This window comes from Silene latifolia, chromosome 11 (assembly GCF_048544455.1).
Source record: "Silene latifolia isolate original U9 population chromosome 11, ASM4854445v1, whole genome shotgun sequence".
NCBI classification, from domain to species: domain Eukaryota; kingdom Viridiplantae; phylum Streptophyta; class Magnoliopsida; order Caryophyllales; family Caryophyllaceae; genus Silene; species Silene latifolia.
In genome coordinates, this window is record NC_133536.1 from 138,176,441 (window position 1) to 138,248,529 (window position 72,089).

Here is a 72,089-nt window from a genome sequence, read left to right on the forward strand (position 1 = left end):
CCCATTAAAGTGAACTGGATTGACATGGTATTTGCTCCTAGTTACTTATATGAGGTGACGTCTCGAAGTGACTAGAGTGTGATGCGATTGATGGCAAGTTCAAGTGCCATAGAGTCATATGGGATGACTAGTCGATCACATAGACAGACTGTATGGGAGAATCTGTCGGGCAGTGACTGCTTATAGAGTTCTGGTAATTCATAAAGCCTGGTCGTGGCAAGATCTACTATAGTATTCTTATGAGTCAATTCTTTTAACTAGAGACTATTCGCCCAAGTTGGCACAACTTCTGATTAACATTCATTTATACTCTAAGATTTCGTAAATGAGGTCAAACTGGGTATCTTTTGGGTTATGATGGACTGTGGCTGAACGAAGGGAATAGGGCGATAGGAATTGTCCACCCCTTGTCAGGGTTGTTTGAAATCTCAAGGCCACTCGAGGAATAGTTAACTGGAAATGCGTGGCCACGCTCGGAAGGTATCTATGATAGATAATTCCGGTCAGACTGTTAATCTCCAGATCGAGAAAACCACTCAAGATATGATCAAATGTAAATACGACCTGCAAGACACCTTGCATTGAGTGGGAGATGGTAATAAGACAAGAGAATTGGTGACGCACACTTGCCGAGGACAAGTGGGAGATTGTTAGGAAATGTGTCCTCAACAATAGTGCGATCACATGATTTGAATATCATAATTAAATCTCATACTAAGAATACGTGAGGGATGATTCTTTATATAGTCGACTGACCATCATTAATCGGTAATGATTGGCTAACTAGAGTTTGACATTACTGTCGTGTGACGGTGGTAGTCAGTTGATCCCTTTAGGTCACACTTATAGGATGAGGCCCAAATAGATATTTAATTAATTGTATGTGATACGAATTAATTAATTCCTTAATTATGGGAGTGCAATTTTGAGTCTTATTGTAATATGATTAAATAAGATTTAATTTAGTAATTAAGTGTTAATTTACTAAATTAGTTGAGGTATAATATAAGTTTAGAGGTAGAGGTAATTAGTTAATTAAAGTTAGAAGAAGTTGTAATTTTAAGTAACTAGTAATTATGGGACCCATTATATGTTGATATAATGGTAGTATACTACTCAAAAAGTAGAGTGTATATTATATTATTAATTGTAATATTTAAGTGTTAAATGATTACAATAATAATTAAATATGTAAGATAGTTAAGGATATGACTTATAAGCATTTGTGGGACAAATGACAAAAGGCAAAATGGACCAAAATGGTTCCATTTTTCCGGCCATATGGATGATTAAAAGATGCTCTTTTGTCTTTGTTGTTTTTTTTATTAAAGCTTGATAGTGACACTACATACTAGCTTTAAACATACCTATTCTTACACTACTCTACCTATACTTTACAAATGAGTAAAAACAAATGAAAAAGATTCCGCCTAATGCTCTAAAGGCCACCGATTTTATGGCTCTCTATATAGAGCATTAGTTGCTCATTTTTCATGTTGTTGATTTTTGCTTCTTTTTCCTCGAACTTTCCTTCACATGCAAATTGCTAAAAACTCTCTCAAATACTAATACACTCAATCTATTACTAGAAGTAGTAATACTAGAAATATTAGTATTATTAAGGTTACATTTCTACTACATATCTAGTTAATATTAGTAGGAATTTTTGGGATTAATCTTGGGTGCAATTTATTGGAGTGGCTTCTATACTTGGAGTCTTTGGAGGATCATCCATCATATTTAGCTCAAGAACAAGTGAAGGAAGGTGACCTTACTTATGCCCATATTTTTGAACCATCAATCAATGTGACGAACATTGTTTTTCTTATAAATCTTTCATTTTGTTATGCATGCACTAGATCTAAAGAACAAATAATTAACAAGTTAATTAGTTCACTATTTGAGTAGTCTAATAATAGGTATATGAACCTAACAGTACCATTCGGGTATGAACTACGTAACTGGTACCCTACTTACATTTTATACCTACAAGGCTCCGGGACACAAGTGGATCGATTGTCCCTAGAAAGCAAAGACGGAAGCGCCAAAGGTTGATGCTCCGAAGACTGGACGTGTGTTTTTCATGAGTCGTGCTGAGGCAGATTCTAATCCAGATGTGGTTACGGGTACCTTTCTCGTTCACTCTTTATCTGCTTTTGTTCTTTTTTACACGGGTGCATCGATGTCTTTCGTATCCGAATCCTTTTCCGTCCGTGCTGGACTCTCTTCCTCTTCATCCGTTTATACCTCTATATCCCTTCCTACGGGTGAGATTGTATCTTGCTCCGTTCTTTTCAAGGACGTACCTGTCAGTATCCCAGGGGCGATCCTTCCTGTCGATCTCGTCCAATTCATACGAGGAGAGTTTGATGTGATTTTGGGTATGGATTGGTTATCTCGCTATGACGCTAGGTTCCTGTGTTGTGATCAGAAGTTCGTGCTTAAGGGTCCTACAGGTTTGAGGGTTTCTTATCAGGGTGTTAGGGTTACACCTACGGTCAAGTGGGTTTCTGATATGAATATGGTTAACATGGGTAGAAAGGGTCATTAGATCTATATGTGCTGTGTTCGGGGTGTTTCAGTTGAGCCTAAGTTAGAGGATATCCCTATGGTTAAGAAGTTTCCCGATGTCTTTCCTGAGGATCTACCTGGTATTCCTCCTGAGCGAGATGTAGAGTTCTCGATTGAGTTGCTACCTGGAACTGGTCCCATTTCGAAAGCTCCTTATCGTATGGCACCAGCTGAGTTACAGGAACTTAAGAAGCAACTTGAGGAGATGATCGATAAGGGTTTTATCTGACCGAGTGCTTCGCCGTGGGGTGCTCCTGTGCTGTTTGTCAAGAAAAAGGATGGTAGTATGCGGTTGTGCATTGACTACCGTGAGCTGAACAAGGTTACTATCAAGAATAAGTATCCTTTGCCTAGGATCGAGGATTTGTTTGATCAACTCCGTGGTGCTAGTGTGTTCTCGAATATCGATCTGAGGTTAGGTTACCATCAGATTCTAGTCAGGAATGAGGATATTCCTAAGACTGCTTTTCGTTCGAGGTATGGCCACTATGAGTTCGTGGTGATGCCGTTTGGGTTGACGAATACACCTGCGTTTTCATGGATCAGATGAACTGCACTTTCAGCGAGTATTTGGATAAGTGTGTCATGGTGTTCATAGACGACATACTGATTTACTCGAGAGATGAAGTTAAACACGAGAGTCATCTTCGTGTTATCTTGGAGACTCTGCATAAGCAGAAATGGTACGCTAAGTTCTCAAAGTGCGAGTTGTTGTTAAAGGAAGTTACCTTCTTGGGTTATGTGATATCTGGCGATGGAGTTATGGTTGATCCATCAAAGATTCGAGCTGTGGTCGACTGGGAGCGTCCGAAGATTGTGAATAAGGTACAGAGTTTCCTTGGTCTTGCTGGGTATTATCGTCGGTTTGTTCATGACTTCTCTAAGATCACGAGACCGATGACTCAGTTAATGAAGAAGGAATCCAAGTTCATTTAGACTGAGGCTTGTGAAGCTGCTTTCCAGGAGTTGAAGAAGAGGTTGACTACCGCTCCTGTGTTGACTCTACCAGAAGAGGGCGTTAAGTTCGATGTGTTTTGTGATGCGTTGAAGTTTGGGTTGGGTTGTGTCTTGATGCAGAAGGGTAAGGTTGTGGCTTATGCTTCCCGTCAGTTGAAAGTTCACGAGACGAATTATTCGACTCACGATCTTGAGTTAGCAGCAGTGGTGTTTGCACTTAAGCTTTGGCAACACTACTTGTATGGAGTCTCTTGCAACTTTTATACGGATCATAAGAGCTTGAAGTATATCTTCACTCCGAGAGATCTTAACATGAGGCAGAGACGTTGGTTGGAACTGCTTAACGACTATAAGATTAAGCTGCTGTATCATGAGGGTAAGGCAAACATGGTTGCCGACGCTTTGAGTCGCAAGGTGTGTCATGCTATGAGTGTGGGAAATAAATCTGTATACTTCCCTTAAACTAGAAGGATTATAACAATTTAATAAAGATGATCAATGGTCATAAAATAAAATACATAAACAAGAGTAAAGGATTCAGAAATAACCTTTGGTCCTAAGAAATATGGCCTAAGAACATTATCAAAATTGATATTCGCCTATTAGTTGCACCCAAGACGATCTGAGATATGCCCTTTGATTATGCCAGAAATCAATCTAAAATTTTCTGTAAAATTTAATTGTCTTTGTGTTCTTGTGATGAGAAAGAGGAGGCAAGGTCAAGAAAAAGCATTAGGGTAGAAATAATTCTCTACCTTTCTTTTTATACAGACCGAAACTTGGAGTCAATTAGGAATAGAAAAACTTTCCCTAATTTCGGCTAAGTGAACCGAAATAAGGAGTATTTTTCTCCTTATTTTGGTCTTTCCAAAAATATATAAAGTGTGTTAAATTGTCATCTAGTGAGGATCGAACTCATGACCTCTTGGCTTGTGTACCCTCACTATTACCACTATGACAAATTCAACTTGTTGATATTAAATACAACTGATTATATTTAACTACGAATTAACAGATTAATTCGTCCAAACTAACCTTATATATATTTAATTTAAATATAACTTATTATGTTTAATTTACGAATTGACAGTTAATTCGTCTCAACTTAATTCGTCCAGATGAAAATTAGTTCACTTAAAACGGAAGTATTGTTGACCGTAGTCGCATGTGTTCCGGGCTAAAGATGAAAATTAGAGTAATTTTTATCGACCCAGAGTTCTAAAAGTAGAATCGATTAAAGAGTTAATCCACCGAGTTATATTAATAAGGGATGAATCGGCTCACCGTGCCCGAGTTGATATGAATTTGGATCTCAGAATCATTTATGTAGTTGGGTGGAGGTCACTATATAAATGCAATACTTGTAGTTAAATTTACGAGTGTTATTAAAACGATAGATGTTAATTATTTCCTCCATTTCCGTTTTTGTAGTTAATTATTCGCAATGAATTCATCTAATACTCCTACACCAATCACTCTTAATTCATAGCTCCAATCATACGATGAAAAATGCTCCGATTATGACAATGATACGATTAGAGAATTACGCGTTGGCATTAGTCAGGATGAAAATTTTTGCTTCTTTACCACCTACACTCCACCCACTCCAATATTATTGCCCACCACCTTGGAAAGAAAATCTTGTGAAGAAAATCTTACAAAACCCAAGGCATCCTTGTTTGAAGAAACAATGAGAAATATCAAATTCAGTGGGAGTTCTAGCAAGAGTGTCCTTGCAAATGAAAGGAGTATTGGTATTAATAAAGGGAAGGCAAAAATGGGCGAGAAACCCAAACCTGATTATAAATTGGAAATGGATAGTGGGACTACCAAGACCAAGACCAAGACCAAAAAGGGTGCCAAATCCTATGAGGAATGTCATTATTGTAATGTCATGGGCCATTGGAGGCGAAATTGCCCCAAGTATTTGGAAGATATCAAAGTTGGGCTTGTTACTCCAAGTGGGACTTGCAAATGTGGAAAAGCTAAACAAGAGTGATATGAATCTCCGACAAGGAAATGGAGCTAGGGTAGCCGCCACTTCAAGAGGGACTTATGTACTAGTTTTTGCTAATAGCTTTGAGTTATAATGTACATAATTGTTTTTATGTACCCATTTAGTCTAAAACATTATTTCCATTTCTATGTGAGACATGAAAGGATTTATATTTTGTCATCAAAGACAGTTGCTGTATTTTATTGAAATTAGACATGGATGGGAGCCATGTCACTTATCTTTATGATATAGAAGTTTTAGACACTTCCAACTCAAGCAATGATATCTACATAATACGATCCAAAAGACTCATAACTAGTAATCCAAATGATTTGTACATTTGATTTTTCAATTTGGTTACGTAAAAGAGAAACACATTAAAGGCTAGTGTCGACTAGATTTTTGAACCATTTTCAATCATATGGAATATGCGAATCTTGTCTCCTTCGCAAAATGATTTTCACTTCCTTTAGTAGTAAAGGAACACGAGCAAGTGATTTGTTGGGACTAATACATGCCGATGTATGTGTTCTAAATATGCATCACCGCAAGGGGATATATGACTACTTCGTCACTTTTACCGATGATTTAAGTAGATATGGGTATATATTTACTTAATAAAATATAAAGTGAAGCATTTGAGAAATTTGAGAAATTTCTAAATGGTGTAGAGAACCAATTGAAGAAAAGACGAAAGCATTACGATCCGATCGTAGTGGCAAAGATCTAAGTAATAAATTTGATTTATTAAAGATGGATTATGACCTAGTGTCACTACCCATAAGATCAAACTAATATGAGTCGGTTTGAGTTGTTGAACTCAATTTTGGGAATTTGCAATCCAATACGGACAAGTAATTCTAAACGGATGGTCAACCATGAGATACCTAGAATAGAGAGTCTATTAAATAGATGACATGGATAAGACTCGTATATTATCAAGCTGCCATGTTAGGATGGCCTTTTGAATGCTATTACATAGTCTTGGTAAACTCCTAATACTCCGTTAAATATATATATGTTTGTAACTTACAAAGCTATCTCTCAAGAAGATAGATGTATTTCTCAGAGATAGAGTGGGAGTAGATTGAATCGTCACAAACCTCTCTTATAGTTGAAATGTTACTTTGTGAAAGTAATAGAATTATAGAGTGGGAGTTGGTATTGAACTATAGTCTATGAAGATAGAATGAGAGCATAGTTCAGTGGGAGTTTATCGCACATGTCTTATTGTTAAAATATTACTTTGTGAAAGTAATAGTATCATGACCTTGTTACATACGAGCCATTGCATTTCAATCCGAAAATTGTTACTCAAGAGTAGATTTACTTTAAGGTGAGGGTCTCCTCAATAGTAAATAGAGCTTCAGAGTACATAAATGCATAAGATTTACATGAAGATGTTGATCAAGATAAATTATGTTAGGAATTGCCGCATTTCATTTTAATGAAGAATAGTAAATTGAATTCGGTTTTCTAAAATGGGAATTTGGAAAAGGAAGTGTTTTAAACACAAAATCCTTAGATAAAGATTTAAGTTTCCTAACATCTTATGCGTAGCTTTCTTAAGTGATCCTAGAATGGTCTTAAGCAAGCATTAAAGGATTATACTTTTCGTTCATGTGATAATAGTGAATTGTTTCATTCACATGATTGAAGAATCATGATTATACATGAAGTTAAGTGGGAGCCTGAATCATTTTTCCTCCATGTCTTATATGTTGATAACATATTACTTATTGAGAATAATGTACCAATTCTCTCTTCTGGCAAGAGTGATTGGGAGACTAGGAAAAGGTGAAATATACTTTAGATTACCGAATCTATGTGAGAGTATATTGGAAAAGAGTTGAGAGTCTTATGAGGATAAGATCTTTCGTATCTGTTTAACATCAAGAAGGATGAATGGGTTATTCATGTTGATGAAGGTGGAATTACTATGATATAGTCATAGTTGTTCACTGAACCTATTAAGTTGTTGATCGCATGAAATCGATTGCTAATGTTTCCGCCATAAAAACGATCATGTATGCCTATAGACGCACGTGCCAGGATGTGATATATTCTGAGAGCACAATAAGTCAATTAAGGGATAATTCCCACATTAAGGCTTGTGAAAGCTTTAAAGAACATCCTTGAGATTCTTGAGAAGAATTAAGGATTAGTTCACATGTTTGGATGACAAACTAAGTTAGGTGTTGAAGTGTTGCACAAACTTTAGTTTCCAAACTTAAAAGGGATTTGTTAAAATCCTAGGATGTTTTATTGACAAAGGAGTAAGAGACTAAGAAAGGTGTTTTAGTTTCGTGCATTGCAAATTCTACAAAAGGATTCGAAGTAAATTGTGATAAAATGGTCAACGTAGGGATTAAGGGTGAATCCCTCTACAAATGACTTTATCACAAGTTATGTGATAACAGTGGGAGCGTCTTTCAAGTTAAAGAGCCCATGTCTAGTAAGATGTCTAGACATATACTTGGATAAAATTCATGTCATTAGAGATTACATTGAATGGAAGGAAATAACAATTAATAAAGTTGGAATATATGGATATCGGGTATATCCACTTGCCAAGCTTGTATTGCATTTTAACTAGTGTTAATAATACACTAAAGATTATAGAATATGAAGTAGTAATAGTGTATTGACTATTCATATGTGATAATCACATTTATCGTTTGAGTTTTATTAAACTCACCCGCTACCTTGTCGTATCCGAATGGGTTGTAGAGACAAATTGAACCCCATTAAAGTGAACTGGATTGACATGGTATTTGCTCCTAGTTACTTATATGAGGTGACGTCTCGAAGTGACTAGAGTGTGATGCGATTGATGGCAAGTTCAAGTGCCATAGAGTCATATGGGATGACTAGTCGATCACATAGACAGACTGTATGGGAGAATCTGTCGGGCAGTGACTGCTTATAGAGTTCTGGTAATTCATAAAGCCTGGTCGTGGCAAGATCTACTATAGTATTCTTATGAGTCAATTCTTTTGACTAGAGACTATTCGCCCAAGTTGGCACAACTTCTGATTAACTTTCATTTATACTCTAAGATTTCGTAAATGAGGTCAAACTGGGTATCTTTTGGGTTATGATGGACTGTGGCTGAACGAAGGGAATAGGGCGATAGGAATTGTCCACCCCTTGTCAGGGTTGTTTGAAATCTCAAGGCCACTCGAGGAATAGTTAACTGGAAATGCGTGGCCACGCTCGGAAGGTATCTATGATAGATAATTCCGGTCAGACTGTTAATCTCCAGATCGAGAAAACCACTCAAGATATGATCAAATGTAAATACGACCTGCAAGACACCTTGCATTGAGTGGGAGATGGTAATAAGACAAGAGAATTGGTGACGCACACTTTCCGAGGACAAGTGGGAGATTGTTAGGAAATGTGTTCTCAACAATAGTGCGATCACATGATTTGAATATCATAATTAAATCTCATACTAAGAATACGTGAGGGATGATTCTTTATATAGTCGACTGACCATCATTAATCGGTAATGATTGGCTAACTAGAGTTTGACATTACTGTCGTGTGACGGTGGTAGTCAGTTGATCCCTTTAGGTCACACTTATAGGATGAGGCCCAAATAGATATTTAATTAATTGTATGTGATACGAATTAATTAATTCCTTAATTATGGGAGTGCGATTTTGAGTCTTATTGTAATATGATTAAATAAGATTTAATTTAGTAATTAAGTGTTAATTTACTAAATTAGTTGAGGTATAATATAAGTTTAGAGGTAGAGGTAATTAGTTATTTAAAGTTACAAGAAGTTGTAATTTTAACTAACTAGTAATTATGGGACCCATTATATGTTGATATAATGGTAGTATACTACTCAAAAAGTAGAGTGTATATTATATTATTAATTGTAATATTTAAGTGTTAAATGATTACAATAATAATTAAATATGTAAGATAGTTAAGGATATGACTTATAAGCATTTGTGGGACAAATGACAAAAGGCAAAATGGACCAAAATGGTTCCATTTTTCCGGCCATATGGATGATTAAAAGATGCTCTTTTGTCTTTGTTGTTTTTTTTATTAAAGCTTGATAGTGACACTACATACTAGCTTTAAACATACCTATTCTTACACTACTCTACCTATACTTTACAAATGAGTAAAAACAAATGAAAAAGATTCCGCCTAATGCTCTAAAGGCCACCGGTTTTATGGCTCTCTATATAGAGCATTAGTTGCTCATTTTTCATGTTGTTGATTTTTGCTTCTTTTTCCTCGAACTTTCCTTCACATGCAAATTGCTAAAAACTCTCTCAAATACTATACACTTAATCTATTACTAGAAGTAGTAATACTAGAAATATTAGTATTATTAAGGTTACATTTCTACTACATATCTAGTTAATATTAGTAGGAATTTTTGGGATTAATCTAGGGTGCAATTTATTGGAGTGGCTTCTATACTTGGAGTCTTAGGAGGATCATCCATCATATTTAGCTCAAGAACAAGTGAAGGAAGGTGACCTTACTTGTGCCCATATTTTTGAACCATCAATCAATGTGACGAACATTGTTTTTCTTATAAATCTTTCATTTTGTTATGCATGCACTAGATCTAAAGAACAAATAATTAACAAGTTAATTAGTTCACTATTTGAGTAGTCTAATAATAGGTATATGAACCTAACAGTACCATTCGGGTATGAACTATGTAACTGGTACCCTACTTACATTTTATACCTACAAGGCTCCGGGACACAAGTGGATCGATTGTCCCCAGAAAGCAAAGACGAAAGCGCCAAAGGTTGATGCTCCGAAGACTGGACGTGTGTTTTTCATGAGTCGTGCTGAGGCAGATTCTAATCCAGATGTGGTTACGGGTACCTTTCTCGTTCACTCTTTATCTGCTTTTGTTCTTTTTTACACGGGTGCATCGATGTCTTTCGTATCCGAATCCTTTTCCGTCCGTGCTGGACTCTCTTCCTCTTCATCCGTTTATACCTCTATATCCCTTCCTACGGGTGAGATTGTATCTTGCTCCGTTCTTTTCAAGGACGTACCTGTCAGTATCCCAGGGGCGATCCTTCCTGTCGATCTCGTCCAATTCATACGAGGAGAGTTTGATGTGATTTTGGGTATGGATTGGTTATCTCGCTATGACGCTAGGTTCCTGTGTTGTGATCAGAAGTTCGTGCTTAAGGGTCCTACAGGTTCGAGGGTTTCTTATCAGGGTGTTAGGGTTACTGTAATACCCCGTATTTTATATAATATAATTAATTAAACGGATATTATTATATATAAATATTATATATATTATTTTACTAATTATGTCGGGATAATAGTTGAGTCGAGTTAATTGTTTAGTCGTGTTGATATCGTAAAAGCGAGTTGTTGCATAAGTTATTTGAGACGGGTTTATATGGTATTCGAGACGTGAGCTAAACCATTTACCCTCGACCCATTTGGGTTTACCCAATATCATGTTTAACCCAATTAACCCAACACCCAACATCATGTTCTAACCTAAGTTTTAACCTAATGTTGTTACCCTAGCAATACACGACACACACCTCACCCGCCTCCCTTCTTCATCAGCTTCGACCTCAACCTGCACGCAAAACGAGAGGGAGAGAGAGAGAGTGGGTGTCGACGGCGCAGCAAGGAAGACCTTAGGGTGGTTGTCATCGACCATAGACGACCCTGGTGGCTGTTGTGGCGGCAGGAAAAAGGTAAGAGACAACCTTCTCCCATTGTTTCATATTTACGTCGGGTTTTGGATGCGGTTGTGTGTCTTAGACAGGCGCTGGTGGTGGTGGTTGACGGGATATAGGAGTAGTGTGGTGAGTGGCGAGTAGCTTGGTGGTTGTTGGGGTGGTTGTAGGTGATTAGGGTGGCGGAAACAAAGCGGTATCGATGGAGGGGGCAAAACGGGTTTTGGTTACGGTTTCAGGCGAGTTTTAGACGGCTAGGTTTGGGGTGGCACCACCGTGGACTCGGGGGTGGTCGAAATGGTGGTGCCACGGTGTTTAGGTTTGTGGGCTGACGGCGAGTTGGATGGTGGTTATGTGGCAGGGGGTGGTTGCTGGTTGCGGTGGTAGTAGGAGATAAACAGGGGGTGTTTGGTGGGGCTTGGCGGTGAACCGGGCCGGATGCGAGGCCCCTGGTTCGACTCATGCCGACGGCAATGCGATCGTCGCCAGTGGTGGTGGTTGTTGGTGGTGGGGTCGAAGTGGGGAGCAGGTCAGGTGGTTGTCGCGGTGGGATAGGTGGCGCGTGAGGAGTGTGGGTGCGTGTGAAGGGGGTAGGGTTGATGACGGGCTGTTTTGTTTTCGAAACGGGTTTTTCCATGAGTTTGATCGTTGTAATTCGTTATTTGGTCTTATTCATAATTTATTTAAATTAGTTCCCGAGTTATTTAAAATAATTAGAGGCGGGTTTTGAGTCGGGTTTGTTAAAAGAGAAAAGTTACTATTTCAGGAAAGTTTCTATTTTGGGAAATTCTATATTTAGTAGTTAATAATAATAAATATTATAATGGTTTTAGGTGACGGACTCGTGAAGGATCGATAATCAAATTCATTTAAGGGCCTTATTTCTGGACTGCTTAACTGCTTAGTTGGATTCGCTGGCACTTTGAGGTAGGGGAAACACACTTGACTCCTTACTGTATTATTGAATTGAGTTGACTTGTTTGTGTTTCGTATGACCAAGCTGAGATCGTTGACTTGTTCGTGGTTGTGATTGATGTTATGTTTCATGTAATGAGGTGGGGTTGACTGAACTGTTAGTGTTGAGTATGTTATTCCAATCTTTTGATAGCTGGCATGATTTCATTCATTAATATACACATTGTGTTGCATTATTACTGTTGAGCATTTCATATGCATTGGAGTTGGAGGATGGTGTAGGAGTGACGATGTTGAGATACGATTTGGATTGTAATAAGGCCCAGGCGGGTTCTGCAGGACTTGCCCTGGTGTCCTCAGCTGCGAGCTGGCAGATCGGCTACGGTCGATATATATAGTCTACCGGAGATCGGTATGGCTGGGTTGTCCGGGTTATGAGATATGAGAAATGAGATATGAGATATGAGTTGAGATGGAGATGGAGGTGACGGAGGATCATGCATATCATATTTGTTGTTCAATTGTTTTCCCTACTTAGCTTCGCGGCTGACCCTGTGTATTCGTGTACGCCTGTGATGATCCAATTATTGGGAGCAGATTTGGTATTTGAGAGACCGATGGGAGCTGGTGGGAAGAGAGTTTGGATGACGGACTTAGTGCCTAGCCCACCTTAGTCTTATTAGTAGCTTTATCGATCGTATCTTTTGGTCATATTTTTGGAGACTTTGTTTTATTCCAGTTGTAATCTCACTATAAACATTTTTAATAAAGTACTGTGTTTCTTTCCTTTGTATCTACTACCTCAGGTTTCCGAGATGGTAACACCGTCATTTATCTGAGGAGTCCTAGTTCAGGCCCTTAAATAAATGGGGGTGTTACAAAGTGGTATCAGAGCGAACGATCCTCGGGCCTAAACCAATGAATCCAATGAACATAGGAAGAGTCTAAATAAAATGAACCGGGATAGAAGCGTTAGGGGCACACTAAGGTAAGGTATGAGTTAGGGGCCCCCTCACACCGAACGTGCCCTCTCGGTTTGACCGGAAACCCCGAGTGTATATGAGAGAAAAGGTAGCAAATTTGCATGAGGTTGAGCATGAAATTCATATATCGTTGCCTAAGTGTTAATCTGGTTGATACACGATTATTGCATAATCGAGTTCTTCTGTATACCTTGAGACCCATATATTCTAACCACCCTGCAGGACAACGCTACGGTAAGTATTTTGTATGAATGATGACGTGAGCATATGATGTTGTGGAAATGAGGAATAAAATTTTCGAGTCCAGGTTAATAACCAGTGAAATGTTGTGGTAGCCGTGAGTATGAAAATAATTGCGAGTCGATGATAGTTACCTAGTTGGATGTTGAATGATGTGTTGATAGTACTATTATGTCTAGTGATATGCGGTTATGTGACCCCGAAGCCCTGCTAGTATAGTATCGTGATGGTAATGAGAGACACCATTGAATTGCTTGTTTCTAGTCGTAGCAAACGTGATTAGATGTAAGGGGTAGGTCGGGATGCGAAAGGATTTCTATGGGATAGATGTTTACGTATATACAAAAGTGCGAGATTTAAGTTAGGATGAGTTAGTGTCGATAGTATGGTTGTAAGAGGGTGGAACATGGAAAATGAATGATTTAGTGTTGAAATCCGTTTTGTTTGATTTTACTCTGTAATTGATCTTGCTGTCATTTCCTTTCTGTTAATTTTCTGTGGATGAAAATTTTATGAGAAATAGCCTCGTGAGTTAGTGTTCTTTTGGCGTTGGTTTCATGCTTATAAGGTATACGGATTAAGAGTAATAAATGTTTTAGTGGGCTGTGGTCGGGAAGTTCCTGTGCAGTGATGTTTTGACCAACGTTTTTGTAAAAATCCTCATTTAATTTGTGTAAATGATTTTTGCATAATTCCAACTCCATTGACTAGAGGTTTCGCACACGTTTCCAAATTGATAAGCCATGAAAATTCTTGATGTCTCTATATTAAATGGTAAGCTTTACAAACTGACCCAAGTTTCGGACCAACTGCTGTCACATACTTGTTTGGACCAACTGAGTTGTAAAATTCTTTAAAAATTGAATTCCTGAACTTTCGACCTCCTTCTTTTTATCACGAACTATTAACTCTCTTTATGTTATGAAAAGTAATGTAACTCAAGTTTTCGTTGAACGGCTATTTATTCGTGATTTTGAAAGTTACGACGTGAATCATGACCTGTAAAATGTACGTTCTATGTTAAGTTTTCATACAGTTGTTTGATTAATTAATGAGCCTTAGTAATGTGAAATTATAATGTTTTACATGATGATAGTAGCACGCATGTTCAGTAGTTATATATCTTAACAAGTGATAAAATTAAAACTTAGTTGATAACATTGTTGGCATGATAGCATGAGTAAAATTGGATAGCTTAATTTGATTCTTAATCGAGGGTGAAATGTTTGTACGAGTCCAGTTGTTTGCATATTTTGTGGCATGTTGTAATACCTCTGTTGTTCATCATATTCGTATAGTGGTCGGGTATACATAAATATAAAACTATATTATCATATCTTGGTAAATTTGGTGGCGTTAAATGTCCTAATGTACTCGCATGAATATTTACAATAATGATGTTAAATATTTACACATGAACGGTAGTAATGGTTATGTCTAAATGTTCCCACATGTAGGATGTCATCTGAGTCCTAAGGTCCTTTATGTGAGTCTGTGTGCCTATAGTTATACTTATTGCTTTAATTGCATTAAATTATTTCAGTTGAACCTAAAACCTATAACATGATAATAAACAGTGTTGTTATTCTTGTTATTGAATATGTTCGTTATTACAATGTCGTAAAGTACCAAAGTGATTCTTGCAAATGCATGGGTATGATATAAAGGAAACTGTTTGATATAACACGACAATTGGCATATTTATATTCTCGTGTAGTTACTATCAATTATATTAACATGAAGATTGTTATGATAACTATGTTGACAATTATAGTAGGATAACCCTTTGATGATTCACATGATATGCATTGGTTTAAATGATAGTCGTTATAGTTACATTTAATTGAGTCTACGGGTTGCCTAAGTATTTAAGTCGTGCAAATCAGTGAAGTTTCCAAGTTGCTAATCTTTTACTATAGCTAGAATTCTACAAAGTATACGATGGTGAATGTATGTTTAAACTATTTATGCGATATCATTTGTTTTTTGAAAATGAGTGGTACTAAGTTCTTTGGACACAATTGAACGATATGGTTGCTATGATGTCAAACACATGTGTGATATGGAAGTAATGTTGTGTTGGCATGGATCATATGTTGTTACTTTTATTAGCGAATATGTTTCAGAATTAATATCAAACAAGTTGACCAATTCGTGTTGTATGTCTGATGAGTAAAAAGGTTTTGATTACGTGTTATGTTTTCTATGGTTTCGAGGTGTTTAAGTAATGCTCATGTACCGCATGTTTTAATACTCCTGGTGATTTATTAGTGTGATTGTTCAATTATTCGGAATTGGTAACGGTTTTGACTTGGGAGTGGAATTTGGTGGGGTCAATGTAGATTGTATCTTTGGTTTACGTGTATTCTTGCGAGTTGATATTTCTAAAATGATTGTTCTCTGGTAGATAATGTGAATTGTGATGATCTTGAGTTGACCAAAACCCTGGTATTACAACAGTTACCCTGAAAACTTGTTATATATCTTTCGCACACATAAACCTCGAGGATGAATCCCTTGTCTTAACACCCTTATGTCTAAATTTGTTAACCTTCCATTTTGTAGGATGGATCCCTACAATGTACACCCGCAAGACTGTTACATGTCACACTATCCGACTTTAATGAGCATTGTGAGAGACTTTGCACGCCATGGACATGTATGGCCATAATGGGCACCCGAGTATTTAACTAATACTCGTTAAGAGCGTATACCCTTATCGATTCTATTCCGACTACGGCATACTAAAGGACAGCAAACGATTTTATATGAGAGAGTTGACCACCCATTGCATGAGGCTATTCCGTGACCCCAATTACTGCGGCGGGGCCAAATACCCGCCCGAGCATACCTTTGACTTTATAGCGGGCGACACGAGACACGAATTTTACGCTAATGTACCGATGCCGAAAGTACGGTGAACCACCCATGCCGGACTTCGGGGAAGAGGTGAACCGAGAAAGGGGATGACATAGAAGTCACCGAAACGAGAGGAAGCGCGACCTAAGGACCGTTAGGTTAGGGCTAGTAACACCATGATCGGTCTGTTGTGAAACCGTGTAAACCTTTGGTTCCTTCTTGTTGTTCTTTTAGTTCGATGTTGTGTTTTAAGTCAAGCATGAACTAAGTAATAAGTGATACTTGTTGACAATCAGTTAATTTCATAATAAAACCTTGTTTTCAACTTTAATGTTATTGTGCAATCTTTTGGTCATGTGTTCTTTTCGATTACATGTTGTTGACGGTGTTTTGTTACATTGGAATATGAAAGTTGAGAAGAGGTTACGAGGACGTAACCATGTTTTTAGTTGGGTAGGATTGTAAAATCTTAAGGTTTATGTTCCACTTGTGTATAGATTGTGGTTTTGATCAAGTTGTAGATCGTAGTTTGTTCAGCCGATGTTTTTTGATGTTTCGTTGCGTGGTACCCATACAAATGAGTTCTCTATGTTGTGTAATTAAAGCTGCTGCTTTGTTATGGCGCTCCGATAGTTGCACGAGTTCATGAGTGGTGATAGATTTGCATGAAGTAAGTTCCGGGACGTAACTTTCTTTTTAGGAGGGTAGAATGTAACATACCGTTTCACCCGCTTAAGTTCATGAGTTCTGGTACTAGGAAATCTGTTTTGGTAACCACGGTGGTACTTGGAGGTTTGGTAGATGAGCGAACTTCGGGACGAAGTTCATTTTAAGGGGGGAAGACTGTAATACCCAGTATTTTATAAAATATAATTAATTAAACGGATATTATTATATATAAATATTATATATATTATTTTACTAATTATGTCGGGATAATAGTTGAGTCGAGTTAATTGTTTAGTCGTGTTGATATCGTAAAAGCGAGTTGTTGCATAAGTTATTTGAGACGGGTTTATATGGTATTCGAGACGTGAGCTAAACCATTTACCCTCGACCCATTTGGGTTTACCCAATATCATGTTTAACCCAATTAACCCAACACCCAACATCATGTTCTAACCTAAGTTTTAACCTAATGTTTTTACCCTAGCAATACACGACACACACCTCACCCGCCTCCCTTCTTCATCGCTTCGACCTCCGCACGCAAAACGAGAGGGAGAGAGAGAGAGTGGGTGTCGACGGCGCAACAAGGAAGACCTTAGGGTGGTTGTCATCGACCATAGACGACCCTGGTGGCTGTTGTGGCGGCAGGAAAAAGGTAAGAGACAACCTTCTCCGCTGTTTCATATTTCTGTCGGGTTTTTGGATGCGGTTGTGTGTCTTAGACAGGCGCTGGTGGTGGTGGTTGACGGGATATAGGAGTAGTGTGGTGAGTGGCGAGTAGCTTGGTGGTTGTTGGGGTGGTTGTAGGTGATTAGGGTGGCAGAAACAGGCGGTATCGATGGAGGGGGCAAAACGGGTTTTGGTTACGGTTTCAGGCGAGTTTTAGACGGCTAGGTTTGGGGTGGCACCACCGTGGACTCGGGGGAGGTCGAAATGGTGGTGCCACGGTGTTTAGGTTCGTGGGCTGACGGCGAGTTGGATGGTGGTTATGTGGCAGGGGGTGGTTCTTTGGTTGCGGTGGTAGTAGGAGATAAACGGGGGTGTTTGGTGGGGCTTGGCGGTGAACCGGGCGGATGCAGCCCACTGGTTCGACTCGCGGCGCGATCGATCGACCAGGCTGGTGGTGGTTGTTGGTGGTGGGGTCGAAGTGGGGAGCAGTGTCCGGTGGTTGTCGCGGTGGGATAGGTGGCGCGTGAGGAGTGTGGGTGCGTGTGAAGGGGGTAGGGTTGATGACAGTTGTTTTGTTTTGAAACGGGTTTTCCATGAGTTTGATCGTTGTAATTCGTTATTTGGTCTTATTCATAATTTATTTAAATTAGTTCCCGAGTTATTTAAAATAATTAGAGGCGGGTTTTGAGTCGGGTTTGTTAAAAGAGAAAAGTTACTATTTCAGGAAAGTTTCTATTTTGGGAAATTCTATATTTAGTAGTTAATAATAATAAATATTATAATGGTTTTAGGTGACGGACTCGTGAAGGATCGATAATCAAATTCATTTAAGGGCCTTATTTCTGGACTGCTTAACTGCTTAGTTGGATTCGCTGGCACTTTGAGGTAGGGGAAACACACTTGACTCCTTACTGTATTATTGAATTGAGTTGACTTGTTTGTGTTTCGTATGACCAAGCTGAGATCGTTGACTTGTTCGTGGTTATGATTGATGTTATGTTTCATGTAATGAGGTGGGGTTGACCGAACTGTTAGTGTTGAGTATGTTATTCCAATCTTTTGATAGCTGGCATGATTTCATTCATTAATATACACATTGTGTTGCATTATTACTGTTGAGCATTTCATATGCATTGGAGTTGGAGGATGGTGTAGGAGTGACGATGTTGAGATACGATTTGGATTGTAATAAGGCCCAGGCGGGTTCTGCAGGACTTGCCCTGGTGTCCTCAGCTGCGAGCTGGCAGATCGGCTACGGTCGATATATATAGTCTACCGGGGATCGGTATGGCTAGGTTGTCCGGGTTATGAGATATGAGAAATGAGATATGAGATATGAGTTGAGATGGAGATGGAGGTGACGGAGGATCATGCATATCATATTTGTTGTTCAATTGTTTTCCCTACTCAGCTTCGCGGCTGACCCTGTGTATTCGTGTACGCTGTGATGATCCAATTATTGGGAGCGATTGAGGGTATTTCGAGACCGATGGGAGTGGTGGGAAGAGAGTTTGGATGACGGACTTAGTGCCTAGCCCACCTTAGTCTTATTAGTAGCTTTATCGATTTGTATCTTTTGGTCATATTTTTGGAGACTTTGTTTTATTCCAGTTGTAATCTCACTATAAACATTTTTAATAAAGTACTGTGTTTCTTTCCTTTGTATCTACTACCTCGGGTTTCCGAGATGGTAACACCGTCATTTATCTGAGGAGTCCTAGTTCAGGCCCTTAAATAAATGGGGGTGTTACAGTTACACCTACGGTCAAGTGGGTTTCTGATATGAATATGGTTAACATGGGTAGAAAGGGTCATTAGATCTATATGTGCTGTGTTCGGGGTGTTTCAGTTGAGCCTAAGTTAGAGGATATCCCTATGGTTAAGAAGTTTCCCGATGTCTTTCCTGAGGATCTACCTGGTATTCCTCCTGAGCGAGATGTAGAGTTCTCGATTGAGTTGCTACCTGGAACTGGTCCCATTTCGAAAGCTCCTTATCGTATGGCACCAGCTGAGTTACAGGAACTTAAGAAGCAACTTGAGGAGATGATCGATAAGGGTTTTATCTGACCGAGTGCTTCGCCGTGGGGTGCTCCTGTGCTGTTTGTCAAGAAGAAGGATGGTAGTATGCGGTTGTGCATTGACTACCGTAAGCTGAACAAGGTTACTATCAAGAATAAGTATCCTTTGCCTAGGATCGAGGATTTATTTGATCAACTCCGTGGTGCTAGTGTGTTCTCGAATATCGATCTGAGGTTAGGTTACCATCAGATTCTAGTCAGGAATGAGGATATTCCTAAGACTGCTTTTCGTTCGAGGTATGGCCACTATGAGTTCGTGGTGATGCCGTTTGGGTTGACGAATACACCTGCGTTTTCATGGATCAGATGAACTGCACTTTCAGCGAGTATTTGGATAAGTGTGTCATGGTGTTCATAGACGACATACTGATTTACTCGAGAGATGAGGTTAAACACGAGAGTCATCTTCGTGTTATCTTGGAGACTCTGCATAAGCAGAAATGGTACGCTAAGTTCTCAAAGTGCGAGTTTTTGTTAAAGGAAGTTACCTTCTTGGGTTATGTGATATCTGGCGATGGAGTTATGGTTGATCCATCAAAGATTCGAGCTGTGGTCGACTGGGAGCGTCCGAAGATTGTGAATAAGGTACAGAGTTTCCTTGGTCTTGCTGGGTATTATCGTCGGTTTGTTCATGACTTCTCTAAGATCACGAGACCGATGACTCAGTTAATGAAGAAGGAATCCAAGTTCATTTAGATTGAGGCTTGTGAAGCCGCTTTCCAGGAGTTGAAGAAGAGGTTGACTACCGCTCCTGTGTTGACTCTACCAGAAGAGGGCGTTAAGTTCGATGTGTTTTGTGATGCGTTGAAGTTTGGGTTGGGTTGTGTCTTGATGCAGAAGGGTAAGGTTGTGGCTTATGCTTCCCGTCAGTTGAAAGTTCACGAGACGAATTATTCGACTCACGATCTTGAGTTAGCAGCAGTGGTGTTTGCACTTAAGCTTTGGCAACACTACTTGTATGGAGTCTCGTTCAACTTTTATACGGATCATAAGAGCTTGAAGTATATCTTCACTCCGAGAGATCTTAACATGAGGCAGAGACGTTGGTTGGAACTGCTTAACGACTATAAGATTAAGCTGCAGTATCATGAGGGTAAGGCAAACGTGGTTGCCGACGCTTTGAGTCGCAAGGTGTGTCATGCTATGAGTGTGGGAAATAAATCTGTATACTTCCCTTAAACTAGAAGGATTATAACAATTTAATAAAGATGATCAATGGTCATAAAATAAAATACATAAACAAGAGTAAAGGATTCAGAAATAACCTTTGGTCCTAGGAAATATGGCCTAAGAACAATATCAAAATTGATATTCGCCTATTAGTTGCACCCAAGACGATCTGAGATATGCCCTTTGATTATGCCAGAAATCAATCTAAAATTTTCTGTAAAATTTAATTGTCTTTGTGTTCTTGTGATGAGAAAGAGGAGGCAAGGTCAAGAAAAAGCATTAGGGTAGAAATAATTCTCTACCATTCTTTTTATACAGACCGAAACTTGGAGTCAATTAGGAAAAGAAAAGCTTTCCCTAATTTCGTCTAAGTGAACCGAAATAAGGAGTATTTTTCTCCTTATTTTGGTCTTTCCAAAAATATATAAAGTGTGTTAAATTGTCATCTAGTGAGGATCAAACTCATGACCTCTTGGCTTGTGTACCCTCACTATTACCACTATGACACATTCAACTTATTGATATTAAATACAACTGATTATATTTAACTACGAATTAACAGATTAATTCGTCCAAACTAACCTTATATATATTTAATTTAAATATAACTTATTATATTTAATTTACGAATTGTGATTAATTCGTCTCAACTTAATATTATTTAATTTTCATTAAATAATTATCTCATCAACACATTGACTAACTTTTTAGTCATTTTGGGCATCAATGTAATTATATTTCTATAACCACATTTCTCAAACACGTCCTATAGGTGTGACCTTTAGGGACCAGTTGATCACCGCCATCTGTATGATAATAACGTCAAACTTTCTAGCAAGCCAATCGTTATTAGGTAAACGTTAATCAACTGATTAAATATACGAAGTATACCCTTGTGAACCTGTAAGAGATTTATAAATGTTATCACACTAATTTGTGGAGGACACCAGCTCCAACAAACTCCCACTTGTCCTCACAAGTGTATGTGCGATAACCGATTCTCATATCCTATAAAATTTCTCCCACTCAATGTAAAACAATTTGCAAATCCGAATTCACAAAGGTCGTATTTTACAAGCGATCAGTATCAAGAGTGGTTTTCCCGACTAGAGAGTAACTTAACTGATAAACGAATCAACATTCGAGCATGGCCATGCATTTCAGTTACAACTCCTCGAGTGGCCCTGAGAAATAACTATACCTGATAAGGGTTGGATATTTTCCTCAACTCGAATCCCGAGATGTAAGCACGGTATGAAATGACCCGAGAAAAAATCTACTTAGCCCCGATTACGGTTGACCGTGAGAAAGAAACCAAAGTCACCCAAAAACTGCCTTAATCTCAAGAGACAGTTGATAGTCAAAAGAATCGACTCTAGGAACACAATGGATGTCCTATCCACGACCTGGCACCGAATGTTTTTAAACATTTAGGACTCCATTACGTTGTCACAAAAAGTTGTCCTACGAGGTATCGTCATAATCTCGTATCTGTGATCGATTAGTCAACCGTTTAACTTATGGCTCGTTGAACCCACCATCAATCGACTGCACAATATAATAGCCGGAGTTATCAGCTCACATTGGCAATTACGGACCAAAACAAATATAATGTAATTGATTCACTTTGTGGCGTTCAATGTTGTCGACAATCCACATGAAAAAACAAAATATTATATATAAAACGATGAAATTATAGTATATGAAAAAGATAACGTATTGAATTCATAATCAACTACTATAACTCAGGTACACGTTTAATTCTCATGGAGAAAACGTGCCCTCCTTGCTTATCATATTTCTATGGCTCAGTAGTAGAATCTGCTACAACTTCCTGTTTGGAACTATTCCAGCTGACCGCAACACCATTAAAAGTAAGAACAAATCTAGAATGATATTTCTAATCATCTCGGTCCATTTGGAAGCTAGTTTCTGCGTAACCGATTGCGGATATCTTAGTATCTCCTCCATAAGTCAATACCCAATCCTTAGTCCTCCGTATGTACTTGAGGATGTTTTTAACAGCTATCCAGTGTGTTTCACCTGGAGTCTTTTGGTACCGACTCGTCATACTCAATGCATATGCCACGTCTGGACGTGTGCATATCATGGCATACATGATCGATCCTATTGCAGATGCATAAGGAACACGACTCATGCGCTCAATTCCTTCTGGCGTCGTGGGTGATCGAGACTTGCTCAATCGCATCTCGTCGTCATAGGAAGGTTCCCCTTCTTGGAGTTGGTCATGCTGAACCTCTCAAGAACCTTATCCAAATAAGACTCCTGACTAAGTGATAACGTCCGTCGTGATCTATCTCGGTAGATACGGATTCCCAAAATGCACTGTGCCTCACCCAGATCTTTCATCTGGAAATGGTTCTTCAACCATTCTTTAACCGAAGATAGGAGAGGAATGTCATTCCCAATCAAGAGTATGTCATCGACATACAATATTAAGAACACAATCTTGCTCCCACTCGACTTGATATATAAGCATGGTTCTTCGACCGATCGAGTGAAACCATACTCTTTTATCACTTGGTCGAAACGATGATTCCAACTCCGAGAAGCTTGCTTAAGTCCATAAATGGAACGCTTAAGCTTGCATACCTTCTTTGGATGTTTAGGATCAATGAAACCTTCGGGTTGCACCATGTACAACTCTTCCTCCAAATAACCGTTTAAGAAGGCGGTTTTCACATCCATTTGCCAAATCTCATAATCATGAAATGCGGCAATCGCTAAGATTATCCGAATGGAACGTAGCATGACTACAGGTGCAAAAATCTCATCATAATGCAATCCTTGCACTTGAGTGAAACCTTTTGCCACAAGTCGTGCCTTATAGATATCTGGTTGCGCGTCTACAGAACGCTTTATTTTGTAAAGCCATTTGCACTGTAGAGGTTTTACCTTATTAGGTAAATCAACTAGATCCCATACGTTATTGTCATACATGGAGTCCATCTCGGATTGCATGGCTTTAAGCCATAACTTTGAGTCGGAACAGGCCATAGCACCTTTACAGGTAGCGGGTTCATTACTTTCTAGAAGTAAAACATCATTCTCCTCGACAATACCAATCTATCTGTCCGGAGGATGAGAGACTCTACCCGACCTCCTAGGTTCCTCAGGAATATTAACCGTATCATCAGTTGGAGGTACAGCTTCCTCCATCTGTTCCTCGGTTGTTGGTTCTGGAATCTCCGAGAGCTCGAAGGTTCTATTACTCGACTTGTTCTCGAGAAATTCTTTCTCTAAGAACGTCGCACTAGCCGCAACAAAAACTCGATGTTCGATAGGCGAGTAGAAGTAATGACCAAATGTTCCTTTTGGATAACCTATAAAGTATGTCTTGACTGATCCCGGGCCGAGCTTATCCTCGTGTCTCCACTTGACATAAGCCTCACAGCCCCAAACCCGAATAAAGGACAAGTTAGGTACCGTTCCCTTCCACATTTCATATGGAGTCTTGCCGACACCTTTAGACGGACTTCGGTTAAGTATAAGAGCGGCTGACAAAAGAGCATAACCCCATAATGATTCAGGCACTACTGTGTGACTCATCATGGATCGAGCCATATCAACTAAGGTTCGATTTCTCCGTTCGGACACACCATTTAATTGAGGTGTTCCAGGTGGAGTTAACTGTAGAGCGATTCCACAGTCTTTCAGATGTTGATCAAACTCATTTGAAAGATATTCGCCACCCCGATCTGAACGGAGTGCTTTAATCTTTCAACCCAGTTGGTTCTGTACCCTATTCTGGTATTCCTTGAATTTCTCAAAGGACTCACTTTTATGCTTCATTAAGTAGACATATCTGTATCTACTCAAATCGTCCGTGAAAGTTATAAAATATCTATAGCCATCTCTAGCGGTAATTGACATAGGTCCACATACGTCTGTATGTATGAGTCCTAATAGGTCACTAGCGCGCATTCCAACACCTTTGAAGGAAATTCGAGTCATCTTGCCAATGAGACATGATTCACACGTGCCATATGTAGAAAAACCGAATGTGGGAATAGTCCCATTATCGACGAGTTTCTTCACGCGTTTCTCATTTATGTGTCCCATTCGACAATGCCATAGATAGGTTTGATCTTTGTCACCAACCTTTAATTTCTTATTATTCATGTGTAATACTTCCGTGGTTTGATCTAAGATATAAATTCCGTTCATGGAAACTGCTTTGCCATAAATCATTTCATTAAAAGAGAAAATACAACTATTATCCTTTATTGAAAATGTAAAGCCGTCTTTAGCAAGTACGGAAACAGAAATAATGTTCTTAGATAAACTGGGTACATAGTAACAGTTATTTAAAAATAACTCAAAACCACTGTGGAGTTGGATGACATATGTTCCCTCCGAGGCAGCAACAACTCGTGCTCCATTCCCGACTCGCAGGTCCACATCACCTTTTTCGAGAGGTATGATGTTCTTTAGGCCCTGCAAATTATTACACAGATGAGATCCACAACCAGTATCTAGTACCCAAGTTCCGAAACTTGCATGGTTAATCTCAATCATATGAATATAAGATGACATACCAACAGGAACGACGCGGCCTGCCTTAATGTCCTCACAGTAGACGGGACAGTTCCTCCTCCAATGTCCAGTCTTGTGACAATGGTGGCACTGTATGTCACCGCCCTTGCTCTTTGCCTTGCCATGTGAGCCACTAGTCTCACCATGCGCACTCTTACCGTTTCCTGGCTACTTAAACTTTGGCTTACCTACAGCTAGGTGGCCATGAGCCTTGCCCTTACCCTTACCTTTGTTGTAAATCGTGAGAACATCCTGCTTCACGCTCCCACTCAATTTAATATCCTTCTCGGTCTGTACGAGAAGAGGGTGTAGCTCATGAGGACTCTTTTTCAAGTCGTTCATATAGTAGTTCGCCCTGAAAAGGGCAAAACCATCATGAAGAGAATGAAGCATTCGGTCAATGACAATGCTCTCACTGATTTTACAATTCAGTGCCTCCAGCTTCTCGACATTCTCAATCATGTGAAGAATGTGTGGGCTAACCGGTTGGCCCTTCTGGAGTTTCTCATCAAAGAAGCGACAAGTATGCTCATATGTAACGATTCTCGGTGCCTTTGAGAACTCGTTAGTGAGCGTGGTGAAAATCTTGTTTGCACCTTGGGCAATGAAGCGTCTCTGCAAATTGGTTTCCATTGCAAAGATGAGTACGTTCTTTATCGCACCCGCTTCCATAACGAAATCACTATAAGCGAGTGATTCGTTGACTCCTGCATTTGGGCCTGGGTTGACCGGTATTGGCTCAGTTAAATACCTGAGCTTACCGTCAGCAATGGCAGCATTCCGTAGTGCCGCCTCCCAGTCCGCAAAATTGGACCCATCATTCTTCAATCGAGTGGACTGATTCATTTGGTCCATAAACATTTTTAGCCAGGACGAACGATCTAGTGTGGCACTAGGCATTGGGATTGCATTATTTCCAGCCATTTGTTGTAACAGTATTATCGATAATAAACGTGTTCTACACTGCAAAAGAAGAATAAAATAATAAGCATGTGCATCGTTTTGATTTTAAGTCTAATGAACTAATGTCATAACGCGAAGACTCAAAACCTTTATACAATTGACCTCCCTCAAGAATTATATAAATGACCCCAAGACTCAATTCTCTGCAAATTGATAAGCTAACCTTTTAGCTAATTCTACCGTTAGAATTCTTGGTCGATAAATTTCTGTAAATTCTATCTTTAGTCCATCATAATCACGAGAAACTCTTCGGACTATGATGTTGAGGTAAACTAAGTCAACACAACTACTTACCCAACGTAGAAGGAGTCATATTAGGTTTACCGACGAAGAAGGGACTCATAGATGTTTGCCCTTATAAAGACTAATCTCAATTTCCGTTTTAGAGGAAGATCCCATCAACTATTTTTAATTCATTTTAAGTGAACTATAATCTAGCATGCGAGAATGATTTAAACTAAAGTGATGGCTTATAGACTGTGACATCTGCATGTCCATGAAAACTAACATACAACTATATGAGTCAATTTTCATGCATTTTAGTAGTAGGTGGTTTGGTTTTAGGCGGAATATGATGCAATTACTAGCAAGTGAATGAAAAGCAATAAAATGAAAAACGTAAAAAAAACAGTAAAAGTCCTAGTGTGGCCTATTCTATCAAAATGAACAATAAATACAAGTTTGGAATCCATCCTTGGACCCGAGAAGTTTGTCTTGATGTTCCATCTTGATCCATGTAGCGGGAGTGAGCTAGAATCTTCATCTTTAGTCTTCTTTGAAATTACAATAAATAAAATTACATAATTGACCTATTAATTACATTCTAATTTCAAAACCCAAAACTAAAATAAAGGAGATTCGAGATCTCATAATTACATAAAAATCATGTTTCCTTCATTACGAAAACATAATTGACTAACACGACACTAAGTATTACAAATTACAACCGATTGCAAAATTAAATACGTAAATAAAATTCATTCATTCGATTCATTCAACATAATTAAAAGCATCAACTAAAATAAATTAAACATACATAATACAATACATTAATTATGTTGATTAATTTATCCAAACCACCTATTTAAATTAAATTAAGTGATAATTCCGCAATTTAATCACATTAATTTCATTTCAATCCATATTAAACTTGTAATATGAATTCTATCCGTCAAAATTTTAAACCGCTTTAAAATAACTCGGTATCTTTAAATTGTGAACCGATTCACAATAACTAATTGGCCAAAAAAAAAAACAAAAACCAATTAAAATTGGTTCGGCTGAAAAAAATAAACAAAATTTTTTTTATTTTTAACAGCTACTACACGGCTGATCATAAAAAAAAAACAGCCCCTTCCCTTTTTTTTTATTCGGCAATTAAGAAAAAAAAAACTTCCATAATTTTTTCGAAAAAAAAAACTTTCCTTCTTTTCTTTTTTTTCTGATTCGGTAATAGAGAAAAAAATAACCTAAAAACGTTTTTTTTTTCACGGCATACCTAAAAAAAAATTGAGCCGTCAAAATTATTTTCCTTTTGCGGCAAAAAGCCCTAATACAAAAATTGATGAAGAACAAAGTACATAAACAAGAGTAAAGGATTCAGAAATAATCTTTGGTCCTAGGAAATATGGCCTAAGAACAATATCAAAATTGATATTCGCCTATTAGTTGCACCCAAGACGATCTGAGATATGCCCTTTGATTATGCCAGAAATCAATCTAAAATTTTCTGTAAAATTTAATTGTCTTTGTGTTCTTGTGATGAGAAAGAGGAGGCAAGGTCAAGAAAAAGCATTAGGGTAGAAATAATTCTCTACCTTTCTTTTTATACAGACCTAAACTTGGAGTCAATTAGGAAAAGAAAAACTTTCCCTAATTTCGGCCAAGTGAACCGAAATAAGGAGTATTTTTCTCCTTATTTTGGTCTTTCCAAAAATATATAAAGTGTGTTAAATTGTCATCTAGTGAGGATCGAACTCATGACCTCTTGGCTTGTGTACCCTCACTATTACCACTATGACACATTCAACTTGTTGATATTAAATACAACTGATTATATTTAACTACGAATTAACAGATTAATTCGTCCAAACTAACCTTATATATATTTAATTTAAATATAACTTATTATATTTAATTTACGAATTGACAGTTAATTCGTCTCAACTTAATATTATTTAATTTTCATTAAATAATTATCTCATCAACACATTGACTAACTTTTTAGTCATTTTGGGTATCAATGTAATTATATTTCTATAACCACATTTCTCAAACACGTCCTATAGGTGTGACCTTTAGGGACCAGTTGATCACCGCCATCTGTATGATAATAACGTCAAACTTTCTAGCAAGCCAACCGTTATTAGGTAAACGTTAATCAACTGATTAAATATACGAAGTATACCCTTGTGAACCTGTAAGAGATTTACAAATGTTATCACACTAATTTGTGGAGGACACCAGCTCCAACAATGAGATCCGTGATGGTGTTACCTGATGACATGAGTCGAGAGTTCCAGAAGATGAGCCTTAAAGTAGTTCTTCCTGGTACTTTAGATTTGAGTGCCATGGTTGCTGAACCCGAGTTCCTTCATGAGATCCGAGTTAAGCAAATAGAGGATGAATACTTAGAAGGAGTTCGAGTCGCTATAAGCGAAGTACGCGCCAAGGACTTCGACGTTGGACCTGATGATGGTCTGCGATTCTAAGGTCGTTGGTGTGTGCCTAGCTGTGAGGTCTTAAAATGTAAGATTCTCAAAGAGGCTCATAGTACTCCCTATTCGGTTCATCCTGGTGGTGTTAAGATGTACAAGGATCTGAAGCTAAAGTTGTGGTGGCCGGGTATGAAGAAAGAGATCGCCGAGTTTGGAGTCGTTGCCTGATCTGTTAGAAGGTCAAGTCTGAACATCAGAGACCTGGTGGTCTACTGCAACCTTTGGAGATTCCCACTTGGAAATGGGATTCGATTTTGATGGATTTTGTTATGGGTTTGCCGAGGTCGCCGAGGGGAATGAATGCGATTTAGGTCGTGGTTGATCGTTTAACTAAGGTCGCGCATTTCATTCCGTTGGAGGAGACTTGGAGTCTCGAGGAACTAGCGAATGCTTATCAACGAGAGATCATTCGTCTTCATGGGGTTCCTAAGGATATCATCTCCGGCCGTGATCCGAGGTTTTGTTCTCAGTTTTGGAAGAAGCTTCAGTTGGCTTTGGGTAGTGAGCTTAAGATGAGTACGGCTTTTCATGCTGCAACTGATGGTCAGACTGAGCATACGATTCAGACGCTTGAGGACATGTTGCGAGCTTGTGCTTTGGAGTTTCAAGATAGTTGGGAGAAGTGTTTACCGCTTGTGGAATTTTCTTACAATAACAGTTACCAAGCTAGTATTCAGATGGCTCCGTTTGAGGAACTTTATGGAAGGAAGTGTCGTAGTCCTTTATGTTGGGACGATTCTAGTGAGGCTATCGTTCTTGGCCCAGAGTTGGTTCAAGAATTGATTGAGCAAGTGAGGTTGATCCGCGAGAAGCTTAAGGCAGCCCAGGATCGACAGAAGACGTATGAAGACTTGCGGCGTAGGCCGATTGAGTTTGAGGTTGGCGACAAGGTTTTTCTTAAGGTTTCGCCGATGAAAGGTGTTAAGAGATTTGGGCTTAAGGGCAAGCTTAGTCCTAAGTACATTGGACCGTATGAGGTGCTAAAGAGAGTTGGCGAGGTAGCCTATAGGTTGGCTTTACCTCTGAACTTGTCGAAGGTTCACGATGTGTTCCATGTGTCACAGTTGTGTCGTTATCGCAGTGATCCTTCTCATGTTCTTCAGGATGATGTTATCAAGGTTGAGCCTAACCTGACTTATGAGGAACGTCCTGTTCGCATTTTGGAATGTCAGAAGAAGAGGTTAAGGAATAAGGTTGTACCTTTGGTTCGGGTTCTGTGGAGGAGTCAGAAGTTTTAGCAAGAGACTTGGGAAACCGAAGGGTCTATGCGAGAAAAGCATCCACATCTTTTCGAGTAAGATAGTTCTCTTATCATGTTTCGAGGACGAAAATTCTTTTTACGGGGTTGGATTGTAACACCCCTAATTTCCATAATATAATTCTATAATTTTATTTTCCCATATTTCATATTTTATTTTCCGGGAAAATATTTGTCTCTTGTCTTTTGGGCTCGAAAACGGTGAAGACCCGCTCCTTCCTTAGGTCTCACGTGTTTCTTGGTTTAGATGGGTAAGTTTTGGGCCTAAGCTTGAAATAAACCCATGAGCTTCTCTATAAATATGAGGGGAAACCAAACCCATGCTTTTCTTTTCTCATAATTCTCAAAACCTTAAACCTAATCTCTCCCTTCTTCTCTCTCTCTCTCTTGGTGCCGCAAGCCCTACCCCTCTTTTAGGGTTTTCGTGTGCCTCCTTCCTCCCTTGTGCCGCGCGTTTCTCACCTAGGGTTTCGTGCCATCCTCCCTTTCTTCTTCGTTCTTCATCGTTCTTCATGCTTAGATCGATCCTACTTCTTGGATCTATCTATCTTCTTCGTAAGTTTTATGTTTTCGCATAGTTTTATAGTTTTTATAGTTTATATATATATATATATATATATATATATATATATATATATATATATATATATATATATATATATATATATATATATATATATATATAGGAATGAGATCATGTGAGTATTACTTATATATTTGAGGATTGAGGATTAATACTATGATAGGTATTTAGGGTGGAAACAAGCAAGGGCAAATTTGTAATTTAACGCGTGCCTATATAAACTTCTTTTTCCAGCCAAAACCGTTATTTCCTCCTTTTTCTTCTTCTCCCTTCAACTTCTCTCTCTACTGTAGCTTCTTCTTCCATTGTTGAGCTGAAAAACCCTAGAATTTAGGCGTGATCTCCGTTTTTCGTCCTCATTCTTCACAATTATCATATTATTTCAATTAGTTCATTTGCTCAGGTACGTAATTGGCGTTTTTCGTCCCTAAGTTTCGAATTCGTTGTCATCTTACTCTGTTTGTTCTTCTTTCGTTTTTATAATTTGAATTTCATCTTGCTTTTATTGTTATTTTCAATTTAATTTTGTGTATCCTAAAATTCCGTACGGTTTTGTTTTATTTCCAGGTTTTGCTGCTCATTCTTCACAATTATCATATTATTGCAATTACTTCTTTTGTTCAGGTACATAATTGCCGTTTTTCGTCCTTATGTTTCGAATTCGTTGTTATCTTACTCTGTTTGTTCTTCTTTCATTTCTATGCTTTGAATTTCATCTTGCTTTATTTGTTATTTTCAATTTACTTTTGTGCTTCCTAAAATTCGGTACGTTTTTGTTTGATTTCCAGGTTTTCCTGGTCAAATCTCTGCGTATTCAATCATCATTGCGATGTCTGGTATGTTATTCTTCTTAATTTTGTACTTTCAGCGTATTCTCAAATCTCTGCGTATTCTCTCTTTATTTTGTACTTTCAGCTTACAATCACATGTTCTTTATTTCTGTTCGTATAATTATTTGTACCTATAAATATTTTCTGTTCATTAACGTTCTTATTTTGTACCTTACAGCAAGTGTTTTTTTTGTTTTACTTAATATGTGATATTGTTTTCTACAACTGGTGATATTTTTTATGTTGATATGTACCATTGTATATTCACCTTTGTGATATTGTTTTTCAACTTCATGTGTGATATTGTTCCAGAATACGTGATATTGTTTTCCTGGATATGTGATATTGTTCAACCACTTGTGTGATATTGTTCCTGCAACATTCCTTTGTGATATCGTTTTCCATCTTCATGTGTGATATTTTATCCAAATAACGTGATATTGTTTTCCTGGATATGTGATATTGTTCAGCCACTTGTGTGATATTGATTTCGTCCATATCTTTATGACTTTTTCTTGTTATTTTACATTTTACTTTTCTTGCCAGATCCTACAAGTAATGTAACTTCTTCTTCCTGTAATGATATTCATGTCTCTGCCATTACCTCTAAAGATAGTAATGATATTGTTGAGTCTTCAATTATTTCTACTATTCTCATTGAACCACCTGATGCATCTAGCTCTACTCCACATGCTGAACAACATTCTGTTCCTTCTCGTGTGCATCAACTACTTTTGGACTCCACACCTGGTGGTAGTGAATTGTGGACAAGGAATGTTGCACCTGAGTTTAAACCTTATATTGGCCAGTTGTTTGGGACGTTGGAAGAAGCTATTAGTTTTTATGATGTGTATGCAGAAGCATGTGGTTTTGAACCTAGGAAGTCTTCCCAAAAAAGGTCTGTTTCTAGTGATGTGAAGTATAAATTTGTTGTTTGCAACCGTGAAGGTTTTAGAGATCGTAAGAGGAAGGCTACTGTTTTAGATAGTGGAAAGGAGCGGGCAACTCCCAGGCCTTTTGATATCAGGATCACTAAATTAACTAGGATTGGTTGTACTGCTATGATTGAGTTTCGTTATAATGGGGATGGTTATGTTGTTTTTCAGTTTCGTGAGTGGCATAATCACCGTCTTTGTTCATATAGAAATCAACAGTTTCAAAAAAAACACAGGCACCTCCATCTTTACCATAAAAAGACAATTATTGATCATTCAAGGGTTAATCAAGGGCCAACAAGGGCATTTAGAAATGTCAAGGAATATGTAGATGGCTATGAGAATGTTGGAGCTCAACTGGTTGATTTTAAGAATTTTGGAAGGGATATCAAATGTTTCATAGGAGACCGGGATGCTCAACTGTTTGTTAACAATTTTGAGGATAAACGTGATACCACTGAAGGTTTTTACTTTGCTTATGAGGTGGATTCTGGTAAATGCTTGGTTCGTGCGTTTTGGTGTGATGCAGAGTCTCGTAGAAATTATGCTTTGTTTGGTGATTACATCACTTACGATCCAACTTACAGTATGAATAAGTATTGCATGCTTTTTGTTGGAGCTGGTGTCCTCTACAGTTAGTGCAATGACATATAAATCTCTAAAAGGATCAAAGGGTATACTTTTGTATTATTATCAGTTGGTCCACGTTTATCAATAACGGTTGGCTTGCTAGATAAGTTTGACGTTATTGTCATACAGATGGCGGTGATCAACTGGTCCCTAAAAGTCACACCTATAGGATACGTTTGAGAGATGTGATAGTATGAAAATACAGTCATGTTGATGCCTAATATGACTAAGCAGTTAGTCGGAGTTATTGACTAGTAATTAGTCAAACGCGATGGTGAGATAATTATTTAATACGGATTAAATAATACTGGCTAATGTGAATTAAGCGGTTAATTCGTAAATTTAATATAAACGATTATATTTAATTAATGTATATTAAATTAATTAATTATACAATATTGTCATTGTCGGACATGTATTAATATGTCGACTAATACATGTTACTAGTCGATATTTTATTATCCGATAACGAGTGACGATTTATAATTAAAAACCCGTCATATACATTTTAGCAATTTGAGTCGGACCACGAGTTAAAATAAAGAGAAAGTGGAAAGCCCACTCTCTTCATTGGGAACCGTGCGGACCGAGCATAAACAAAAGGAGAGCTTTCTCTCCTTTTGATCTAATGCATTTCATTTGCTCAAAAATTAGGGTTTCGAGGCAATTTTCTCTGAAATTCTAGATCTCTCATCGAAAACCTCACAAAAACTCTCTCAATATTGCAAGGCAATTAGAGAGTAATTTCTAGCACAAGGGGCATAGTCTCAGACGGTCTTGGGTGCAACGATTAGGAGGAAATCTACTCTGATTTCTGTTCTTAGACCGTATTCACAAAGGACCCGAGGTTGATTCTTATACCTTTATCGTTTCTCTTGTAATTTTATGTTTATGACAATAATCACATGTTAAAGTTACGTTATAATCCTAAAATTTAAGGGAATTTTACGGATATTTCCTTACAAGTGGTATCAGAGCGAGGCCACGTAAATTTTTCATTGTGATTTTCATAAAACGAATTGAAACGATGTTGTTTTGTCTAGAAAACCGTGCGGCCAATTTTTTACACGGCCTGTTTTTTGTTTTTTTTGTCACGGCTGTTTGTTTTTATTTTAAAACCGTGACAACCTTGAAAAACGTGCCATATGGCTTACGTCTGATCAGACGGTTGATTGTTTTTGTTTTATCAAATCGATTTCACGAGGGTTTTAATGTTTCAGAATATGTTTTTGCTCTCGGTCAAGCGTAATACTACTCGATCGAGTGCTTTTCTGTTTTGTTTTACTCGATCGAGTAATCGCAGTACTCGATCGACCTTTTTTAAAACCCTAACTGTTCGATCGAGAAGTCCTCGTACTCGATCGAACAACCTTGCTAATAAAAGTACTCGATCGACCTAGAGTTCAGTCGATCGAGCACTTTCTGTTTGGCAAATCCCTCGATCGACTGACAGTATCAGTCGATCGAGCCCTTTTGTTCTTCGATCGAGGACTTTAGTGTCTCGATCGAGGAAATGTGTTTATGGCTGCGCTTAAAATTATTTTTTCCATGTTTTAATTTTTCTTTTGGCCATAAAATGTACATGATACAGATTTTGTACACTCGCTTGATTGTGAAACGGTTCACACATGTACCATTATAGTTATTTTAAAGCTGTTTAAGGTAACGGATTGTAATGAATTAAAATTAAGTTGATAGAAGCGGTTTTGTCATATAATTTTAATCGTTAAAAGGTGGTTTGGATAAATTTAACATAATTACGGAATTATGTCACGAATAAATTTTATTTTAGTTGATGCATTTTTATTTATCGTTACTTTTGAATGCCATGAATGTTTTTAATTACGTATTTAATTTTACAAACGGTTGTAACTTAGTGTGGCCTTAGTAGAACGTGTTACCGTAATGATGGAACACGGTCTTGGTTGTATTTTGAGATCTCGCATCTCCGTTTTGTTTTTTCCTTGTAATTACAGTTTTAATTTAGAATGTAAATAGGTTTATATTTTGTAAATTTTAAATTGTAATTTTGAGAAGACCAAAGATGGAGATCGGATGCTCACTCCCGCTGCATGGACAAAGATGGAACATCAAGACAAGCTTCTCGGGTCCAACGGTGGATTCCAAAGTTGTATTATGTTCTTTTTACTAGGATAGGCCACACTAGGACTTTTATTTACGTTTTGCATTCTTTTATGTTTTTCATCGTAACGATAGTTTGCATCATATTCCGCCTAAAACCAAACCACCTACTATTTGCATGAAAACTGACTCATATAGAGGTTACGCGTTAGTTTTCTTTGATATACAGATATCACACATTTTTACTTAAGCCATCACCTAAGTTAATTCATTCACGTAATGCTAGTTTTTCGTTCACTTAAAATGAATTAAAACTAAGTTGATGGGATCTTCCTCGTATAAACAAAAATTGAGAATAGTCTTTATAGGTCAAACTCCAATGAATCCCTTCTTCGTCGGTAGGCATAATATGACCCCTTCTACGTCGGGTAAGTTGGAACTGATTGACCTATTTTATCTCAACACTATGGTCACTCGTACGATCCTGTGATTATGGTGGACTATAGATAGGATTTACGGAAATCTATCGACCAAGAGTTCTAACGATAGAACTAGCTAAACAGTTGGCTTATCAATTTACGGAAATTGAGTCTTGGGATCACTTGTATTATTCTTGAGGGAGATCAATTATGCAAGTGCAATGAGTCTACACGTTAAAATGAATTTTAAATAGACTTAAATCACCTCGATGAGTTGCTTATTTCGTTTTGTTTTTCCTTTCTTTTTCAGTGTAGATCACGATCATTTAAACTGCTAATAACAAAATGGCTGGCCGTGAGGACGACCCAATGCCAAGTGCCACATTGGACCGTGAGTCCTGGCTTCGGATCTTCATGAATCAGATGAATCAGTCAACTCGACTGAAGAATGATGGATCAAACTTCGCGGACTGGGAGGCAGCATTACGGAATTCTGCCGTTGCTGACGGGAAGCTCAAATATCTAATTGAGCCCATCCCGCCAAACCCAGGTCCCACGGCTGGAGCTAACGAGATCACCAAGTATAGCGATTTCGTCATGGAAGCGGGTGCGATTAAAAACGTACTCATTTTTGCAATGGAATCCAATTTGCAGAAACGCTTCATAGCCCAAGGTGCGAACAAGATTTTCACCACGCTCACTAAGGAATTCTCGAAAGCACCGAGAATCGTGACCTATGAGCATACCACTCGCTTCTTTGAGGCGAAACTCCAGAAGGGCCAACCGGTTAGCCCACACATTCTCAGCATGATTGAGAATGTCGAGAAACTGGAGGCGCTTGATTGTAAAATCAGCGAGAACATTGTGATTGACCGCATGCTTCATTCACTCCACGATGGTTTTGCGCTCTTTAGAGCCAATTACTATATGAATGATTTGAAGAAAAGTCCTCACGCACTACACTCCCTTCTCGTACAGACAGAGAAGGACATGAAGTTTAGTGGGAGCCTGAAACAGGATGTTCTCGTTGTGTCAAACAAGAGCAAGGGTAAGGGCAAAGCTCAGGCAGACCTAGCAGTAGGTAAACCGAAGTTTAAGAAGTCGGGATCAGGAAAGAGTGGGCCTGGTGAGTCGAGCACCTCATCAGGCGCGACAAAGAGCAAGAGTGGTAACATGGAATGCCATCATTGCCACAAGACTGGGCATTGGAGGCGTACATGTCCTGTATACCATGAGGACATAAAAGCAGCTCGCGTTAATCCTGTTGGTATGTCTTCTTCCTCTTCTTCTTTTATTCATATGATTGAGATTAACCACGCAAGTTACGGAACTTGGGTACTAGATACTGGTTGTGGTTCTCATTTGTGCAATCATGTGCAGGGCCTCCGAAACATCGAACCCCTCGTAAAGGGTGAGGTGGACCTGCGTGTTGGGAATGGAGCACGAGTGGCTGCCGTCTCAAGGGGAACATACGTGATCCAGCTTCCTAGCGGATTTGAGTTATTTTTATATAACTGCTATTATGTACCCAGTCTTTCTAAAAACATTATTTCAGTTTCTGCACTTGACAAACTTGGTTTTTCATTTGTAATAGAGAATAATAGTTGCATTTTCTCATTACACGATATGATTTATGGCAAGGCAGTCTCCATGAACGGAATTTATGTTTTAGATCAGACCACCGAAATATTGCACGTAATGAATAAGAAGTTAAAGGTTGGTGACAAAGATCAAACATATCTATGGCACTGCCGTATGGGACACATTAATGAGAAACGCGTTAAACAGCTCATACAGAATGGAGCTATCTCGGCCTTTGATTTTCAATCATTTGGCACGTGTGAATCATGTCTCATTGGCAAGATGACTCGAATTTCCTTCAAAGGTGTTGGAATGCGCGCTGCTGACCTATTAGGACTCATACATACGGATGTGTGTGGACCTATGTCAATCACCGCACGAGAAGGCTATAGGTACTTCAGCACTTTCACGGACGATTTAAGTAGATATGGCTATGTCCACTTAATGAAGCATAAAAGTGAATCCTTTGAGAAATTCAAAGAATACCAGAATCGGGTGCAGAACCTACTGGGTAGAAAGATTAAAACACTACGATCAGACCATGGTGGCGAGTATCTTTCTCACGAGTTTGATCAACACCTTAAGGACTGTGGGATAGCCTTACAGTTAACTCCACCTGGAACACCTCAGTTGAATGGTGTGTCCGAACAGAGAAATCGAACACTACTTGATATGGTTAGATCCATGATGAGTCACACCGTGTTGCCTGACTCATTGTGGGGTTGTGCTCTTCTGTCAGCTGCTCTAATACTTAACCGAAGTCCGTCTAAAGCTGTTGACAAGACTCCATATGAACTATGGAAGGGAACGGTCCCTAACTTGTCCTTTATACGGGTTTGGGGCTGCGTGGCTTATGTCAAGTGGAGACACGAGGATAAGCTCGGCCCGCGATCGGTCAAGACATACTTTATAGGTTATCCTAAAGGAACATTTGGTCATTACTTCTATTCGCCAACCGAACAACGTGTATTTGTTGCGGCTAGTGCGACATTCTTAGAGAAGGAATTTCTCGAGAATGTAAAGAGTGATAGAACCTTCGAGCTGTCGGAGATTCTAGAACCAAATACCGAGCAACCATTGGAGGAACCAGTTCCTTCAATCCCGGTTGCGGTTAATATTCCTGAGGAACCTAGGAGGTCGGGAAGAGTCTCTATTCCTCCGGACAGATACATTGGTATGGTCGAGGAACATGACATAGATGACATTCTACTCTTAACGAGTAGTGAACCCGCAACCTATAAAGGTGCCATGACCAGTTCCGACTCAAAGCTATGGCTTGAGGCCATGCAATCCGAGATGGATTCTATGTATGAGAACAACGTATGGGATCTTGTTGACTTACCTGCTAAGGTTCGTCCCCTTCAATGCAAATGGCTTTACAAGATAAAGCATTCTGTGGAAGGTCAACAAGATATCTATAAAGCACGACTAGTTGCTAAAGGTTTCACCCAAGTGCCAGGTTTGCACTACGATGAAAGTTTTGCACCTGTAGTCATGCTGCGTTCCATTCGGATTATCTTAGCGATTGCCGCTTTTCATGACTATGAAATTTGGCAAATGGATGTGAAAACCGCCTTCTTAAACGGTTATTTGGAGGAAGAGTTGTACATGGTACAACCCGAAGGTTTCATCGATCCTGAACATCCTAAGAAAGTGTGCAAGCTTAAGCGTTCCATTTATGGACTTAAGCAAGCTTCTCGGAGTTGGAATCATCGATTCGACCAGGTGATAAAAGAGAATGGATTTACTCGATCGGTCGAGGAACCATGTCTATATATCAAGTCGAGTGGGAGCAAGATTGTCTTCCTAATATTGTATGTTGATGACATACTCCTGATTGGGAATGACATACCTCTCTTAACTTCGGTAAAAGTATGGTTGAAGAACCATTTCCAGATGAAAGATCTAGGTGAGGCACAAAGAATTTTGGGCATCCGTATCTATCGAGATAGATCACGTCGGATGTTATCTCTCAGTCAGGAGTCTTATATAGACAAGATACTAGAGAGATTCAGCATGACTAACTCCAAAAAGGGGTTTCTTCCTATGGCTCCAGGGGTGCATTTGAGCAAGTCTCAGGCACCAGAGACACAGGAAGAGAAAAAGCGCATGACACGGATTCCTTATGCCTCGGCTATAGGATCAATCATGTATGCCATGATATGCACACGTCCGGACGTGGCATATGCATTGAGTATGACAAGTCGATTCCAACAGCATCCAGGTGAATCACATTGGATGGCTGTCAAGAACATTCTTAAGTACCTACGGAGGACTAAAGATTGGGCATTGACTTATGGAGGCGATCAAAAGTTATGCGCAACCGGTTACGCAGATGCTAGCTTCCAAACGGATCGAGATGACTCGAAATCTCAGTCTGGATTCGTTTTTACTCTTAATGGCGCTGATCACCGGTGGAAGAGTTCCAAACAAAGTGTTACAAAGCAGATTCTACGATCGAGTCCGAGTACTATGCCGCGTACGAAGTCGCAAAGGAAGCGATATGGATGCGTCAATTCTTACAAGGACTATCTGTAGTGCCTAGTTCGAATGACCCGATCACCATCTATTGCGACAATAGAGGTGCCATCTTCCAGGCTAAGGAACCTAAGTCTAGCAACAAGTCTAGACATGTACAACGGAAATCTCATCTAATCCGAGATTACGTGGAGCAAAAGGAGGTAGTGATAAAAAAGATTGCTACAGATGATAATATAGCAGATCCTCTCACTAAACCATTACGACAAGATAAGCATGAAGGGCATGTTAATTCCATGGGAATTAAACGTGTTCCTGAGTTGTAGTACTCTTTTATGGATTAGATTCATTTTCTTGTGTACCCTATACGACATCATCATTTTGATATTTATATATTTTGTTTTTCATGTGGATTCGTACGACAATTTTGAACACCACAAAGTGAACTGAACAAACATTATATTTTTGGTCCTTAATTGCCCACGTGAGCTGATAACTCTGGCAATTATTTTGTGACGTTGGTTGATGGTGGGTTCAACGAGCCATAAGTCAAACGGTTGACTGACCAATCACAGAGGCGAGTTATACGGATATCTCGTAGGACACAATTGTGACATTCGGTGCCAGGTCGTGGATAGGACCTCCATGGTGATCCTAAGAGTCGATTCTTTTGACTATCGACTGTCTCTTGAGATTAAGGCAGTTTTTGGGTGACTTTGGTTTCTTTCTCACGGTCATCCGTAACAGGGGGCCAAGTAGATTTTTTCTGGGTCATTTCATGTTGTGCTTAGATCGGCAGAAGTCGAGTTGAAGAAAATATTCAGCCTTTATCAGGTACTCGATATTTCTCAAGGCCACTCGAGGAGCTGTAACTGAAATGCATGGCCATGCTCGAATACGGATTCGTTTTATCAGTTAAGTTACTCTCTAGTCGGGGAAACCACTCTAGATACAGATCGATTGTAAAATACGACCTTTGCGGATCTGGATCTGCAAATTGTTTTACATTGAGTGGGAGAAATTTTAAATGGATATGAGAATCGGTTATCGCACATACACTTGTACGGACAAGTGGAAGTTTGTTGGAGCCAGTGTCCTCCAGTTAGTGCGGATAACGTTATTGCACGTACACTTGTACGGAAAAGTGGGAGCTTGTTGGGGCTGGTGTCCTCTACAGTTAGTGCAATGACATATAAATCTCTAAAAGGATCAAAGGGTATACTTTTGTATTATTATCAGTTGGTCCACGTTTATCAATAACGGTTGGCTTGCTAGATAAGTTTGACGTTATTGTCATACTGATGGCGGTGATCAACTGGTCCCTAAAAGTCACACCTATAGTATACGTTTGAGAGATGTGACAGTATGAAAATACAGTCATGTTGATGCCTAATATGACTAAGCAGTTAGTCGGAGTTATTGACTAGTAATTAGTCAAACGCGATGGTGAGATAATTATTTAATACGGATTAAATAATACTGGCTAATGTGAATTAAGCGGTTAATTCGTAAATTGAATATAAACGATTATATTTAATTAATGTATATTGAATTAATTAATTATACAATATTGTCATTGTCGGACATGTATTAATATGTCGACTAATACATGTTACTAGTCGATATTTTATTATCCGATAACGAGTGACGATTTATAATTTAAAACCCGTCATATACATTTTAGCAATTTGAATCGGACCACGAGTTAAAATAAGGAGAAAGTGGAAAGCCCACTCTCTCCATTAGGAACCGTGCGGACCGAGCATAAACAAAAGGAGAGCTTTCTCTCCTTTTGATCTAATGCATTTCATTTGCCCCAAAAATTAGGGTTTCTGGGCAATTTTCTCTGAAATTCTAGATCTCTCATCGAAAACCTCACAAAAACTCTCTCAATATTGCAAGGCAATTAAAGAGTAATTTCTAGCACAAGGGGCATAGTCTCAGACGGTCTTGGGTGCAACGATTAGGAGGAAATCTACTTTGATTTCTGTTCTTAGGCCGTATTCACAAAGGACCCGAGGTTGATTCTTATACCTTTATCGTTTCTCTTGTAATTTTATGTTTATGACAATAATCACATGTTAAAGTTACGTTATAGTCCTAAAATTTAAGGGAATTTTACGGATATTTCCCTACACTTTTCACTCCTTTTACTGGCGTAGACTACCACAAAAGGTTAGTTACTTTTGCTTCTGCCTTGCTATTTCATGAGGATGAAGATTCGTTCACGTGGGTCTTTCCAAAGTTGCTTTATGCTATGGGACAGCGAGAGCCACACTGTATAATAACTGATCAGTGTGCTGGAATAAAGCTGGGTTTGCGTGCTGTCTTCAAACATGCTAAGCGCAGATATTGCATATGGCATATCATGCAAAAGCTTACTGATAAGGTTGGGCCTGCAATATCGAAAGAGACTGATTTTGTCAGCCGTTTGAATGCTATTATTTGGGATGCTGAGTTAGAACCTCTTGAATTTGAAGAAAAGTGGTGTCAGTTGGTCAATGATCATAATCTTGACGGTAATTCCTAGTTGTCAACCATGTTTAGAAAAAGGAGAAAATGGATCCCAGCTTATTTTCGTGATGTTCCTATGGGTTGTCTATTACGAACAACTCAACGTTCTGAGAGTCAGAATAATTTTTTCAAGCGTTTTGAAAATGCACATGGTATACTTGTTGAATTCTTGATGCGGTTTCAAAGCGATATTGATGTACAGCGCCATACTCAAAAACAACTTGATAGAGACGATGATTGTACTCTTCCACAATTAGCAACTTCTCTTAAGTTGGAAGCTCGTGCTTCCAAGGTTTATACAAATGCTGCTTTCTCAGATTTTCAAGTAGAAGCTTCTGCTTCTATTTGTTCCCTTAGTGTTGGTGGCTTCACACCACCTACAAACGGTGTAGAATTAATTGTTATGGGTTTTGCTGGAACGCAGAAGACCTACCAAGTTGTCTACAATTCTCTAACGAATGACGCTGAATGTTCTTGCAAGTTGTTCAACAGGAAGGGTATTATTTGTAGACACATTATCTGGGTTTACTCTGGAAAACAAGTACACACTTTGCCCGATAAATACATTCTTTTGCGGTGGACCAAGAATGCACATAAGATCTCTCTTTATGGTCTACATGGTGAGTTAATTGAGGATTTTGATGCCACTGATTTAAGAAAGATGGAAATGTGCAAGTTATGGTCAGAGTTCTACGCGACCATCAGTATGCTCAAGAATGTGTCTATGAAGGACATCACTGATCTTGTTGACACCCTTAAACAATTAAGGGTAAAACTCAATCCGCAATCAGAGTCAATGACCAAAGAGCAGGAGTTGGAGATGCTTCTTAGGTGCAGTTCATCAACTGAGGTGAGGATTCTACCACCTCGTCAGGCAAAGAACAAGGGTAGCGGGAAGAGAATGATCTCCAAAAAGCAACAATGCATAGCTAAAGCGGAGAAGCCTAAAAGGCTTTGCCGTAATTGCAAACAAATGGCTCACCATGATAAACGTAACCGTCCTAATGCTTTTGTACCGATCGACAATAAGGTATGTTCACCATGAAAAGTCTGTATGAAACTTTTTATATCTACTGTATGGTCACGAGTATGAAACAATATCACATGTTATTTTAAATAATATCACATCTTCTACTAAACAGTATCACATCAGTATCACTATCTTAATCCTACCACGTTTGTATGTTATTGCGGGCTCGTTGCTACGATCTTCACCATCTTTTCCGGAATCAACTCCTCTGTAAAGCAAATCCATACTAACAGTCAGTTATTATTTCTGGACACCTTTTGTACTAATTACTTTCTATCTTTTTGTATATACAATTGTAAATGGTTTTTACCTTTTCCTAGAAGATTGCCGAAGAATTGGCAATTCTGTGTTAATACTCGGTTTCTTAGTACAATCCTCCTTTGCTGTTTCCGGAACATCTTCTTTATTTGTGAAGAGTCTATTGATCCAAAATACTCAAGAAGGGGGGTGTATTGAGGATTTAAAACTTTCGAAAGCTTTTTCGATTATGTATGTATAATTAATTATTTAAAGTTTATTGATTAAACTTTAACTAATTAACTAATTAACGAATTAAAAGCAAAGCAAATAAACGAAAGAAAGAGAGACACACGGATTTTTGAAGTGGCTCAGTTTCACAAGTCGAAACCTACGTCCACTATTCTCGATTAATAAATTTAGTACCTTTCTCCGGATTACAAACTTACTAACCCAACTCGTCCAACTAACTCTAGCTGTAACTCAATGAGTACCGTTAAATACTCGAGTGACTAACTTACGCTAATAAGAAAGCACTAATGATTCTAACAATGGTTCATGTTAATGAACAAGTAAGACATCAACTAAGCACTATTATCTTATAACGATAAAATAAGAACGAATGCACAAGTTTATAATTCACACGACCTTTTTCGAAAATAAACAAAACGATTTTCTTGCTTTAAAACACGGTTTTTGTTTTGTGAAAATATATGAAAGTTATGCTCAAAGGTCTTAACTTTTAATGATGTAAAGTATGGAGTATTTATAGAAAAAGAGGAGCAAGGGTTTCGGTTTAGTAAAAACCCTAAGTGCCGTGGAAGTCTTGTAAATCAAGAAAGAATTAGGTTAAATCTTTCCTTAATTCTTTTCCAAGACTTGCCTTAATAATTAATATCTTCCTATCTTAATAACTCACCACTATCTTGGGGATTAGGAAAGATAATATAAGGAGATAAAGAAATCTCTTAACAAATATTATCCTAATACCTTAACCCTTATCCAAGCAAAGACTTATTGTGCAAGAAGGAAATTACTATTCATGTTTTACTATTCACAGCACTATTCACGTTTTACTATTCACATAACTATTCATCCCTAATCTTTTTATAAGATAGAAAGGAATAAATCAAATAATAAAGAGATAACAAATCTCTAATCAAATATTATTTTAAAGATTTACTCAATCTTTTCCTTCTATCTTAGCAAAAATAATATCTTATAAGTTAGGAAAGAATAAATCAAAATAATATAAAAGAGATATTAGATCTCTAATCAAATATTATAAATATTTACACAAAACCCTAACTTGTACAAAGAGTAACCGTGTATGAGAAAGAAATGGCTCATAAGCCCAATCCTCTTTCACGAGAACCCTAGGTAAGATAAATTAGGTTTCGGGTATTTTAGAGTATGTAGAAACGAGAAACCCTAATTAGCAAGATGCCTCAACTCATAAGTTGATTCAAACATAATTACTAATTATAAGCTCATAGTAAAACCATACTCAATATTAAAATAAGCTCCCTTGTAAAATAAATACTTTTACTAAAACATTTAAAACGGTTTTCCAAAAACAATTTAAAAACTATTTTGTCGTGTGTTTTATAAACTTCACATCTCAATGTTATAGTAGAAGAGCTATAACATTGAGCTCTTATATAAGTAATGTTATAGCTGTGAGGCTATAACTTTACCAATGTAAGAAGTCCATTCTGACGTTACCATTACGAGATAATCACCTACGCTATTCTAATCTTCGTTAGGAGATCTTCGAGTATAGGCTACTTCGTCATTCAAGCTTGATCAATCTTTAGATGAGCTTTATCTTCTCATGATGAGCTTTATCTTCTCATGACGCTTGAATAACTCTTCCACTATCTTGTAATATCTTGATCCGTGATTGAGGACTTGATCACAATATGTTCTTGTATACTTCCATCACAATTCTTTAATGCTTGCGATTAGTAAGTCCAATCTAAAAGACTAAACAAACAATTACGCGCAACGAGTATATAAAATATAAAGCACTCTTGACATCATCAAAACATAAACATATATTCTATATGGTTCAACAATTTGTCTCCTCCACAACAACATCAGCATTCTCTTTTGGTTGAACTTCTGCCATTGGTACTTCCTCTTTCTGCTTCCCTTTCACCTTTTCGTTGTTCTTCCTCTTTTGCTTCAATGTCTTCCATATTTCGTCCTTCCCATCTGAAAATTCTTTTACTTTTTCGATCAAAGGTGTTCTGTTCTCATTTATGTCAGCTAAAAGCAATACTGCTGCCATTTCTAGCCAGTAGTATCGCCTATACACTTTTTGGTTCAGGTCGGCTTCAAACATTACACCCTCATATCGAATCATGTGCATCATTAAGAAGTTTCCAGACTCAGTATTGTTCATCTCTGTCTTTTGCCAAGGGAGGTTGATGTTGACAACATCAAACGTTATTATATCATCTGCTCTTTCCACGTTCTTCTTTCCTAAAAAGTCACTCATGTGCTCCGCCTACAATATTAAGCTTAACCATTAGTGATAATTTCACAAACACAGAATTCCATTATTTCAATGTTAATATACACCAATAATTTAAAGAAATATCAATTAATCATACCACCAAATCTGCAACTTTGTGTATTTGTGTTTGCTCCCAGTCGGTGTACTCTGTGTTGTCCAGCACTTCCACTGTCTCGATTTTGAAATTTATACAAACACAGAAATAATGCTCTTTCCATACCATTGGAATAAAAACCAGATCTGCTTGCAGGTTACAGGGAACTGTGTTTCTTCTAATGAATTCGTCCCATTCTTCGAACATCTTTTCTTTAATCAATTCCCTGTCTCCAGTTCCTTCGGTTTTTATTTCCTGTTTTGAATATATATGTTACAAGTCCTATTTTTGTTTTAAAGAGTTATTATATTTAATCAAACTAAATGGACAGCTTACCATGTGTCGAATCCCAAAAAACATCAAACTTGTTTCACATTTTTCTGTGTACTCAATATGGTTCAGAATTAGGGACCAACATTCGATCACATTGATACTGACGTGCTCATTTGGAAGCAATGACAATATAGCGTTTCTGACAAGATATTGATCATTACTGAATTTGGCAACCACCTCACTGCTCCAAACATTAACACAAACCAAATTAAAACAGTGCAGACAATATCACACTTCTCTAAAAACAATATCACACCCCTTAAGAAACAGTATAAAAAAAATAGCAGTTCTGACAAAATAAAAGTACCATCAAATTTAAATAGTGCAAACAATATCACACTACTCTAAAAACAATATCACACTCTTTAAGAAACAGTATCACAAAAACATACTCTAATGGGAAACTGTGGTCGTCCAATAGGCAGTAGTCAAGCACTTGTTTCCTCATGGTCAACATCTTTGCACACAATGATTTATTAGCCTTCATAAACCTTGAGATGACCTCCACCTTAGAATATGCCATACCACAGTTGTACGTGCTCCTAAGGCCATCTGATTTCCCCCTCCTACTGCTTCCCATCACACTGGCAGAACAATCTTCTACCACAACTACAAAAATATTTATTTTTGTTATTTGAATATATAATGATTATATATAATGAAAATAAGTCAGTGTTGAAGAAAAATAACCTGTTTTTTTGGATACAAGAGTAATAAAATAACCTGTTTGAACATTCTTTTTACCACCTTTCCCTCTCTTTTTTTTGCTTGCTGCTTTCCTTTTTGCTAGTAATTTAGGTAACAGTGTCCCTTTGATTGCATTAAGGTTTGTAACCTTCCTCAGGACCTGACTCCTACATTTATTTAAATCGCTCAACACAAGCGTCGCTGCAATCTCTCCCTTATACAACTGCCTCTTCTTTTCATCATTCAGTTCACATTTAAAATCCTCACCCACAAAAAACATCATGTGGAACATCATGAATAATCCACAATCCAGGTTCAACTCTTTTGTTTGCCAATCAAAGGCGATATTTGTCAGGACATAGTCCTGTACTTTCACTCCACTTTCATAACCTTTACTGTTGAGGTAGTGCCCGTAAATAGCCCCTTTTTTTATGTTTATAATAAATAACTATCAAATTTCAATCTTAGCTAACAAAAGCATTATATCGTTAGTTCTTATTTTTAAATATAGTACTTACAGTTAAATGAGCAAGGTGTACATGCTCCTCGTCCTCGAATGCATCATATTCTCGGTTGTCCAAGTAGAACATTTTTTCCCTCTTGAAGTCAATACAGACGCAAATGTAGTGGTCTTGATATAGCAAAGGTATGAACACCTATAGAAATATTTTATAGAAATTAACAACTGTCATTCACAGACCATAGCATACAATATCACAATTAATGAGTGACAATATCACAAAATATATAATACAATACCACAACTAAAATAATTACCTGATTTAAGAAACAATATCAATACTTACTTCTGACAATATCAGATAATTACCTTAACAGTATCAGAACTAAAAGTACTTTTAAATTCTTACCATATCTAAATTCAAATTCAGTGGCTGTTTATACTGATTTGACCATATATCCCATGTCCTCCATACGTCTTCTTTCAGTCTTGTCAGTTCGTCAACATCTTCTTCATCTACAAGTAAGATTTTCTCCATACTACCCTGTTTGTTTATAAGAGAATTTATTAGTCGTATGAACACATTTTTTACACGTTATTTAAAACACAAGGAACACATGAAGTTTATGTTTCCATGCCGAGTGGGCAAGGCCATAGAAAATCCTTGTCGGTCTGTTGCTGTCTTTCTGCGCTATTTGGAACTGATTGAGCAATATTGCCCATGCCTCAATAACCACTGCTTCTATTTTAGTGTCAGGCAACAAAGACTCAATATCGCTCTTTGGTATGTAATGGTAAATACCAAAGTCACAGACAATCTCTCTGTACCATTTTCCAAAAAATTTAGCATATTAGTTTTTTTAATTATTATTATGTAGTAGATTAATTAATGTCTTACATTGAAAAAATAAACTTACGTCTTCTTAATCGCATGATCTGTAAGGAAGCAATAATCCATGACTTCCTTCCGACGCTTCAAGACAGTCTCAAATAAATGGTCCTGTCTGAACATGATATCTGAGACAAGTTGAGCATCCTTGTCTGGCAAACCACAGTCCATAGTACACCCCAAATTATGAGGTACCATATCTGCCGATTCAGGTATTTTGTTCATGTTGTCTGTGTGGAACAAATAGTCATTGATGCTCCACGTTCTCGCTGTTTCCAACTGAACTTTTGGAACACCCTCCTTCATATGAGACCCTACACTTTTATCATCATTCTCTCCCCAGCCTCTTTTCCACTGCCTTCTGTGCATGGGTTCTTAGTATTCAGGTCCTCAACAGTTGGTACATTGTTAACATTTTCCTCAACATCTTTTCCAATTCTCTCCTCAACATTTGTTACGTTCTCAACATTTGCTGTATCCCCATCCCTTTTTCTAGCCTCCTCAATAGTCTTGGTCCCTCCTAAACCTACATTGATTACACCTTCATCAAGCTGTGTGAACACATCTGTCTCCTCATTTATTTTTTCACACTCTTTTTGAACGCCTTCTTGATTAAGTGTATCACGATTCAACTCTTCATTGAATTTCGCTGCAACGGGACTTCCTACTCCTACACCAATATTGGATATTATATCATTCAATTTTGAATTCATGTCATTATCCAGCCCATCATCTTGGTCTTCATTATCACCACTATCCAAGTTAGTAACATCATTAATATCATCATCTTGTTGTTTGTCATCACATGCGAAGTCATCATCACTGTTCTGAAGATCTTTATCTGTACATCCACCATATTTTTTGCTCAATTCCTTGTATTGCACTTTTAACATTTCAGTCCAAACATCAAATGATGGCAGCCCTTCTTTTGCTTTCTTCATTTCATATGACCTCGCTATCAACTGTCCATCAAGTTATGATATCCAACATCTTTCATGAAAGGCAGTGTTTGTGTCTCTGTTGCACTGTTTTCAGGATTCTCAACCTCTTCTTCAGCAGCAGCATGTTCTTTAGGATCAACATCTTCCGCCCCATCTACCTTCGCACCAGATTGTGTAGATGTAGTTGCTTCACCCATTGAACTTTTTGCTTTCATAGTGATCAGTTTTCTCATGTTATGTACATACCTACCTATGAACAATTCATTGTCCCTCTTCATACGTAGATAAAATTCATGAGCACGCTGCCAAATTACAAAATAAATATATTAAACACTAAAATAGACTCTTTGATAATAAGAACATATGATACAATAATAATGTTATTTAATATCAATTTCATAACAATATCACAGCCTACAACAAATAATATCACAATAGTGCAAAAACAATATCATAACAATTTTTAAATCAATATCACAACAATCTGTTATTCAATATCATTTGCTTTTATAAACTATATCACAATTATCAATTAACAATATCACAATATCATACAATATATCAAACAATATCATATCTAAAATAATTATCAGATAACAAATGATTTTATTCAATATCAATATCATAATAATATCACAGCAGACTCAAAACAATATCACAATAGTTCAAAAACAATATCACAATAATATTTTAATATCATAGCTAAAATAATTATCAGATAGCAAATGATTTCATTAGTGCTTACATCCATTGCCCTTGCTCTGATTTGTTCATCAGTTTCAACACCACTAGGCAACTTCACCATCATATACCCCTCTTTTGTTTCCACTTCAGCTTCATGATCAGACGCCTGAGTCAGTAATATCTCTGGAGCTGCTGAAGAATATGGTGTTTTTTTAGGGACTTCTTGTTCTTTGACGGATGGGGTCTTGAATCTTTGATATTGGAGCATTCCCCAAAGATCCTGTTTTTTTCTCATCATCCACTCTCTTTGACAATTTTTTATCGTCGCAATGTTGGATGAGTGGTAAAGTGTGTTCCAAAACATCACCCTTGAAATCGAACCTATGCATATATGCTTGCATAAGAACTATTACGCATCCACTGACAGTAGACTTTCCCCCTTCTTTGAACACCCTAACACTTCTAACCATTTCCTCAAATACGTATTCACACCAATCAACTTGGCTTATCCTTGTCACATGCTCAACAACCTTTACCAGTTTCAAGTCCAGAGATTTATTTGAAGACGGTGCTAGGAAAATAGACATGCTGTAAATTACAAACATTCTTTTAAATTCATCTCCAGCATCATTACATTCCATCAGTCTTTCATGAACATCCCTGACCATAATTGGAGCCGAAATACTCTCCAATCAAACTTTGCCCTCCATGCATTTTTCATCTTTGTGTCTGTTACAGCAGTGGTGTTTCCCATGTGAGCGACGTCCACTTTCCGACCTTGTCGAGGAAGTTGAAATATGTCATGCACATCGTCTTTCGTCAATAGAAAATCAATTTTTTTTGTTTTGAACATGTTGCTTGTGTGATCAAATGCCTTCAGCAGCAACTTCGGAATTCCATATGGAATTTTTGTTAGTTTCAACTCTAACAATCCACCAAAGCCAACATCAGAAAAATCCTTCTTTTGTTCTTCATTTAAGTTGGCAATCAACTCAACCAATTTGAGTGGCCTACATTTAGTTTGAAATGGTTGCACCTTCTTCTTTTTGATCTCAGTCGCTCTACTCTCGCATCCTGTACCACCAATTCGGCATCTTTATTTCTATCAGTCTTTGATTTCTTTGTTGATGGTTGGCCTTTTTTTTTGTTGACGGCAGGATGCTCTTCAACTTCATCCTGTAACACCATTTCGTCAGCTTTACTTTTATTTTCATTACCATCTTTTGACCTCTTGGTTGGTTGTTGTTCAACCTCATCATTTTTTGATTTCCACTTTCTCCTGTATGTTTTTTCAGGTTGTTTGGAAGCTGTCAAGTCCATTCTGCTGAATCAATATCACACTTCATTAGAAATAATTTCACACCTTATTCAAAACAACATCACTATTGTATGTCACTGGTAATAAGTATTTTTAAAGGAGTATCGTTGAAAACGATACTCCTTTAAGTGAACAATGATTAGTATTTCTTCGTAAATTGTTGTTGATTCGCTTTATTAATCGGGAGTTTTTGTGGTTTTTTGAGTTTTTAGAGAGAGAAAGTGAGTAGTCGAAAAAACTGACGCGCGGTTATGAATTTCAAAAGGCGTGCGTGTTTGTTTTTGTTACCTTTTTTTTTAAAGTGATATTGTTTAGTTTGTTGCGCGATATTGTATCCGTTACTCAATCCTCAAATATTTAGGGGTTCTCAGCGGATCCCGACTCTCTCTCTATATATATATATATATATATATATATATATATATATATATAGTTAGTATATTTATTAGATTCGTTATCTTTGGCACGTGGATGTTTCAATAAAGGCGTGGACACTGCACCTGGAGAAGACGTTTATATCGTTGAAGATGATCTCTAGGGTTTATTTGCTTAATAAGGTAACTAGGTGTTTTCTTTTAATTGTGTTTATGCCAATTGATGTAATTAATATGATTTAATGATTGTCTTGTATGATTGGTACGTGTTGGATTGTTTATGATCATGTTAAATTATGTTTTCGCATGTTTGTATATGTTTTAATGTATTAATTATATATCGTATATTGTTTATGTGTTTATTATGGGTGTCATGAGCGTAATTAGGGTTTACGAGTGAACCCTAATGGCGGCATGATAGGCGGCCAAGAGTTCTCTCCAAAGTTATAGCTAAAGCTAGTATAACCTTGATGATGATTCAAGTGTTATCGCTGAAGTTAGTACAACTTTGGGTAGTTACTCTAGTTATGGCTGAAACGGCTATAACCTTGGAAATATGATTCAAGATTATAGCCGAAACTACTATAACATTGGAGTACGAGTTAAGGTTATAGCTAGAACTAACATACCCTCAAATTATGGCTCAAGGTTATGGTTGGAACTAGTATAACTTTGAGGTTCGTATCAAGGTTATAGTTGAGGTAAGTATAACTTCGAGTCGTATATGTTGAAGTTATAGTCGAGGTTACTATGACCTCGCATCCAGAGTTTATGTTATGGTTAGGGTTACTATAACATTGAATAGTTAAAGTTAAAGTTATAACTAAAGTTACTATAACATTGGTTGCTTATACTTGTTTCATATGTTGTATTGTGTTCAACGTGTTAGGTCCTCGTGTTTGCATATATCTTTGGCTACTCTTGATCATGTGATAAGTGGGATAGTCAGTTATACTATCCTATGAGTTGAGTCGTGATGTTGTTCACGCACGTTAGTACAGTTAGTTATACTGTGCATTTATTTGTTGGTTGGTTTGAATAGATGACGGTAGTATCAGTTGTATACTATCGGAACGAACAAATGCTATCCTACAGGTACTGGTGAATGGTCTATGGTCGGGGGGGTAACAGAGGTAGTGCGTTAAACGCTCTGTTCCCTGAGTGTCGTTCGGTGTACAGTTATTGCACTGAGAGTCTGGCCAGGTCTTAGACATATAGGCAGTGGTTATACGCTATACATAGTATCTTGGAGGCAGTGCGTTATACGCTCCACACCGATGGAGGCAGTGCGTTATACGCTCCATCAGCTAGAGGCAGTGCGTTATACGGTCTAACGGCGTTCGCTCTATTCGGCTATGCTTTGATGATAACTTTGTGCCTTCTGTTGCTGTGGATTGTGTGTTGCCATGTTTGCTACGCTTTAATGCTAGCTTTGTGCCTTTCGTTGATGTGGGTCGTTTGTCGATACTAGTCTTCGCTTGTAAGTGTTCATGTTCTAGTGGTTACATATGGTCTAGGTTTGCATGATTGCATTCGTCTAAAGTTGATAAGTCATGGTAAGCTTTGTTGGATTTTTCATGGGTATAGATGATCTCACATTTTCACTGGTTTTACATTTCATTTGTTAATGATTGTTAATTATATTCAATTGCTGTAAACATGACTGGAGAGCAACTAGTTACTCCCGACTGATTATCGACCCACATTCTTAGGTTGTTCAGATGTTTGCTGTTTGGATGATATCTTGCTGAGGAAGTGCTGTGCGGTGAGATGAATAATAAATTAGGAGTTTATTTTCATGTTATGAGAACCTTTTAATAATGTATTAGTGTGGACATGGCCCACCTGCAAGCCCACTTCGATCTATGGACATACAACGGTCTTTTTGAAAGCCACGCTCGGCGGCGTAGAGATGATTTCGACCGGATCGTTTTTAGATAGGTCGGTTTCGTCTCGGTTAGGGTCTCGAAACGATTAGAGATGTTCGGAGTCGCCACCATGCATTTGTGGGATGCCTGGAACCCGTTTGAAATCCACTTTATATCTCGGTCAAATCGAAGCACAAAGCAGCGTTTGACATAGGTACTAAAGATAAGGAAATCGTCCCTCTTTAGCATCCTATCTCTAGAATGACTCTCGTACGCCCTGGATAAGGTCGTCCACTATCCAAAGTTTCTGAGTAAGAGGTGAAGGTAAGTATTGGGAAGCCGTTTAATCAGACACCCAATCCCGCCCGCATTTAGCGGCCTCTACTGATCGATCTTGGTTGGTTGAATGCAAAAGTTGATAAAACGGCTTAAATGCATGAATGCGCATCCAATGATTTAAACCTAACATGTGAGAGCTTTCTAAGTCGGTTGATTTAATCCATGTATCAAGTATAAGACGTCGAGTTGGATTAATGGTTGATTTGCATGCAAGACGGAAATTAAACATCAATTTACCGTGTTAGGTTTAGGGTGCATAACATGATCCATTTGTCTTAGTAAGGCATTTTGCAAATATGGTTTCAAATAGTCATCTGATCCGTCCTATATCCGGGCTAACCGGAGTCGGGATCGTCCTAGACTAATGCTGGAAGGGAACAGGCCCTGTACCAGACGGCTATATGAGGCGCGAGCCAGCCGGCGGTGTAAGGGGCCTCCCTCTGGTTTTGAAAGTGAGAAATGGAGAGCCTGTTTAGGCGCGGGTTAGCCCATGGTTTATGTGCCGTGTTCTGACCTTTTAGAAAACGTTATGAAACGTGTTGAAAATGGGTATTTGAACCCGGTTTGATTTGAAGGGGTCGTTTAGACCGCATTTGTTGATTTGAAGAACTCGACTCGAATAATCATCATTATTTTGATAATATTCGGTGTCGGGTTCGATTTGACAAACTTGACATGAATAGTTTTGAAATGATTATGGACTAATTGTTTTAAGTCCATTTGAATGTTATTAGTCGATACTCATCATCGTACCCGGGTTAAAATCCGGCATGGTATGTAGAACCAAGGATGACTTTATGTTGGTGACTAATATGTTTCTTTGAAAATGTAAAGAAATGAAATAAAAGGCTTTAAAATACCTTTTAAATGTCATTCACCAAATATTATCACCGAAACACGGATTTAACCGTCATGGTATGAGGAACCAAGGGTGAAAAATGCTTTATGGTTAAAACATGTGAAATAAAATAACAATGGTTCGAAAATAATTGAAATGGTGAAAACCGATTACAAATATGAAAAATGGATTAAGAGAAATGACGAGAACAAACACGGTTGATCTCTGGTCTGAATACCCCATTTAGGCGCGGGCTAGTTGGCGACCTAAGGGGCTTCTACCTCAGACCAAAAATCAGTTTTGGCTCGTTTATTCCATGTTTTGGTTCATGTTATGCATGTTTTAGCATGTTAGAGTCATGAAACAAATGAAAACAAAATAAAAGAGGATTTTTACACCCTTATACTTACATGTTTGGTTATGGCGAGTGACCGACGTAAGTGTAACAACTCGTTTGATCGGAAAAAACTCGGTTTAAAACCATTTTGGTAAGTAAAAAGAGTGTTTTAAAAGTATAGTGATGGTGTAGTGGTCGAAATGGTCGGTCAAGTGATTTAATTCACGATGACGGTACCAAACAATGTGTAAGGCCCGTGTTTACGATAGGTAGGTCGTAAATACGCTCGGGTTGTGACTTTAGAAGTCGAGTCGAGAATTTTAAGGGAGAAAAGAGGGGGCGGACACTCGCGTAAGTCTCAAATGGGTGGCATTTGAGGGGTATTTATAGGAAAATGAGTGGTTGTGTGAGTTTTGAGCGACGTGGCCACCTGGGCTGCTCAAAGAGGCGCGAGCCACGTCGCGCTTCTTCGAGTTGTGTTGTCACTTTCACAACAAACGCAATCATGATTTGTTCTATCCTAGGTTTTGTAGTCACATGTTTGGTACTTGACCAACATGAATCCGGGAAAACTTAAGGTAGAAGGTTTGGAAAATTTTGTTTTTGGTGGTTGACTCGGTTTGACTCGTTGTTGGAGTCGGGATTTGATTTTTCGAGTCGATTTTTGGTCCGGTGTCGGTTTTGACTCTAGTTAGTGTCATTGCGACCCCGTCGTCGTGCATTAAAAACTCCAGGTATTTTTGAAATGTTTTATTTTCGAAATCGTTTTAAGTTTTCCGACGTAAAGTTGTACACAAACTATCGATCAAACGCCGAGATTCCAAAGCATGTTGTAGTCCGATAATCATCGGGTGTTTGTTGGAGTCTCAGCAGATACTGGGTATCTACAGAGCCCCCACTTTGACTGAGGCTTGGACAGGGCGAAAGTCAAAGTAGAGCCCCCAGGTCAATCGAAGATTACAACCTAGAGACCCGAGCGACGTCGAGGCGGATCGAAAGGATTCGGGCCAAGGACCTGCCGCCGGGAAGGGCAACGCCCAGGCGACTCGAGGGTACGAGTCGAGGAACCGTCGTGGGGAACAGTTTAGTGTCTGTCGACTGTCTGTGCGGGTCGTTTAAAGTCCGTTAGACAACGTACAAAGGCTCGCCAGCCATAGGAATGGGTCATACCTGACGCATCTTCGGATATGTCCTCGCTTGTTTGCGGACAAAGGCTCGCCAGCCGTTGTAAAGAAATGTACCCGAGGCATCTTCAGGATCTGTCCTTGAATGGTTGCGGACAAAAGGCTCGCCAGCCAATGATAAGGAAATGTACCCGAGGCATCTTCAGAATCTGTCCTTGAAAGGTTGCGGACAAAGGCTCGCCAGCCAATGGCAAGGAAATGTACCCGAGGCATCTTCGGGATCTGTCCTTGAAGGGTTGCGGACAAAGGCTCGCCAGCCATGACAAGGAAATGTACCCGAGGTATCTTCGGGATGTGTCCTTGGAAGGTTGCGGACAAAGGCTCGCCAGCCAATGGTAAGGAAATGTACCCGAGGCATCTTCGGGATGTGTCCTTGAAAGGTTGCGGACAAAGGATCGCCAGCCAATGGCAAGGAAATGTACCCGAGGCATCTTCGGGATCTGTCCTTGAAGGGTTGCGGACAAAGGCTCGCCAGCCAATGGCAAGGAAATGTACCCGATGCATCTTCGGGATCTGTCCTTGAAGGGTTACGGACAAAGGCTCGCCAGCTAATGGTAAGGAAATGTACCCGAGGCATCTTCGGGATCTGTCCTTGAAGGATTGCGGACAAAGGCTCGCCAGCCAACGGTACGGTCGGTTAATGGACCATGGGAATAACCGCGTCAAATGGGCTTGTTTTGAAAGTAGCGAACTAGTGATGCCGATGAGGAAATAGTGAGTATGGATTTTCACTCTCACTGTTTTTGGAATGAGCGGGTTCCGCGAGGAAGCCCCTCTGCTGGTAGTGAATTTTGAACTTTCACTATTGATTGAAGTGACGGTTTATGTGACGCCGCTGACATTTGATGGAGATAGTGAATTTGGAATCTTCACTATTGATTGAAGTGACGGTTTATGTGCCGCCGTTGACATGTAATGGAAATAGTGAATTTGGAATCTTCACTATTAATTGAAGTGATGGTTTATGTGCCGCCGTTGACATATGTGGTGAAAATAGTGGAATTTAATTTCCAACTATTATCTTGAAAATGACGGTTTTAATTGCCGTTGCTTAAAATTTGGAGAAATAGCGGTTTTTGAATTTTCGCTATTATTTTTGAAACTTTGAAGAAAAATGGTTAATTTTGATTTCACCATTATTTTTGAAATTGACGGTTTTGATCGCCGTTTGCTTGAAAGTTTTTGAAAATAGCGAATTTAAATTTTCACTATTTGCTTTTGTTTGTCTTTGAGGAAATGACGGTCCTTAATATCGTCAATGAAAATCCGAATTTGTTATGTGGAAATTGGGCTAAAGCCCAAAATTCACTGAAAGAGCAAGGGGAAGCCTGGTTTAGGCGCGAGCCACCTGGCGAACCAAAGGGGCTTCCCTATTTTTCTGTAAAAGACGCGAGGTTGGTTCGCATATCAACCTCATTCATCTTCAACCATTTTCGACAAAACAAAGCCAAATTCGCCATTGTTGGACCTTCTAGCTTGTTCAAATTCTTGCCCTCATCAACAATGTCATATCAAGGTTTGTATTTCCTTTTGAATCCATTTAAATTTGTTGATCCTTAGCTTGAATGAATTAGGGCGAATTTTACCCTAACAAATCGAATTGGGCATTTTTGATTGAGCCCAATTCGAGTGAAATTGATGTTTGCATTAGGTTAGAAACCTGTTTAGGAGTATAGGGGTGCTTTTAGTTTGCATTTTGGTCCCCGTTCCCGCTCCCTATGCTCGAAAAACGTGAGTGAGGCGAGAAACCGTCTCATTTCACAATGCCAAGTTTATTTACTTGGGTAGTGGGTCCTACTAGGTTGCATTGTAGTTGGAAAAACCCGTATTTGCCATTTATGGACCTTCGTTGGATATTTGTGGGCAAAATTGGATTTTTGCCTTCTGTGACGGTCTTACGTCTGACAAAATAAGCGCCTGTTTAGGCTTGAATTGAGTCAGTTTGCCTTGAAATGGACCTTATTGGTAATTTAGGTCACCTTGAGGCGTGATAAAATCACGTTTGCCTTTTTGCGGTCGTTTTTTGAAATTTTAACCGATTTGGGCTCAAATTAGCGTATGAATTGCCTTTTTGAGCCGTAGAAAAATACCCCATTGCGTCGGGACTGTATTTTGGTTTGTAGGCGGACCCTGTAGGGGTCTTGAAGTGCCGTTTTTTGGTTTTGACTCGTCTTTTGCTTGAAAAGAGAGGCGAGTCGTTTTTTGTGTTGTTTGCTGTGAATTTTGTTTGGTTGGATTTTGGGCGGGATTGCCCTTGTTTTGCATTGCAGGTTGTTGTTGTTTGGATTTATCCATTTCATGCCGTCGTAATGCCGAAATTTTAGCTGACGTTTTTTTTTTGTTTGTAGGAGAGTGTTCGGGGCAGGCCGAGTCCATGGCCGCGACTTTTGAGGAGTTGTTCAGGGTAAGCCCGGTTAGCACTCCGGTTAGTACACCCCCCGTGGTTGTGGAGGACGTCACTGAGGAGGAGAGACCTCCTGAGCAGACTGCTGGGGCCCCCGGGGCCATCGAGGAGCGTGAGGTGCCCGTTGTTGGGGCTACTGTCACTGGGAGAGCTCAGAGTGGGTCTGAGGCTGGTACCTCTGGGAGGAGGGTTTTTTCGAGGTCGCGCCGTCCTCGGGCGACCAGACGATCGTTGCAGGACGTCGTCAGGGTCATTGAGCTGGGCCCTACTCACCACGTTGATTCTCGTGGCCATAAGAGGCGGAGAGCGGAGACAGCCGAGGATGATGCTGACGTCGCGAGTTGGAGAGCCATGCAAGTTACGGCTCCGCGGGGGTTGCTTTTATGGGCGGCGCCTAACTGGGCCGAGGGTTTTGACGGCAGCCAGTTGTTGCTTCGACTGGACCGACACCTTTCCTACCGTGCTCACGAGGGCTTGGTGAGTCGTGTTTCCCGATTGAATTTTATCATATTTAAAGTGTCGGGCCTGAATAGGCATTCTGACGTTGTTTGTTTTTGATTTCAAGAGATTGGCACCATGAGGACTTTCTCGGGCTTTCCCACCTGCTTGGGTTTCTACGACGTTCTCCGATCCGGGACGAGGGCGTTGATAGAGAGGTCGGCTTTTGGGCCGTTGGTGGCCACTTGGCGGGACATTCACAGGTCTTCGATTAGGGCGAACCTGTGTTTGATCCGCGCTATGTTGGATCGGTACTGGGATACGACGTCGTCGTTCCACATGGAGTTTGGGGAGGTTGGCGTGACCTTAGAGGACTTTGCCATGGTATCCGGCCTTCCCTGTGGCGAGTTTCCCATTGAGTTTACCGAGACGCCGGAGAGAGTGTCCTCTCCCGCGATCACTGCTTTGATCGGTACTGCTTTGCCGGAGCCTTCCGACGTCACTCCGTACTTTATCGCGAGTTCGTACGTGAAGGACCACTTCACTGGGAGGGTGGTAAGTGTTGTATGTTGGCGAAGATTTGGCAATTGTGACAATGTTTGACGTAGTTACGGCAATCGGCTTCCATGGTGGTCAAATAGTAACCTAGCCGCGTGATTTTCCGTGTAAGCATCATTGCACTCATGTGAGGGCCACATTCTCCGTCGTGAACCTCTCCCATGACTTTTTTGGCTTTGTGATGGTCAATGTAAAGGAGGGGAATTCCTTGGGGTGTTCTTTTGTAGAGTTGATTTTGGTTTATCACGAATTGTGATGCAAGTAAACGGATGGCTCTTTGTCCTCTTTGATCAGAGTTGGGAGGGAATTCGTTTTTGGTTTTGTAATTGAGGATGGCTTGGTACCAAGGTTCATCATGGCTTTCCTCGTCGTCGATAATGGCACAAATATGAGCTGGCTCACTCCTTCTCTCGACACACAGGAGCATTGATGTCATGTCGTCAGGTATGTTGACAAGCGCGACAAGTTTTGCCAGGGCATCAGCAAATTGATTTTCCTCTCGTGGCAAGTGGAAGTAGTCAACTTGGTCGAAGAACCTGGCCTCTTGATTGATCTTCGCTTGGTAGGGAGCTAAGTTGTTAGATCAGATATTCCATGATCCGGATACCTGATTGATGATGAGTGAGGAATCGCCGTGGACCCTCAGTCTCTTGATGCCAAGTGTGATGGCTGCTTGTAGGCCGATGAGGCATGCTTCATATTCAGCGGCATTGTTGGTGACGGCGAAGTCTAGCTTTGTAACACCCCCATACTCCAAGTGCCTTACCAGGACCACTCAGGTATGAAGACATTACCATCTCGGTTACCCGAGGCAATGATAATCAAACAACAATAAAGAAACAACGTTTAATATAAATAATTTAGCGAATAGTTACAATCCTCAAAACCAAACCAAAAGTACGATACATTATTTCAAAATGACTGTTCTAACTGAAATGTAAACAAACTAAAGGCTACAGCGGAAGACTCCTATCATCATGTCGTGGCATCCCAGCTATCCCAGTACTCATCTCAATACCTGCTCAATATCTGCTCACCATCCCCGAATGGATCACCGCAGGTTTACAAAACAACACCGGGGTCAGTACTAATCACACAATCAATATAAATAACACTAATAAGATAAACAGACAATTTGAACCGAATCACACACACACACACACTACACTACCCAATTCTCATCATCTCAATCCCGATTGTCCTTTGGACCAGCCCCGCCAGATGGGGGACCGCAGCCGCACCCACCAAATCCCCGCTCCACATAGTGAGCGATAACCCTGTCCATTAATGTGCACATCCCTTCTGTGGCGGGTTCCACAGAAGGCGAAACTAGGGCGTGAAGCCACTCCCGCAAGTGACCCCACTCAGCCGAGGCCACGCCTCGCGAACCATCAAAAACGATCACAACCACAATCACAATACAATTACTATATCAAACAACCAAACACAATACATCAACCAATATCCCATTATGGGACTAATACTGAGTAGGAAATCCTACCTGGTATGCACACAATCAGACGGTCTCTCGCCGAGTCAAAAGCCTCTTCTATGAACCCTCCTCCTATCATACAACACATAGAGACTACCACATCACATACTACACATAAAACCCCCAATCTCTAAATTAGGGTTTAACCAACTCAAGGGAAAAACAATAAAAAGGGTACGTAGATCTTACCCTCGACGCAAGGAACTCAACGATACGAATAACGACAAGAACTGAACGTCTGAACTCCGGGAATTGCTAAGAATGCGATTAGGAAGATGAACTTGTTGCTTTCTCCCTTAAACAGGGTTTTAGGTTTTGTAAAAGTGATTTAAAACAATGACGACGATACTTAAATACCTTAATCGCATAATTAACAAAACCCGAGAAAACTCCCCGTAAAACCGGACACTCGATCGAGTATCCAAGGTACTCGATCGAGTACCCCCTTACTCGATCGAGTACCCCAGCTACTCGATCGAGTACCCAACAGGTCAGAAACTATTTTATTTCGCAACTTGCCCTTACTCGACAGAGTAAGGGCTACTCGATAGAGTACCCCAAGACTTATAAATACGGAGTATTACAGTCTTCCCTGCTTAAAAGGAACTTCGTCCCCGAAGTTCAAACCACTACTAACCAAAGGTACTCCCACAACATTCCCGACTCAAAAGCCAAACAAAATTCAACATAAAACATGATACTAACCCAACTCATCCCGACAAACATCCCGACACAAAATATAAAAGGGGTATAAAACTCTTAAGAACTGCTCGCGATCATCTCCTACCCCCCTAAAAGAAACAAGGTTACGTCCCCGTAACCATGCATACCTGATAAAAAAGGAAAGGGTAACGCTCTTTCATAGCTTCCTCTGGCTCCCATGTAGCTTCCTCGGTCTCGTGGTTAGACCACAGGATCTTAAGCAAAACTGTCTCACCACTCCTAGTCTTTCTAACCTTTCGGTCTAGAATCCGCTTAGGCACCTCAAGATATGATAAGGACTCATCTAGCTCTAAGCTCTCTGCCTCTAACACATGTGACGGGTCACTCACATACTTCCGCAGCTGCGATACATGAAACACATTATGCACTCTCTCTAACGCAGCTGGTAAAGCCAGACGATAAGCAACTTCCCCAACTCGCTCTAAGATCTCATAAGGCCCTATAAACTTCTGGCTTAGCTTGCCTTTCTTCCCAAATCTCATAACCCCACGCATAGGAGACACTTTCAAAAGGACCTTGTCCCCAACTTGAAACTCTATGTCCCGACGATGTAGATCTGCATAACTCTTTTGTCGATCCGGGCCGCTCTCATCCGTTCCGATCATCTTAACTGTTCCACCATCTCATGCACCATCTCGGTCCTAAAACCATTGCCTCAAAGACTATCGTCCCAACAGATTGGACTTCTACACCTCCTCCCATACAAAGCCTCAAACGGTGCCATACCTATACTGGTGTGATAACTATTATTGTAAGAAAATTCTATCAAGTCCAGCCTCTGCTCCCAACTACCACCAAAATCCATCACACAAGCTCGCAACATATCCTCAAGTGTCTTGATTGTTCTCTCCGCCCGTCGTCGCAGGATGAAATGTCTTTGTACTCATCTTCAACGTTGTTCCCAACGATTCCGCAACTCCTTCCAAAACCTCGATATAAACCTCGCATCTACGTCGGACACTATGTCCTTAGGGACTCCATGTAACTTAAGCACGCTCTTTCGATAGGCCATAGCCAATTGTGCCTTAGTCCATGTATCTTTCATTGGAACAAAGTGAGCTGACTTGGTCAGACGATCCACTATCACCCAAATCATGTTGTTACCTTGTTGACTCTTTGGCAAACCCACAATGAAATCCATGGAAATGGATTCCCACTTCCACTCAGGCACCTCTAAAGACTGAATCTTGCCTTGTGGTCGTCATTTGTTCCCCTTTAAGTCTCTCGGCATGTCAAACAACGGGACACAAACTCATTGTCTCTTTCTTCATCCCAGGCCACCAAAACGTTTTCTTCAAATCCTTGTATAGCTTGTCTCCACCTGGATGAACTGAATATGGTGTGTAATGCGCCTCTGTCATGATAGTCTTTTTCAACTCCTCGTCATTAGGAACACACCACCTACCATCAAACCTCAAGCTACCATCCGTATGAATGGAAAACCGGGACACTGTCCCTTTCTCTACTCCAACTCTCCACTCCACTATCTTAGGATCCAAAGCCTGCTTATCCCGAATATCATCATAAAACTCCGGATGTCTTGTCATATCACCCATGGCATCTCCTTTCGCATCATATGTATCCCAAAACTCGCTACCTCATCCTCGGCCTCATCAATGATAGAGTGTACACAAGGAATGTACACTCTTCCTACTCAAAGCATCAACAACAACATTGGCCTTCCCTTCATGGTAGATAATTTCCATGTCGTAATCGCCAATCAGCTCCATCCACCTCCTTTGTCTCATGTTCAACTCCTTCTGCGTGAAGATGTACTTGAGACTCTTGTGATAAGAAAATACCTTAAAGATTGCTCCATAAAGGTAATGTCTCCAAATCTTGAGAGCAAACACCACTGCACCCAACTCCAGATCATGAGTAGGGTAGTTCTCCTCATAAGGCTTCAATTGCCTAGAAGCATAGGCAATCACTTTGCCATTCTGCATCAACACACATCCCAGCCCATTCTTCGAGGCATCTGTATAAACCTCAAAGTTCTCGCTCCCTTCAGGCAATGCTAAGACAGGAGCTGTGGTCAAACGCTCCTTTAATGTTTGGAACGCCGTCTCACAACTCTCATCCCAACGAAACCTGTTCTCCTTCCTCATCAACGCTGTCATCGGTCTAGCTATCTTGGAGAAATCTTTCACGAACCGTCTGTAGTATCCAGCTAAACCCAAGAAACTCCTAACCTCGGCAATATTCTTCGGTGCTTCCCACTTTGTCACTGCCTCAATCTTCGCCGGATCCACAGCTACCCCATATTTAGAGATCACATGCCCCAGAAAAGCCACTTTCTCTAACCAGAACTCACACTTGGACAGTTTAGCGTACAACTCATGATCCCTCAAAGTCTGCAAAGCCACGATCCTCGATGCTCCTCATGCTCCTCCTTAGTCTTAGAGTAGACTAAGATATCATCGATAAACACTACTACAAACTGGTCCAAGAACGTCGAAGATTCTATTCATCAAATCCATAAACACTGCCGGCGCATTAGACAACCCAAACGGCATCACCACATATTCATAATGGCCATACCTTGACGTGAAAGCTGTCTTTGGTATGTCCACCTCTCTAATCTTCACCTGATGGTACCCCGACCTCAAATCAATCTTAGAAAAGACTGTTGCACCGCTCAACTGATCAAACAGGTCATCTATCCTTGGCAAAAGATACTTGTTCTTTATCGTCACACGGTTCAGCTCCCTGTAATCTATGCATAACCTCAAACTCCCATCTTTCTTCTTCACGAAAAGAACTGGTGCTCCCTACGGCGATACACTTGGTCTAATGTATCCCTTCTCTATCAGATCATCCAACTGTTTCCTAAGTTCCACCATCTCCTTAGGACCCATACGGTACGGTGCCTTAGAGATTGGCCCCGTCCCTGGCTTCAACTCGACGGTGAAATCTGTCTCCCTCTTCGGTGGCAACCCCGGAATCTCCTCTGGAAAAACATCTGCAAACTCCCCTACCACTGGTATCTTATCAACTGCCGGACTCTCTATCCGATCATTTCTCACATGGCACAAGATCAGAGGACATCCCTTCCTCAGATAAGACTTCAAGGTAGCAGCTGCAATAAACTTAACTTTGGGTTTGACTAGAACCCACGATAAGACACACTAACACCCTTAGGACCTCTTAAAGACACTTTCTTTTGATGACAGTCTATCTTAGCTTTATACTTTCCTAACCAATCCATCCCATCTATCATCTCAAAACCGTTAAAAGGAAACTCTAGCAAGTCTACAGGGAAATCAACTTGCCCAACTATCAAAGATACATCCCTGAACAATCTCCCACACGATACAGACTCACCCGAAGGTATCAAAAATTGCTCACTAACAGACTCGTATACTCTCAAACCCAACTGTTTTACATGACTCGAAGACACAAACGACTGAGAAGCCCCCGAATCAAACAAAACAAAGGTAGGAATACCATTAACAAGGAATGTACCGGTGATAACGTGCGCATCTTCCTCAGCTGCTTTCTTCTCCATCATGAATAACTTGCCACTGGTCTTCTGCCCACCTCCATGGACAGTCTTTAGGCGATGCGGTCGGCTTAGCACCCGACCTTTGATTGTTGTTGTTGTTCGCTGGTGTTTTTCGATAAGATTTACCGCCATTGCGGTTGCCTCCACTGTAACTCGACTCCCGGTTTGGCCATGATCCGGCCCGGTCTGTTGCTCGCGAAGCTCGCGCAGTCTCCGGAAAGATCCCGGTGCACTTGTGCACTCATGTCTCTTGTGGCCTACACCACCACAGCTATAACAGGTAACTCCCCAACTATTACTCACACTTCCACGGCCACGCCCAAAGGAAGCCCCAAAGACTAAACCCGGACCCGAGAAGAAAATCCCTTAGATCGATTGTGGTTGCCTTTCTTGTGATTAGATTGGCCACCACCCTCGCTCTCAGACTTCCTCTTCTCACCACCTAACTTCTCCTGAGCCTTCTCCACCAACCTCTCCGCTCTCCCAGCTCTCTCATAAGCTTCCTTAACATCTGTAAGGATTCCCACGGGTAACTTATCCATAATCTTAGGGGTCAACCCCCTCTCAAACCTCAATGCCAGATTCTCCTCACTCAAACCCATATCCTCAGCATACCTCGACTTCTCATTGAAAAGCCTGTAGTACTCAGCCACAGACATCTCAGCAGTCATCTTAAAACCATCAAACTCTTCTCTCATCTTACTCCTCACATGTTCCGGTACAAACTCCTTCCTCACAGCCCTACGAAACTCCTCCCAAGGTATAGCAGGTAAGCCTTGGCTTGTATATATCTCCTTAGCACTCACTTTCACCGAATCCCACCACTTGCCTCGCCTGCCTCCCTCGGATAGAACGCGGCTGTTCCACTCTCATCTCATCGGGACAATGAACCAAGTCTAAGATGTTCTCCATCTCTCTCAGCCAACTATCAAGAAGGTTAGGTTCCCCAACCCCCTTGTATTCTTTCGGGTTAAACCTCGCAATGTAAAGGCTGATTTTTAAATGATCAACCTCCTTCTCCTTATCCTTATTCTTGTCCTCATTCACTTTCTTTAGGGTCTCAGTAAGAGCATCCTGGTGCTCTAACATCTTAACGATGTCATCCACGGTCATAAGCTCAGCTCTCGCATACAAAGCGATTCTCTTGGGCGGCATCTTGAAACTATACATATATAAGAAAGGGTAGATATGAACATACGTACTAAACCTCAAAACACGAAAACACGCCACCCAGAACCCACTCGATCGAGTTCCCAAACACACTCGATCGAGTAACGGGCTACTCGATCGAGTGCCCCACGTACTCGATCAAGTACCCAAACTTCAGACCCCAAACAGACCTTCTGATCTCTTACCTACTCGATCGAGTATCTAGGCTACTCGATCGAGTGACCCCCTACTCGATCGAGTACCCATAGTTACTCGATCGAGTGCCCCAAAACTCGATTCTGGACTTAAAATTGCCAAAAACCCACCCGATAGAGTCAGTCCCACTCGATCGAGTAACACTAATTCATAAAAGCTACCCGCATGCTACGTCATATGCTAACATGCTAAACTTTATAAAACCACATTATATCATAACTAAACATGCTACGCATCTTTTCATACGACCTACGAGATCACTTCATCATATTATTAAATGCCACATCGTAAATCATCCAACATGCTATCATTTCATCAACAAATTCCCACATATCACCATTTTCTTTCACATGCTCAACTTTCTACTTCAACACCCAACAATTAACACATTCTATCACATCCGTACACAAGTTAACCAAACACACATACGACTCGACAAACACTTCCCCCATGTGACCGGTTCAAAGTTGTAGGGCGACCCCTGCGACTTTAGGACGTCTCCCAAGCCTTTGCACTAGCTCCTACAACTTTCACCCCGGGTTCATTTTAATTGACTCCCTATGTTCATTAAGTTCATTGGTTACAGGTTTCAGGATCGTCGCTCTGATACCATTTGTAACACCCCCATACTCCAAGTGCCTTACCAGGACCACTCAGGTATGAAGACATTACCATCTCGGTTACCCGAGGCAATGATAATCAAACAACAATAAAGAAACAACGTTTAATATAAATAATTTAGCGAATAGTTACAATCCTCAAAACCAAACCAAAAGTACGATACATTATTTCAAAATGACTATTCTAATGAAATGTAAACAAACTAAAGGCTACATGGAAGACTCCTATCATCATGTCGTGGCATCCCAGCTATCCCAGAACTCATCTCAATACCTGCTCAATATCCGCTCACCATCCCCGAATGGATCACCGCAGTTTACAAAACAACACGGGTCGAGTACTAATCACACAATCAATATAGATAACACTAATAAGATAAACAGACAATTGAACACACACACACACACACACACACTACCACCAATTCTCATCATCTCAATCCCGATCGTCCACTTTGGACCAGCCCCGCCGATGGGGGACCGCCGTACCCACCAAATCCCCGCTCCACATAGTGAGCGATAACCCTGTCCATTAATATGCACATCCCTTCTGTGGCGGGTTCCACAGAAGGCGAAACTAGGGCGTGAAGCCACTCCCGCAAGTGACCCCACTCAGCCGAGGCCACGCCTCGCGAACCATCAACAACGATCACAACCACAATCACAATACAATTACTATATCAAACAACCAAACACAATACATCAACCAATATCCCATTATGGGACTAATACTGAGTAGGAAATCCTACCTGGTATGCACACAATCGACGGTCTCTCTCGCCGAGTCAAAAGCCTCTTCTATGAACCCTCCTCCTATCATACAACACATAGAGACTACCACATCACATACTACACATAAAACCCCCAATCTCTAAATTAGGGTTTAACCAACTCAAGGGAAAAACAATAAAAAGGTTACGTAGATCTTACCCTCGACGCAAGGAACTCAACGATACGAATAACGACAAGAACTGACCGTCTGAAATCCGGGAATTGCTAAGAATGCGATTAGGAAGATGAACTTGTTGCTTTCTCTCTTAAACAGGGTTTTAGGTTTTGTAAAAGTGATTTAAAACAATGACGACGATACTTAAATACCTTAATCGCATAATTAACAAAACCCGAGAAAACTCCCCGTAAAACTGGACACTCGATCGAGTACCCAAGGTACTCGATCGAGTACCCCCTTACTCGATCGAGTACCCAACAGGTCAGAAACTATTTTATTTCGCAACTTGCCCTTACTCGACAGAGTAAGGGCTACTCGATAGAGTACCCCAAGACTTATAAATACGGAGTATTACAAGCTTGACCGAGATTGGAACATGTTCTCCATCCGGTGATATTAGAAGGATTCCTACCCCCGAAGCCTCTCATATTAGATGCACCATCAAAGTATAGGTCCCATGCGTCGGAGTCGGCACAAAGGATGTCTTCGTCAGGAAGTGACCATGTGTCGGTCGTTAGATCCTCGTTGATGGGATTTTCTGCTAGAAAATCAGCGACTGCTCTTCCCTTGATAACCTTGAGGGGTACAAACTTGAGATCAAACTCGGACAGCATCAGTGTCCATCTAGACAGACTTCCGTTTAGTACGGGTTTTTCGAAGATGTATTTAACCGGGTCCATCTTGGAGTAGATGTGGACCGTGTAGCTGAGCATGTAATGCCGCAGCGTTTTTGTTGACCATACTAGGGCAAGGCATGTCTTTTCTAGTTGGGTATACCTCGTCTCGTACTCAATGAACTTTTTGCTGATGTAGTAGATGGCTCGCTCTTCGTTGCCAACTGTTTGTGCTAGCATTGCTCCCATGGCGTTTGTGTTGGTAGTCGATCGGTATAAGGATAGAGGAATCCCCGGTGGAGGTGGCATGAGGACAGGAGGTTTGGATAGGATTTCCTTTATCCTGTCGAAGGCTTTCTGACAGTCCTCGTCCCAATCGGTGTGATCGGAGGCGCGAAGCTTTTTGAATATTGGTTCACAAATCATAGTGAGCTTGGCAATGAACCGGCTGATGTATTGAACCTGACCGAGAAATCCCCGAATCTCCTTCTCGTTCCTAGGCCGAGGCATTTGTTGAAGGGCTTTGATTTTGGTTGGATCAATCTCAATGCCTCTTTTGCTGACGACATGTCCCAAGAGTTTCCCGGAGGTGACCCCGAATGCACGCTTCTGAGGATTTAGTCTCATGTTGTATTTCCGCAGACGAGCGAAGAATTTCCGGAGGGAACTGATGTGGCCGTCCCGTTCTTTTGATTTGACAATAATGTCATCGACATATACCTCTACCTCCTTGTGCATCATATCATGTAGGAGAGTGGTAGCGGTTCTCTGATAGGTTGCTCCGGCGTTGATGAGGCGGAAAGGCATGACCGTGTAGCAATATGTACCCCACTGTGTAGTGAACGCAGTCTTGTGCATGTCTTCCTCAGCCATTTTAATCTGGTTGTACCCAGCATACCCGTCCATAAATGATAGGAGAGCATGTTCGGCAGTGTTGTCCACCAGAATGTCAACATGCGGCAAGGGGAAGTCGTCCTTTGGACTCGCCTTATTCAGATCCCTGAAGTCGACGCAAACCCGAATTCTTTCGTTTTTCTTTGGTACCGGCACAATGTTGGCCACCCAGTCAGAGTATTCAGACACATTGATGAACCTAGCCTTGAACTGTTTGTCCACCTCTTCTTTGATTTTTAAGGCCCATTCAGGACGCATCCGGCGTAGCTTCTGTTTCACAGGTTTAGCCACGGGTTTAATGGGTATCCGGTGCTCTACAATTTCTCTGTCAATCCCAGCATATCTCTGTAAGACCAGGCGAACACGTCCTTGTATTCGTGGAGGAGGTCAATGAACTGCTGTCTTTCCGAGAGGTCCAAGGTTGTCCCTATCCTAAGTTCTTGAGGTGTATTGTCGGTCCCTACGTTAATAGGTTCGGTTTTCTCAATGATGGGGGTTCTGGTTTCCCGTTTGTCAAGTTCTTTGGCTAGGTGAGGTGGGTAGTCACTCAAGTCAAATTCCTCATAGTCATTCAGAATTGCATTGCAGTTAAAATGAGGCGAGTCATAAGCAAACTTAGCGTTCATTAAGTTGACACGAGCGAAAAGCTCGGAAAGGACATACATCTCGTGGTCAGTCAGAGGCGACACAACAGAGGAAGTGGCCCCTGGAACAGGCTCCAGGTTGTCACCATTCATGGGAATGGGGGTGACCCTAGTAGACTCAGCCTCTAAATCAGCCACAACTTTGTGATAAAACAGTGGGAAAGGGACCTTAACTGGGACATCAAGAGCGTTAGGAGATATGACAGACTCTGACTCCGACTCAGACTCAGACTCAGATCCTTCTTCACTTCCCTCCTTGAACATAGGGCCTTCTCCAGTTGTTATCTTGAGAATGCGGCCTTGGCGATCGGTTCACTTGACAGTCTTCCTCCAGCCTTGGGTAGCTTTCTCCGGGTCAGTGTCGGAGATCAAGGTGGTTGGATCAAATTTATTGTCCTTCAGGGCGATGTTGATGATGTCCTCATAGTCGAGGTGTTTGACCTTATCTTTCCCAAAGAGGAGTGTGACAGCTTGTCCGTCAAGGCATGGTGACGGCTTGGACTCAGTTGATGCAGCTTCGATGTTGTGGGGGATAAAGTAGTAGTCCTGGAAGACTTCCACTCCCGGGTACCTAGCCTGGGCCACAGAGTCATAGATTGGTTCCGGAAAACCATGGTAGAGCTCAGACTCTCCCTCGGGGACAAAGTATCTGTTGAGAGTCAGATGGTAGGGACGGAGGATGACTCCGTGCTTCTTGCGTTTTCGGACTAGGAGGTTCATCTCCTGGATATCTTCGTCGGTGGGTTCATATCCCAGCCCAAAGGGAATGTTGGGGACCTTAGCTTGTTTCAAGGGAGGCAACGGGTCCTTCATTGGATTGAGCGGCAAACCCGGGAAATAGCCCTGACGCATCATAATACGGTTGACCGTGAGGTTGGTGAACGGGTCGCAATCAGAGGGCGCCGATTCATCAGTTATGGCGTTCACGGCTTGGAAACCCCACATTTCGTTGTCGTCCTCCTCAATGGCTTGGGAGGCCATCCCCTTTCTCATAACTGCTTTAATTGAGGAAGCGGGAATCGTGATCGTTCTCCCGTTGAAGAGGACCCTGATCTTCTGGTGGAGAGTTGAGGTGACCGCCTTGACGGCGTGAATCCAGGGACGTCCCAGGAGCATGTTGAAGGACGCGTCGATGTCGACCACTTGAAAACTGGTTTGTCTTTCCAGTGCTCCGGTTGCGATGGTCAAAGTGATAAGCCCAGCGACCTTGCGACGAGTGCCGTCGTAGGCGCGTACTCCTTGATTCGTTGGGATCAAATCAGATTCCTTGATACCCAGCCTGTGGGCAGTTTTGAGAGGAATGACATTCACGGCGGAACCGTCTTCCACGAGGACCATGGGTATATTTTTCTGGAGGCATTGTACGGTGATATACAGGGCCAGGTTATGATTGGCT

General features: G+C 40.0%; 1 protein-coding gene across 1 annotated transcript; it reads left to right on the forward strand.

Moving 5' to 3' along the window:
* Positions 1-42,378: 42,378 nt before the first annotated feature.
* LOC141614061 (protein FAR1-RELATED SEQUENCE 9-like) lies at positions 42,379-43,398 on the forward strand. The gene has a single exon (XM_074432816.1). The coding sequence runs from the start codon at positions 42,379-42,381 to the stop codon at positions 43,396-43,398; it is 1,020 nt and encodes a 339-aa protein (XP_074288917.1).
* Positions 43,399-72,089: the final 28,691 nt, after the last annotated feature.

What these genes read in the sequence shown, in the direction of transcription:
- LOC141614061 (XM_074432816.1), top strand. Translation starts at nt 42,379, where the DNA reads ATGTTTAGAAAAAGGAGAAAATGGATCCCAGCTTATTTTCGTGATGTT.